We start from the raw sequence: 55200 nt of genomic DNA, 5'->3' as shown, positions 1-55200 counted from the left end.
AATCCTCATTACAAACCTAACTTCAATTGTTTTTAACAAAGTTTTTGTTTATAATATAACTAGTGGGCTTACAAGTTTCAACCAGCAGAAAAATGTAGGATCCCTTGTGTCTCCCTCCATCTGCATGCAGTGATGCACAGGTAAATGAAATAGGGGAAACCTTACCTATTTGGAAATGGCAAATAAATACACCTGTCCTGGGTTTGGGGCTCACCAAATGTTATGGCCCCTAAGCTGAGGAAGGCAGTGATGTAACCATACACGACCATTTGGGCACCATCAGGGACAGGTGTAAGTTTTTTTTTGGACTCAGGTGTCTAAAGTCAGTCCAAGTTCATTACTGACCTGGCCCATAATCTTTTGATCATAGCTGGCCTTTCTGTAGTGATTTACATAAACAGGACAAACTTCTGTGGAAAGAGGAAGGGAGAAAGGTTTTACCACATGGTAGGTTCTTATAGGTCAACATCTCAGTGAGAGCAGAGAATGGTTGCTTCAAAGACCATCAACTGCTTCTGAGAGGTCTGTGCAAAGTGGTGATGGGTGTACACATCCCATGGAGCAGGTGTGTGCATTTCCCCAACACTAAGATGGGATTCTGGCTCCACCAGCATAGGAATATGCAAAGAAAATAATCTTCACCTATGTTACAGGACAAGCTATGCCTGCAAAATTTTTAGAGAAATCTGAAATTTGGTTGGGAAATTTTTAGGGGGAAAAAGCAGAGTCTCCCACACCCTGGGTCTTTGTCCCACTCGTGGGACCCAAGGTGCACGCTGATCTTCTGGCGTGTGGTTGCAGGCCACATTTTAAAACCATGAGATCATTTGCTCTCCAGGTTACGAGTAGGAAATGTGTAAGGAATCAAAGTGATTCAGGGCTGAGCTAACTGGCTTGTGATTGTTACGCAGAAACTGTTGAATGTATCTTCTCAGCTGACCACTGCAGGATTAGTAAGACAGTACTATAAAGTCCTGACTCTGCATATAAGGACAGAAAGCACAGGCAAGTCAAATGATTTCTGCAAGATCACGCATAGCTATGTCACATCTAATCCCATCCAAGTGCTTAAACAGAAAGGGACAAGTTTTCTGCTCTCAAGCAATTACCCTCAAGTCTTTTCCACCACATACTACCCCAGAAATCAGAGAACAGAATATTCACCAAGTTATAGCACCCCAAGATGTCATGCAGTGCTGGCTCTGTTCAAAGACAGTGTGGCTGCACTTGTTAGTGTTAATGCCTAATAAGTGTCAGTGGAGTTCAAATTCCACAGTTTTTCTACATTTCTTCAGCCCTGTGAAATAAAATACTAACTTATGCATTAGTACTCTTAAAATAATCTGTGCTTGAAAACCATTTATACATGAAGAAAACAGGGCAGGGGGAGAACACAGTAGAAAGTTAAAAGTATAATTGGGATGGCAAGGCAACTAGGGGGTTAACATTGTTTGGCTTTAGCTGCTTAAAGCACTTGTATCTAAATTGACCTCAGGTAAATAAAATAACCAATGTCCTGGAAGGCTTATATAAAATACACTGATGTGTTTGTCTTGTGTTTGAGAAAGGTATGGAGGCTGAATTATGTATGCTGTAGCTGTTGCCAGCACCAGAAACTTCTTTAAATAATTAGACCAGTTGGGTAGCCAGGCATCTGTTTTTTTCTTTTTATGAATGAGGAGACCTCATGGGCCACTGAATGCATAATGTTGGCATGCTTGGCTTAAATGGATGGATACCAAACTGACACCATGTAAATTTGACCCATTGGGTGTTTCTCGGTAAAGAAGGCAATGGCCACGTTTCCTGAGACTATAGAGAAGCTGGGCTCTGTCAGTAAGCCCCAAGCCCCAGGCTGATTTGTTCACACCACAGGGAAGGGAGGGACAAATGGTGACAAAAATTAGCCTTTTCAGATTTGCCAGGAGGCAATGTTCAAGCAAGAGCTGATAAGCCCCTTGCCCTGGATCTCCAGCAGTGAACAGCAGGGGAACGGGGTCTGGCTTGGAGCCTGCTGTCCCAGCTGGGCAGGCTCAAAAAGTGAGGGTTTATAGTAGAAAATGGGAAAGGGACCCTTGTCTGTTACTGATACATGGAGAACTTGAGCCTTTCCAATTGGGCATTGACCATTTTAACTGTCATGGATTCAAATTGTTGGGTTTTTTTTAAGTTCTGGGCAGCTGCTTTTGGAAAATTTTGACCTCATCTGCCTCTATAATGATCAAAAACATAAAGAAAAGTGAACTGAGGCTTGGAAAGAAAATCTAATAAGGCATTTGAGCAAACTCAGAAGTTACTATCTGTAAAGAGTGTTTGTATACTCTGAGAGCAATTTAATGTGTAGTGCATTAGCTGTGGGCATGCAGATAATACTGATTAGGACCGACAAGTCAGCTGGGTTTGCTTATAGATCTTGGACTGTAACAGAAAGAAGCAATGTTCAGATACTGCTTTCCTTTAATTATTTCAAGCTGTATCTCTGTAGGAAAAAAAGAAAACAGACGGAGGATGCACTTGCACTTGAAATACAACAGGGAACTATCATGGGCATCAAGAAATCTTCATTATTTTTACCATGCAGCGGAATCTACTCATGCCTCCTATGCCCCATATTCCCAATGCCAAATTTTGAACAGAGGCTGCCACAAATGCTGTGTTGAAACATGAATAAAGTGAACAGTAAATGTCGGGGCTGGAACAGCCCCTGTCACACTTGGGCTCAGGAAATGCCAAGGGTGGCTGATCGGGAGGAGTTTGCCCTGATTATGGCCACAGGCCTTTGGATCTGAAGGGGTGTAATCAGTTTTAAAAACTGTGAGGTTATGGGATTGGACTGTGATGTTTGTATCTCACCAGTCTGCTATCAGAAACCAAGCGACCAATGGAAATCCATTTTAAGAACCCTTTTTTTGGCAGAACTTGCAGTTATCACAAATAAAAATCTATGGTGACTGAATAGAACTAGGGCTGTAGGAAGTGCAGCATATGGATTTTGTTCATCTCTAATCCAGTGTAGGTGGAGATTGAGTCTTCCCAGGGTAAGTGGGATGTATTTCATTGCTCTACTACCTCATATAAAACCTGATTCATCGGCACAAAGCTCCTTGTATGAGGAGTAAAGTCATCTGTTCAAGAGAGTGCTCTTTGCTAATCAAAAGTTTCAGCCGTGCTGGATGCAGTGCTGAAATTTGCAGATGAGGGCCACAGCTCTCAGAAAACACAAATGGCTTTTTCAGTGTGCTTTCCCTATCTGCAAACAGCCAGCAAGAGCCACATGCTATCACTGCTACTCTTAATTCAGTTTGCCAAGAATACCAGGTCTCACTCTGGATCCTGGTGCCCCTTACCTTGGCAGTAAAGCTCAGCTATTCACTGCAAATCAGGCCTGGAAAATATAAACCCAATAACAGTCTTCTGTCTGTTCTTCCTGCCTATTTTCCCGATGTGTTTTCTGTTTACGCTCTGTAGGGCATCAGGTGTCAGAGCAAGTAGGTGATGCCAGTAAAAGCCACTTCACAGTAGAGAGCTCGTGGCTGCCTCCCAGCAACCTGAATGCATCCCGTCTGTGGTGCCCTTATCCTTGTCTTCTCCAGCTTTGGCTCTCGGTACTGAAGACTGTTCAAAATGCAGGTTTTTTCTGGAGTCAACATGTAGGAATCGGACTGCTGCTCTGGCAAGCAGAAGTGTCCAAACATGCAGTGGGGCCAGAACTGCCAGTGTGTTTAATGGGTGGATTAATATATTTTCTTTACTGGTATATATCTTTCAAACGAGGTATTTGCCAGAGTTCATGAAAAGCCCTTCTGCATGCACCCCTGTGCGAAGGCTCACCGTGTAAGGTCTCGCACCGCTCTCTCCCAGTCGAGTGGCAGTGGCTTGACTCCCCTCCAGGGTCTCCTTGCCCACTTGTAGAGGCCCATTTGCCTCCAGGAAGGCAAAATTTCCAGGAGGGATCCAGCTGGTGGAGGGGGAAATGGTGTTGCATGCCCATGTGCCTGTCTAGGAATGGGGGATCTCTGCATGGGGTGGCAATACGCAGGGTCTCCCCAACTGCTATGTGATGGTGCACCCGTATAAACCTCTCTTTGTGCGGATCCAGGCACTGGCAACGCCTTCCCTGAGGGACGGTATGCATTGTGGAGATAGACCATCCCGTGTTTCAGCAGGGTTGAATTTGACTGGGAAGGAGAGAGGTTGTATGGTCCTGGTGCTGGGGGCTGGCAGAGTGGAGGGAGGCGACAGGGGAACGGGAAGAGAAAACCACGGTCCTGCTGGAGAGGTGGGGCAGAGGGAAGGTGGTGGGGGCTGTAGAGCACCTGGGGCCCTGTGTTGTGGATACAAGGAGGGTGTAGAGCAATGCAAGGGCCTCCCCAAGCACGCAGACTCCAGTGGACTGGCCGAAATGCCAGCATTCGCCCTTCTCCCCCTCCATCTTCCAGCGAGATGGGAGACACGGTGCTTCTGCTGTTTCTTTAACTGGTTGCCACCAAGGTGTTCACTGCCCTGTGAAGGTATTGAAGAAGCTCCAGACTACTATCAGTCGCTAAAACGAGTTTAAAAAAATTCGGCTGCTGTGTGTGAACCAGCCCAGCATTGGAAACGCTGCTGCCTGCCCAGGGCAGCTGCGCTGGCAGCAGCTCGGCCGCGCCGGGGGCTGCGGGCAGGGCTGCAAGCCAGAAACTCGCCCCCCGGCCTCCTGCTCAGGATATCGGCCACTAAGCCTTTGTCATAATTTGTGTGCAGACGGGGCAGGGCTGGGGAAGGCAGGCTGCGGAGAACTACCGTGACCCTTTTTGCTGCCCATTTCCACCATTTTATCCAAGCATCAAGTTAATTGGGGCGTTTCCAGCCATACACAGCAATGAGGTGTGCCCTAAGGGACGAAAGATGTAGACACAGGTTTCTGCAGTGCAGTAGCCTGTATCTGTACTTTTTGTAAGCCAGTAATTTCTCACGATTCATTTCCCCTTAAAAAAGCAGACAACAGACAGTATGCATAAGCATCACTCCACGCTGTAGCAATTCAATTAACTCTAAATTCAGCAATGGAGAAATAGAATAGCAAAGGAGAGCCGTCTTTCATCTATGACGCCTTTAAGGACCACAGAAAGATCCAATGCGATTTTAAATCCTTCTCTGAAATCAAGCCTTGAGAAGAAATGCTGCTCTTTTGTTACATTTAAAAGAAAAAAAACCCTCTTTGAATCTTATTAGAAAAATAAATCTCTCTGAGTAAGCTCTATCCTCTGTTCCTTGCCTCCAGTGCCACAAACATATATTATAAGGTGAGCTCTGCATTTTGATCTCAAATTAAGTAAATCACTTCTAATAAATTGCTGAGTCACGAGCACAGCTGGAAATACCATTTGCATTCTTATAATTGCCATCATTAAACCTCCATAAGAACTGTAAGAGGAAAGCCTCTACATTTTGTGCTTGCTAACTCCTCGGAGTGTTTTAAGCTATGGAAAATACTGTAAATGCTTTCAAACTACTTTAATAATTGACATTTTGCACCTTAGGTTCTTAAAGCTCTTTTCAAAGAAAGGCAAATAATGAAAGAAAGTGAAAAATAGTTTTGATAGAGAGAAAATTGAATTACATGCATGTTCTTATAAAGTATCAGAAGAAAAAAAGGCAAGCAGCTTTTGCAGAAAAGAAAGCTGAGAAGCACAGAGCTTACAGAACCAAATTTGAAAAGGTGCTTAGGTTACTGAAGATACAGACGACAGGTATCTGTAGGAAGACCAGGAGCCTGTCTCCCAGGGTTTGCTCTACAAAAGGCACCTAAAAGATAGTTACTCCCCGCAGCTGCTTGCTGCCATCCCCGGCTGCTAATTGCTGCTAACTGCTGCCCGGCAGCTGGGCTGGCCAGCCCTTCCTTCCCCAGCCTGGGCAAAGGAGGCTGCAGTAGGAGAGCCCTGGCCGCCAGCCTGGCTTGCTTCCTTCAGCTTGATGGTAGTAGGGGAGCTCTTCTGCAAATAGCTCAACCAGTAGCTTTGAAAACTGGTGGCTTCTGACAGAAGAGGTAGGGATGTATGGGGCAATTTTTAATCAAGCAACAACAAGAAGAAGATGTTGCGGACAGACTCTGGGTTTCATAGCCCTGTGAGGGGTGCCCATGGTCCTCACGGCTCCCAGAGACGACCAGTGCTCTGTGGATACGTGCTGCAAAGAGACGTCTGCTTGGGGAAGGAGTTGCTCAGGACCAGGCAGAAGGGAAGTGTTTCCTGTTGCTGCGCCCGTAGCCCCGCAACACCGCGCCATGTGCCGAGGTCAGTGCTTGGACTTTGGTTTGGAAAATCCTAATGGTTTCTGTTGCATCCTGGTAGGAGGTTGGGAGTCCCAAGGAGAAGGCCAGGGAATAATTAAGGTCAGAGGAAAGCTGAGTGAGGCGTCTGTTGTGTTAATTTTGGTGAGTTACAGCTACAGCCATACCTTGGCATGTCCAGATCCTGGTTCAGCTTCTGTGTCTCCACTGACTCTTCACCAAGGCAGAGCAGCCCAAAGCAGCTTTAAACTGTCCATGGTGAGTTTATCTCAGGCTGTTCAGTGCTGGTGATGGTTTATATGAGTCCCTTACCATAAAGTGGAAGTTGTTTATGATCAGTGGGAAACACGTCTGGCACGTTGTGCTTGCGTGATGTACTTGCAGGGAGGAGATGATTCTGATTCGTGCCAGTGTAAGGGAAGGAGGTATCAGGCCTGCAGAGCCGCATAAAGTGATGCGTTCCCCTCCTGAGTGAGCTCATAAGGTACATAACCAAGTTGTGCCAGCTGCGATGTTAGGCGTTACACGCTATACTGTGTTACAGCTCACGGATGACCTTGGCTGTTTGGTGTGCTGGAGCTGCTGCTGACAGCCCAAATGAGTCGTAAATAGTGGCTATTGAGGCCCCTGGTGCATCACCCGGTGGTTCTGCATTCAGCCCCCCTTGTGTTTGCATGCCTCTCACCACGTCCTCCTCATGGGCTTTCTGCCATCAAGATGTCTTTGCCGTGGGTCGGGGTAGCTTATACATATACCCGGCATTAATACTTAACGCGGTGGAGGTGCCCAAAGGGAGGGAGGCCACCAGAAGCTCACTTTGTCTCCTGGCATTGCCCAGGAACGCCTGTAAAGATACCTGCAACTGCTAACTAGAATTGTTTCCATCCAGCTGTTTTCGTCCAGCCAAGCAGACAGTGTTTTTTTGGGAAATTACATTTTAAAGCTTCTGCTGCTCAAAAGTGAATTTCTTTCATCCTCACAAAATGAATGCTTTACAGCTTTCTTTTTTTTCTTCTTTTCTTTCAATAAGTGAATACTTTCATCATCTAGTAAAAAGTCAATTTACAAGAATGAGTAAGGAAATTGAAACAAGTACTGATTTCATGTAAGAAATTGGGTTAATTTCTGGTAAGTAATTGTTTGCTTTTAGCCTCTTGTTCTGTTTATTTCTTTTCAAATGCGGGGTGTGTGTGTGTGAAGGGATTGTGTTACTGTGAGGGATGCAGTTTGCCAAACAACTCTGCCTAGTTAGGGGAAGTTTTGAGTAAACTGCCTGTTTAGTTTGTTTCACTTTTCGAAGGCTGGGCTTTCTGAAGGTCATAGAGTCAGGGGCATAAAATCAGGCTGGTTTTATGAGATCCAAGAAATGAAAGACAACAGATAAATGGACTTCAAAAGAAAACTGAGGGCTGTAGCCCCCTGCGCACCAGCTTTTTCCATCATCACGTCCGCTCTTCTACACGAGCGGTGCATGCACAGGATGAAATGCAAACAAGCAGTGTTCAGAAAATGGGTGATTAAGAACTTAGCAGCACCTGTAACTGAGGAAACTGGTACAAACAATAGATTTAATTTACTTCTCTCTTTTTTCTTTTTTTTTTTTTTTAAGAGTTTTTGAAGACGTTCTGTGATGCCTTTGGTGTTTCAGCTCTAGCAAACTGAGACAGTGCAAGCAAATCTCCATGGAGTCAGTTGCTATGAAAAAGATGGTTCCTAGGAACTAGACGTTAGTGCTTGGGCTCGTATTTCAGAAGAGATTTGCAACACCATCACTTCTGCAGTCAGCTAGTGTGTAGAGTGGAAATCAAATGGTTGGACCAAGAGCCGTCCCAGAGACCCCATTCAGTTGGATGGCAGAGGTGGTCTGTGCGTATTTCATGAGTTCCTATGCCATAAACAGTTGTTGGAAAGTGTGGCTATTTTTCCCAAATTACAAAACTTCACAAGGTTTGAGAACAGTTTTATGCACAAGGATTTCAATAAGAGGGACTAACCTTATCCTGCAGCACCCAAGAACTTGGCCTTAGTGTCCTCCTGTCTCTAAACATTTCACTTGTTCTGTGACTTGGCCTCATCTTGAGATGCTGTGTATGAAATCTTTGTGAGTTATGATTAATCAGTTTCCTGTTGCTTGCAAGGGAATAGGATTTCTGTCCCACATCTCTAGGATAAAAACGGATGTCCTTTTCTGCCCCTGCCCCAAGGGACAGACATGAACACATTAGCAAGGGCATGAAGGAGAAGGGAGAGGGGATGTTTCCCCTCTGATGCTCTCTGTTTCTCCTTCCCTCAGCACTGTGGGGGGAAGCTGTACGGAGGATGCAGTTGTGATCCTGGCTGCTTGGATCTGGCAGGAACAAACCTAGCTGTTGGGGAAGACCTTGGGTTTTCCTCAGTGCCTCAACAACTGATCTTATAGACCTGGTCATGTCTCGAAACTACCGTGACCATAAATGCCAAAGTTGAGCCATTACTCAGGGCTGGGAGGATTTCACCCTGGATTTGCAAGCAATGATGTTTTTGATGACCCTTTCTGAAGGAGGGCATCGATGGTGGGACTTGTTGCAATCACATGGCTTCTTAATCACAGGGTTTTACACAGCGAGGGTTAGGACTGGAGCAGTGGTACAAGGAATTTGAGCCAAAGCCCTGAATTTTCATCACTTCAGGCAGGCGGAGGAGTTGTGTCTCTCTCTAAATGATATTTAGGGATTTCTGCAGCTGAATGCCATTATCAATGACAACATTTTGAATGAATAGCCCTACACACATATTCCGTGGCTGCATTGTGAATAATTGTGAACGCTCCTCAATCTTCCTCTTCCCACTCCCCTCTCCCCCTGCTCAGCCTAAGCACAAACACTCATTTCAGGGCTAAAGATATATTCTTAAATCACTTCTGACATTTCTTTGTTGTTACCTAATGAAGGCTGGGTTGATGGGCTAGAGGGAAGTTTTACATAAGCCCTTGCTGAGATGTCATTGTAGGATCGGAAGTGGGCAGCAGTTGCAAATGTTAGCATTTGTCTCTGGAGTTTATTTAACTGCAAGCCTGAATGTCTGCATGGCATATGGGGCTCTGTCCCCTCCGCCTTGGTTTTCTGAGTCTCAGTGAAATGTCACAGTCCCAAGGACTGCGGGGTTCAAAGAGCAGCCACGCTGTTGTGACCGCCAAGCTAACAAGGGGCCTCTGTGTGCCCTTGTCTGGGGGGAGACGTCCCACCAGGGACGTGCCGGCTGCTCCCCCTGGCTTTCCCAACCCTTTCCAAACACTTTTACACTCTGCTTCTTTCATTAATTAGATTATTTGTTTTTTAAACTTGTTTCTGAGCAAGTCAAATCGACCCATGCCTGGTTAACAAAGCCTGAAATAATTGTGACTAAGTCAAAGCAGTGCTGAAGGGGAGACCAGCCACACAGACCAGGCTAGTTGCCCAGCCCTGCTGAGCATATTTAATCCTTGCTGGGTTTATCCAGGTGTCAATGGAGGGCTTGAATAGCAGCCAGAGGGTGGGAGCTTGCCCCCTGGCTGCCCGATGGGCTGGTCTTCCATCTTCTGTTTGTAACTTGGGCTAATACAGGGATTTACAGACCAACGGGGATGTTCTGGTTTTCTTATGGGGAGTCTAGAAAAGCTTGTTTTGCTTTGTTGTCCTTATCCTAAGGAATTAAAATGGTCAGTTGAAAATGGGGCTTTCCATGGTTAGCTGTAGGTCAGGATGGCAGGACACGTCTGCTCTTTGAAGATTAAATAGGTCAGTCCACAAGACCAACAGATGAGGGAAACCTGCTGTTGTGATTAAGTAGAGAAAATAATTTCAACACTGTTAATGACTCTGACTGCCCAGACTACAGCTAGTTTTTACTTTGCTTACTGTGCAAGATCCCATATTAAATAAGGTAAATCTGACTCTTTCACGGCAGAAGTGCTTTGGGTGCATTCTGCTATTCAGAAAGCAATCAGATTCTTCAGGATTAGAGGCAGCTGAGGCATGTCATCTTCATTAAAAACCTTTGGGATCTACAGCTGAGAGAGCATATGTTAAGCATCCCTAGATCTGACTGTGCCCACTGAACTGCAACTGAACTGCTGGGTGAAGTACAATTCCAGATTTTGCAGATGGAGACATTAGGAAAAAGTCTTTAGGTTATTGAGCAGATTCACTGAGTAGGTCTTATTTGTAGAATATAATTTTATGAGGCTAGAAATATCTTCCCAGGTATAGATTGTCATAATATAACCAACACTGTTAAATTAATTTCTGTTGCATATGGTTGTGAAGGGGGAACGGCCCCAAATCCATGTTGCCTTTGCAGGAGGACTTCAGGGAGATTACTCTCAGCAGTGTTTTTTTTGATGCATGTGCTAGGCCTATTCTTTGCTGCTGGCGTGGTGAATGCTTAAAGGGCTCTTTATGGGCAGAACTGGTAAGAGCTAACATTGGGGAGCTCCCCATGTTTCACTATTCTGTGGTGATGCTGCATTTTCATAGTAGGTTGGATGAGGAAAAGCAGTTGGGAAAAATTGTGCCTGCTTTGCAGTAAGAATTCTTATTAGAAAGTGTTTTGGTGTTGTATTCACCCATACTAACTTTCTGGTTGTTGGCTGTGCTCTTCCTTATTTGTTGCCAAAGCACGTACCAATAGTGCATATTGGGGATAATGTGGGATGTGGCAATAAAACAAGCTACAAACATGACCCTGGAAACGTGGGATTTCTGTTAGACTGGAAATGTGAAACTGGGATGCTGTTTCTGCTCAGGGTCACAGCAAAAAAAGTCTGTGTCTACCTGGACTTTAGTAAAGCCTTTGACAGCGTCTCCCACAGCATTCTCCTGGAGAAACTGGTGGCTTGTGGCTCAGACAGGTTTACTCTTCACTGGGTAAAGAACTGGCTGGATGGCCGAGCCCAGAGAGTTGTGGTTAATGGCGTTAAATCCGGCTGGCGGCTGGTCACAAGCGGTGTTCCCCAGGGCTCGGTTCTGGGGCCGGTCTTGTTCAATATCTTTACTGATGATCTAGATGAAGGGATCGAGTGCTCCCTCAGTAAGTTTGCAGATGACACCAAGCTGAGTGGGAGTGTTGATCTGCTGGAGGGTAGGAGGGCTCTACAGAGGGATCTGGACAGGCTGGATCAATGGGCAGAGGCCAACTCTATGAGGTTTAACAAGGGCAAGTGCCGGGTCCTGCACTTTGGCCACAACAACCCCATGCAATGCTACAGGCTTGGGGAGGAGTGGCTGGAGAGCTGCCTGGTGGAAAAGGACCTGGGGGTGCTGTTTGACAGCCAGCTGAACATGAGCTGGCAGTGTGCCCAGGTGGCCAAGAAGGCCAACAGCGTCCTGGCCTGTATCAGGAATAGTGTGGCCAGCAGGAGCAGGGAAGTGATCATGCCCCTGTACTCGGCACTGGTGAGGCCGCACCTTGAATCCTGTGTTCAGTTTTGGGCCCCTCACTAACAAGAAGGATACTGAGGTGCTGGAGCATGTCCAGAGAAGGGCAGCAAAGCTGGTGAGGGGTCTGGAGGACAAGTCTTATGAGGAGCGGCTGAGGGAACTGGGGTTGTTCAGTCTGGAGAAGAGGAGGCTGAGGGGAGACCTCATCGCTCCCTACAACTACCTGAAAGGAGGTTGTGGTGAGGTGTGTGATGGTCTCTTCTCCCAAGTAACTAGTGACAGAATGAGAGGAAATGGCCTCAAGTTGCACCAGGGGAGGTTTAGATTGAATATTAGGAAAAAATTCTTTACAGAGAGAGTGGTCAAACATTGGAACAGGCTGCCCAGGGAGGTGGTGGAATCACCATCACTTGGAAGTATTCAAAATACATGTGGACATGGCGCTTCAGGACATGGTTTAGTGGACATGGTGGTGTTGGGTTGATGGTTGGACTTGATGATCTTAAAGGTCTTTTCCAACCTTAACAATTCTCTGATTCTGTGAAATCAACAGATGTAGGTGGGCATGAGCAACCATTACATAGATCCAGTTGAGCGGGGCATAAACAAACAGGAGGTCTAAACTAACCTGAGGAAGACTCAAGTCTGCTAAATACTGCTGCAGCCCAGAAGTTGATAGAGCCTTGCTTTTCTTAGTTGTAAGTTGTGATGTCAAGGTTTTTGGCTCCTTTATCTGCAGGCATACCTGACTAGTTATCGTAGTGCTAGCCTGATCTTTCCTCACAGCCCTCTAAAAGAGAATCACCTTTTTCCACACTTTCTGAGCCCACGTGCTCCACCTCTTTTATAACAAAGGTCTGACTTCCTTCAGAAGCTGAAATGTTTAAGACTTCCTTGTGAATTTAGCCAAGGTCTAGCAGTGACATTTGTCTCCCAAAGAAAAGATAGCCAGTTCAAGCAGTACTGTAGCTCACCAAATAGGCAACAGCTCCCCAAACACAGGTCTAACCTGCACTCCCAGCCTGACAACACATGAAAGCAATTTGCAGGGCACATATACTGTGCTATACCTCTGATCCTTGCAGATGCCTCAGTTGGATTGTGTCATCCCAGGAAAAAGTGAAAAATGAGATAAGTATAGCAATTTTACTGTCCTGGTAGACCATTTTCTTTGTCCTTTTATATGTTGCATGGCTGATCTGAGTCTTCCTTAGCTTGCCAAGGTGTTCTTGTGCTTCGATAGTCAGACAGTGATCAGTGACTTTCATGATGCTCCACTCTTCCTCCTTTGGAGTCCCTGTCCATGCCACCACATTAAGGTGTATTATCTTTCCAAGAATGTGTAACATCTTTCAAAGAATAAGGTGTATCAGCTTTCCAAAAATGAATGTTTTCCCTTGCCATGACTCCAAGGATGGGGAATGGTCTGGTAATAGTCCCCCCAAACTGGGGAGGGATATGGATCTCATCCCTGGAGCTAGGACTTAGACTCTCAAATTCTTGAACTAGTCATTTGCCTGGGCTGATTTTTTTTTTTCTGATAGGACACATGATAACGCTGCTGTATTTGACTGCCTTTCAGCAAAGGAAGGTGAGGGCTGGATTGTCAGGTAACACGGTATCAGTCAAGGATGAGCTGAAGCCTGTTTTCCATTCCCTTTAAATCCACGTGTAGGCTGCGTGGTATCCCAGGGACTGGCTAGCTTGTTCTCAGAGAGGTTGGTTGTGTTCATTTCATACAGCAGTTTACCTCTGCTGCAAAGCATGCCCTGAGTTCACTAAGTTCCTCCCGCTTCTCTGTATGAACATTATATGATATGAATCCATTTGAAATTTATCTTTGGTGTGTGGTAAGGCTTTGCCAGGTCACGTCAGCAAGACGTGCTTGCGCTCTCATTTGTGCTGCCAAACATTATTCTTGACTTCATACTCCCTTTTGCAAATGCTGCAGTGGACGCGACACGCACCGGTGCCTCCTGCGAGGGCAGCGCACGCTGACCTTGTGCTGGACCTGTGGGATGTGCCTCTGGCCACGTGTGCACCCTCCAGGACCATCCCAGCTTTGCTCCAGCAGTGGTTCTTTCCAGCAGCCAGGCTGGCTGGTGGACAGTGCCAAAGGCTACTGGAGGCTGACAGATATTAGCAAGGGAGGGTGTTTGTTGCAGTGATTTCTGTAAGTCCTTCCACTCCCGTTTTACTAGGTTACATCCTACTACATAATTAAATGCTCTGTGTTTGTTATCCCCCAAGGGCTTTTGTCTCATTCAGTGAGCATTCAAGATGATGACTATTGGCACAGACAGCTGGTAAACAGTTCTTTTTTTTTTTTAATCATTCGGTGTGGCCCTGATTTTTCTATTAGCAGTGGAATTATTACTTTCCATTTAGTAATTTTCTTCTTGTTCTGTGTTCTTGTTGTGGTACTATTTGGACATTCTTTGAATCTTAAATTTATTCTTGTGCTTCTCCTGCACATCAAGAAGGGCTCAGTCTTGTTTCCCTATAACGATGAGCTATTGTTATATAGACAGATTAAAAAAAAAAAGATTCTAACCCAGAAAAACTTTCAGAAGTATATATTAAATACATATCTGTGTGCTCAAAGCTGTAGAGAAAAACACAGGCCCAGGTGACAGGCTCCTGTTCTCCCCTGTAGTCAACGCAATTCACTCACCCACATTCAGGTTAAGAGAGGTAGCTATATGAAGTTTTATGAGAGTCTTCCAGGCACAAAGCTTCTGCAGGATCTGTGCATATGTCTATCCAGTAGTACCTTTACTGTGTTCTTTTGGAGAAGATCCCGTTTTCAGCTTTTAGACTGCTTCATCTGGAATCACCTAATTGCCATCTCCCAGAAAAAAAAGGAATATATGCTGACCATGAAGACCTTGGAGGTATTTTTTATTGCAGTTGCACAGTATTGTAACTTTCCATATTCCTAGATCATTAGTGCAGGAAGACATTGGGGTCCCGCTTACTGTGGAGTCTTTGCTGCAGACAGGAATTAGGCACTTCAGACCACATACTAGACACAGACCCCTCTGATCCTGCAGGTACCTCCAATTTGTTCTGCAGAGTTCCTTTGCATTTGTTGATGTACTGAGAACATTCAGAGTCCAAGCCTTTAGCAATTTGAGAGGTAGGCAGAGGGACACATACAGCATTGCAAGAGAATCTTGTTTGCCAGGCTGGCTTATCTTCAGAATAGTTGAAAGTACAGACGTGGTAGCATTACCCACCTTTTTCATTACCGCCTGGGGTGGGAGCATTCATCAGGCTTGCAGGAGAACAACGCTCTTGTCCAAAATCCTTGGGAAAGAATTTTGTCTCCATCTCTCTCCTAAGGAAAGTGCCAAACCATAGGCCATGCTTGGAGGGGCACACTGTGAATCCTTCTTATCTCGTCAGCCTGTGCAGCAAAGAATGAAGGATTTGTAGGGGTGGAAAGAGAGCCTGCAAGGGGATGCAAGCCTGAGTAGTTTACACCATAATAAAGTCACTGCCTTAAGGGAGGTGGAGGGGGATTTCCTGTTTTCTGGTCTCTGCTACAAGAAAGGCTTTTACATGAGTCATTAGATAAAAAGGCATAATAACAGTGAGAGCAGCACTGCAGTATGCTATCCCACTCCCGCTAACTACATACTCAAGTTATTCATGTTACTGTGAGAAAATGTCAAAGCTAGTAGGAAATGTTGGTATGTATTTCAATGTGCTGACACCCTAAAGGATTTTCAGCAAAAATGCCAGCAGGGGAGATGTGGGTCTCAAAGGTTTTCTTGGCATAAATAAATAAATGATAGCTATAACTTCTCCCCCAAACCAGAAGCAGCTATTTTTAAATGGGGCACTTGAACAGAAGTAATCCTGGGTTAACTTGATTGTTTGGACTGTGTAGTCCAAGTGAAAGAGTCGTGTCAGTGACAGGGATGTTGGTAATCCGCCTGTAAGGCCAAGTTGTAAATGTGAGTATTAATAACTGTGCTTTGTGATAAATAACTGCAGTTAATATGGTATAATACTGATATGTTGATAATTATGAATACTATTGATAATAAGAAATAATCAGATAAGAGCTGATGAGTTTTTGATACACATGTAAATAAGTGGATTGTGTAGCCGCTAACTCACCTGCTGAATGTACTAATCAATAGCTAATCAAAACAGTTGGATAATGTTTAGAAATGAATATGTAGAGTAGCTAAAGGCATATTTAAAGGGTGACTTAAGGGCTTCAAGTTTTTTGCAGGGTGACTTTTACTATGCTCAGGCATATGATTTTTGCCAGAGTGCTTTAGTGATGTCAACAGGACTGTGAGTACAGAGATGGGTAATGAACAGCTAGTAAGGCTCGTTGGCTGGGTTTCTTGCATCTATCTTTAAGAGAGGACTGACTTCTGCCTCAGATCCTGCTGGAACAAGCCAGCAAATGCTGAGAGCATCTTTTGGAAAGGGTAGGATTACTTGGCCTACTGCATTCTGCCAGATGATTCTACTTAGTTTTAGTGGGTCATACATGAAACCAACCCCAACAGTTACCAAATACCACACTAATATTCAGAGCTGAGCAAGAGAGATGGAAGGAGACAACATGCCAGAGAGAGGAAACTCTGAATATTGTTCTCCTGCCTCATGACAAGAAACCATTTGGATACTAGCAATAGTCGTGAGATCTCATTTGTGCAGGCTGGCACTAATCCATTCGATACAAAACACATTGACAAAGGCGTCTGGTAGAGGCAGGGGAAGAACCGGGTCCTCTTAGCAAGCCCACTCTGCCTGCCTGCTGTGTGCCCTCACACGAGGTGAATTGGCAGCACTGGGATGGGATGTCAACAACTCTCTCATGGAGCTATGACATCTGTCCCTGCCTTTGGCACACCCATCAACTTTTTGCATTAGAAAAGTGTAAAAATACAGTGTTTCTAAAGAGAAAGCATTGGGAAAAGGTAGGTAGTCCGTCAAAGTGAGTGGGACCTCCCTTGTAAGACTGTCTCAAACGGAGAGCGTTCAAAGCTGCAGTTTCCCAGGAAAGCATCCTTGTCACCAGAATACCAGTCAGGTCAACAGTCTTCTCACACCTCTGCTGCTAAAACTCATCCACTGTAAAAGAAAATCCAAGGTTGTGGGGAGCAGTAAGGTTATGAGGTGGAGTAATTTAGCTCCAGGACACTCTATGCTGTTTGTACTGTACTTCATTCTTGCTAAGTAAAAAGCATAAAACCCCATCGTCCCCCTTTAGCATACCTAGACTGTCTGTGGAGGCAGCAGCAGGGGCCAGCCTTGTCCAGGCATGTGTGAGACCAGAGACAAGGGGAGGAAATGCAGGATACAGGCAAAATCTTTTACAAATTGATTTCTGTTGACTCGCACACTTGAAAACGCTGAAGCATGTTCCCTTTTTCTGCCTTCAGCCACTTGCTGGTGTCGTGGGTACAGCAGCAGGGCACTGGTGCTTTAGGGCTGGAAGCTTTTTAACCTGAGCAGCTTCAGTGACAAATGTGCTCCTGCTGTTACTGAACCTGGAGCACAGGTTGGTGCCTGCAAAGGCATCTGTCCTCTTTTCCCCTGTGTAACCTGCAAAACCAGATATTCTGCTTTACAGTTATGCAGCCCCACGGTGTTATAGTATATCCACAAAGGACCGTAGCCTTAGGCCTTGCAGGAGCGAGGTCTGCTTCGGTCCAGTCAAGGCTTTTACTGTGTTGGCGGTTTCTAGTTGTCTTTCAGCAAGTATGCATCCCAACCTTTGGCTCCTGGTCCCTTGCTCCCCTGCTTATCTCATTCTCCCCCTCTTATTTTTCCTCTGCTCTGCTCCTATGCTGGTTCATTTTCACTACTCTCTCCTCTTCCTCCAATCTAGCCTCACTGTATGCGCTCAATGGCATGTGAACTAGCAGAGATTTGGCTGGCGTGTTGGGTGCAGGAGTTAGTTTGGGGGCGTTCTTGGAAATGGCCTTGTTGCTCCACCTCCCCCCTTGCCCTTTTCAGATCTTTCTATGTCAAAGTCTGAATCCTGCAGGTCCACAGCATTGCTACAATGCAGCAGGGCAAGAAATTTCTCGAGTCATCCATAAATTAGCGGAAGTACAGATTAAAAGCTAGCCTGGCATCCGTGGCCACGGAGGCTCTGTGGTCGGGTGCCCAGTCGGGTACCTGTGGCTGCAGGTACCTCCGAGAACCACATCCCATGGGGATGCGCGCCCTCTCTTCAGAGGAAGACCCGAGCACCCTCAGCAGCGAGAAGGCTCAGGCCACAGCAGGGTGGGTTACCACGGTGGATTTTGTGCTACTTGTAGCAGCTTCGGTTAGCCCAGCCTGGCTTCACCCAGCGGTGGCAGGATTTTGCCCTGAATGATTTCATCTGTCTTTGCAGCTATGGCATGCACTTTTATCTGGAAGCAAACTATTTGCTTATTTGCTTTTAATTATTTATGGTAATGAAATAGCACCCATATCTCAAAATTTTCCACAAAAATGAACACTCTTGTGGTTCAGATCTGTGGCCATGAAAGAAAACACAGTTCTCCGTTGTTGCTTATAATGTTTATTTGTTTTTAACTTCAAAACACAGGTGATTTTTTCAAAACAAATAGAGTAATGGGGGAAATGAAGGCGGGCTCTCTCTGTAACTTTCCCAAGAAACACATCTGGAAAAGCATACTTTTGTAAAACAACTACATTTTAGCACACCCAGACAGTGAGGTTCCAAAAAGTCACAAATAGCGCTGAGGTTAGCAACCAATGATGTTGGTTTTTTTTCCTCCTTCTGTTTTTCCCCTTGTTTAACTTGCAAACGGCACTAAATGAGCCCACAATTTCTGTGGCGAATACAGAGACATTTTTACAGAAGTCTCTGAGTATGCAGTTAATTTCCAAGACGTGGAATTATGAAGATGTACCTCCTCACTTTGAATCTGTAAGATAAACTTGGTGGAATAATTTGCTATTATAACTACTACTGATATTATTGCTACTGACTTAAGCCTACGGCTTGGCTTAGCTTTTAAAATCACTATCCTTACTTGCTACTTAGTTACATTCACCTAAAAGTCATTTTTTACCCATAGGCAGGTACAAAAACTTTCTTCAAAACACAGTGAAGTGTTGGATTATAGTTTGTAAATAGCTCTGATGCCACACTTCATCAGTACTCTTAAAACCTTAGTGTCATTTTTGGTTTCATTGCCTGCACAGCGTCTCTTGCTCCGCCTCAATAATGAGGCAGAAAAACAACCCGTCTGGAGAGAGATCAGTAAATTTAGAGGCCAGCTTTCCCCAGTCTGCATGCTGCAGCCGGGCCCTACTCACTGGGAAGGTGGAAATAGTTCTGCAGACCGATGAGGAAAAGTGGGAAGCCACTGTTCGGACTACAGCGGCTAGCAAATGCCAAGATCGACCGCTCCTAGCGCCTGCGCAGACAGGCCGAGCGTCAGGTGCAGGCGGTCGGGCGGGCCCCCCTGCGTGCGCAGGGCCTGGGGCCCCATGGCAGGCTCGCCCCGGTGCCCCGGAGGGGGAGCACGGCTTTTCCCACCAGCTCGCGGCCGTTGGGGCTGCAGCAGTGCCACAGCAACCTCATGCAGGGCCCATCTTCTCCTACAGCGCCAGGGAGCTAAAATGATCCTCTGTGGCTGGGACTGTTGAAGAGCAAAAACCACTTTTGGAAATGTCATCTCCTGATTAATAAAATTTGGATAGGAACATACTAGTTATTTTTGTTAGCTAATGCCCGCTCTTCACAAGTCAGTCTTCCCGCACGCGTGCGAAAATCAAATGTTTCTGGCACTGGGTGTGCTGCCCACATTGTAATGTGCTTCGTAGCTTTTTGTACCTACATAGAAGGAAAATGTCACTTTACCATCTGATTTGCTCGAATTGTATAGTCATCAGTGCTATAGCAAGAAACAGATAGGTTGGGAATTAGGACATCACTCAAGCGCTGATCTGAAGAGGGTCTTCCTGAACACAAAGTGAGTGCGTGTGTAAAGTGGCCACAAAACTTACAGTCTATCGCACTCAATATCAGGGTTATTAGATGGTGTATCGAGAATACCAAAATACTCTTCCCTGTTTGCTGGTGGTGGGGTATTGGTTGGACTTCCCACCCCAGAATCAGGGCTTGGTGCAGGGTGCGTTTCTCCTGCATACTTCTCTTCTTTCTGAGAATGCTCTTGCTGTTTTTGCTTGAGGTTTTTGAAGCGTTTGAGTTTCACAGGGTCCTTGACTTCCTTGGCACAATGGAACAAGATGCAAATGTCCCTCCGAAATTTGGAGCTCATTCCAAAGTAGATAATGGGATTGTAGAAGCTGGCGGACTTTGCAAACAAACTGGCAAGGATGCTGGTAAGATTGGGCACAGGGTGACCATAGGCAGACCATATAGAGATGACAGCATATGGTGACCATGCAATAATGAAGGCTGTGCAAATGACAATAGAAACCTAGAAGACAGAAGAAGAATAGTCTTAAATCTATTCTGGAAGACTACATCAGGGAAGCAATACACTGGGAATAGTAGCTTGGATACTTGGCTGGAAGGGAAACATTCAGATTGCCCTGAGGGTATGGCTCACAGGAGAATACAGGCAAGGAAAAAATTTGCTTTGATGGAGCCAGGCAGACCTAGAAGCTATAGATGGAATTTTGGCATGGTGGTGTGCTTGAGAAATGCCTCATCCAATGGAACGAAAATAGCTACAGTCCCCTGTATGTTCATATGAATTCAGAAGGTTTTGAGTAGACTTAAGTCAACAGTAAGTAAATTGAAAGCTCCACTGTAACTATTGTGTATGGTCAGAAGTAACTTAACTTCTGAAAGAAAAGAGCATATGCCAAACCAAATTTTTGTTTTTGTACTGTATAACCCGCTCCAATTAGATTTAGATTATTTTTCACATGTGATGTAGCACCAATATTAGCCAACTGATGGGGTAGGACCTTTCAACAAATCTCATATTCTTCACTGAGTTCAGTTCACTAGAGATATAGAGAAGTGAAATGTGACTGATCAGTTTTTTTTCTCTTCTGTTCTAGTTTTTGGAAATCCATTTTTGGAAAGAGATTTCCTTGATATAAATCCCATCCACCATGACATCCAAACTCACCCTGGTGACGTCCCGCTCCATTCTCCTCTGTCTGTCTGTGGGATCACCCAGTCCTGTTAATGCATGGCTTAGCTTGACAGTATTGATAATTGACACGTATGAGAAGATCATGACTGTGACAGGTAGGAAAAAACAGCAGATAAAAATGGAGACAATGTAGGACTTGTAGATTGTAGAGAAGCTGGCTTTTGCCCAGTCTATCTCACATGTGCCGTACATGCGATCTGGAAAGCAAAAATAAGTTGGTTAACATTTTTAGAACATTTATTTGCTTTTGAGTGATTAATTTATCAGTTCAAATGTTGTATTTTTCTTCCTTTAAGCACTAAAGAATGCATTGATCTTTCTGATTTAATGAGCCGTGACATAATTTCCTACATAAACAATTTTTCAAGACCAGATAGACCCTAACAAGTTTTAATGCGTAATATAATTTTGTCCAGTTTAGATTTCTAATGTAAATCCATAATGCACAGACCATTGTTTCAGGACAGGAAATTGTGATACTTTATTAGAAAAAAAATGGTAATCCTTCAGTAGGTCTGATGTTCTTGAGTGTTATCTACTGTTGTCATAATCTTCTACATAGTCACTTCCCAAGGTGAGCACATAACAGCATAACAAGCAATTCTAAAGAGACAACAGGACAAATGTAGAAAGTCACTACTTACACAGCAAAGTAGGAATAAAAATATTCAGGTTTTTTTAGTAGAAAGAAAAAGACAATTACATTTTTACAGTAGCAAAAGCCATGAAAGCAAATTGGTACAGCTAATGATAATAATTATGGGAAGATGAAACATGTAAATACTTAGAAAGACATGAGACATTTTGCTAAATGGGAAGCATACGGTTCTGCAACTACAAAGGAGCTGTAGGCTCTTAAAAATGAAGTCAGGCAGATTGCAGGATCTACAGCTAGTAGGATTTACAAAAGGACACTAGCTGATCAGATACTTAAGGGAAAGGTTGTAGGAATAAGGTGGAGTCTCTGCTTAAATATTTTTATGAATAACAGTTTACTTCTTTAGACCTTCTGTTGTGTTTGCAAATGTGTCCTGATATAAAACTTGAGTTGGTAGCATTAGAGGTTTTCTATAGATTGTGAATTGTTGATTTTTCTTTTTAAGTGGAAAAAGCTGTTTTTTTCTGGCAGCTATGGCAGCAAACTAAATTATAAATAAATGAAGCATGATCCAAAATTATGTAAGTAAGTCAAGTATTAACAAGTCCTGGAGATACAATATAGGTGAAGCCTGCATGATTTAGCAATAGATCTCTCCCTGACATCCAGTGATAATTCTGAAGGAAAAAAAAAAAATCCCTTAATTCCTCATAGGTGATAGGAGGTTTAGGCAGGAAAAATTAAAGGAGGAAAAGACTAAAATCTCTTTTATGATTCTCATCAAAAAGAGTTCGGTATTTTTAACACCAAAAGCTCTAGGTGTTGCTATCTGGATGTGTTCAGTAGTAGAAATAGATTTTTGTCTCCTTTGCCTTTTTCATCAGTAGACCCCAAGGTTCAAAAAGAAGATACACAGAAAATGACCAGTCCAAACCCCCCAAGTTTATGACATATCCAGAATGCAAAAACATGACATAATACTAGAACAGTATAATAAACAGTTTGGCTTTTGTTTCAAACAAAAGATCCATTTAACCTAATAATCCTGGTAACATTTGGTTTGGGAAGGATAGAAGATTTAACCAATCATGCTTCAAGGGTCCAGAGATACTTATTAAATACACAAGCTCTGAGGTAAGAGGATATATTCACATACCTGCTTCATAGATTTAATGACTTCTCAAATGATGCAGATGCCTACAGGATTCAGGCAGATAACTGTTGGACAATTTCAGTCACAGGATTTCAGTTGTTAGGACTCCTGTATCATTACCATTTCTTCCTAGACATTTATTTCATTGAATTTTTAGAGACTTAATTTGCGACAATTTCTCCAACTTTTCCCCATGAAGAAATTTTCTGTTGTGGGAATATTCCTTAGCCATTGAATTGCTGCAGTGTTCACTATTAAAAATTTTTCCTTTTTTTTCTCCCCTTCCCTTTTTTGCTATGGCCTTATCTTGCACCCTAATCACTTCTTGGACTGACAAACATTCTGACATTTTTTCTTCTGCTGCTATGTTAGTTTTCATATTTTCTACAAACTGTTTCACCAGATCTTTCTGGCTTGTCTTATTATAGTTTCAAGTTTAACTTGCTGGAACTTGTGTTCTTTTCTAGCTTCATAATCTTGACAGTTTTGAAGGATGTCTTTTGATAATTTCCTTTATCTCATGACTTAACCACGCCAAATATTTCTGATCTCTCTTTTTTTTCATAGGTAATATGCACTTCGTCCAAGTCTTTCCTGTGATATTCTCAAAAAAATCTCTTTATAGCTAATACCAAAGCAGGCAACACTCTGCGTGAATGTCATGCATGATGAATGATTTTCTCAGTTCCACTGATTATCAGTCTGGTTTATCACAAAGAGCAAGAAAGGAAGGTAAGTATCTTTGTTCAGTTAAGTGGAGAGATGCTAAATAAGTACAACTGAAAGATACCTGTTACCTGTATAACTGCCCCAGCCAAGTAATGGGGCTGCTGACCAGAAGCAAGCTGCTATCCAAATGAGAACCAGAGCCACGGTCATACTGCTGTTGCTGATGCAATGACCTGAAATGGCATGGTGTGGTCAGAAAAGAATATCTAGAAAGGCAAACATATCTCTGAAATCTAAACGTACTCCTATACCAACAGCTAATAAGGAAAATACAGCTATTTAAAAAAAATATTAAGACAAAAAACATATTCATAAGAAAAACTTAAATTTGAAAGCATCTGTCAGGCTTATGTTCAAGACCATTTGTGAACAATGGAACTGAATGACTATTTAGCAGGAGATGCATTTGTTGAGCACTACAGAATTAGGAAATTCTATGTTGGACTTAGGTTTTGCAATTTTATAAAAAGCGGGAAACTGTTGTATGTAAACTGTTAAGTTTTAGAGAGGAACGGATAAGATAAGTCTAAAGGCAGAGGACTTTCTTATTCACTTCAACATTTTCACTGTTAAAAAGGAGAAAAAACATCAGATGCTCAAACTATATTAGCCAATGAATACTATTTTTTTAATCTGTCCTGCTCTTGCCATACATTGTGGTTATTTCGTTGTGTACATGGGAAATATTTATGCATCCACCAATCTCTGTTCCTCAACATTTCTGTAAAGTTATATGGGGTACTTGCTCACATTTCCTCAAGAGGCAAACATAAATTATGCACACCCTCAGATGTCCATGTGGTACAGCTTTGCAAAAGAGAAACATGGGGTTTAAATATGACTTCATACTGTGCAATGAATATAAGATATAGAATACATCACAGCCAAATTCTAGCAGCTCCAGCAGCAGTTTGTGTTGAAAATTAACCTCAACAAGTCTATTATTACAACAAACTGCAGAAGAATTTCCTGTGGAAAAAATATCTCCCTGAAGAAGTTCTTCTCACAGCTAATACTACTCATGCTATTAGAGAGAAAAATGTCTATGATGCACTCAGTGTATTTATGTATGTTTTACCTGTGGACATTAATAGGTTCCTGTCTGAAAGATGGTGCAAGCCAGTCATAAAGGCATGAAAATTGATAATACATTATCTACAGATGGGTGAAAGGAAGACTTGGGAGAATTTATGGAAGGTGTAGGTATGAAGAAGAGACAGCACATAAGGCTCCCAGCGGAAATCAGTTTTCAGCAGGCAGGAGATCCAGGATGGATGGTAAGGAAAGGTTTCTACTGATCATGTGAAAGGTGGTGCCTGGGGTGAGTGTGGTGATGTAAAGAGGCATAAAAGGGAAGGGGTAGATGATGGCATGTTTACATAGACTTGCTGATGAGGGCTTCACATGTCAGGAAATGTGTAAAGGGTTTCAGACCAGATTTGTACAGTGGGACACTTACATGCCTTTACAGAGACATTTATACCAAAGGTTAATAAAAAAGTGAAATTCAAAAAAACGAGAGAGAGAGTGGTTAGTGAAAGGTTTCTAGCACTGGAGAGAGTAATGAAGAGTGGTGGTTTGAGATAGATATTCAGGTTACAGATTGCCAAGGCACTAGAGAAGGAAGAAGTGTGGGTATGAGGTTGTGATGATGATGCCTTGCAGATCTGGGAGACAGGCAGGAGACAGAGACAGTCTGGGCAGAGTTCGGTCATGGTCAGTTTTGGGGATGGTGGGAGTAATTTTCATCTCCCATGGTGTGAAACTGTCCACTGAGGGAGGCCAGAGAGGCATGTGGGGGTGTCAGGCTGCGCAGTGCTACAAAAGCTGGAGACCAGAAGCGCAGACAATGGTCCCAGTGCCATCTAAAGCAGTCCCATGATGCCTGCTGTGTGCAAATGCTGGCACAACATCCTGAAGGGTGAAGATGTTTGCATGTAGGGAAGCCTTCTGAACCAAGGATCTGATCAGTGACTGGAAACTTCCCAAACATAATCTCATAGAAGACAAAATTCATTGCTTACAGTGAGATCCAGACAATGATGTATGCATTGCTTAAGAGTCATTTAAGTTGCATTTTGAAGAATAGAGAGCATTAGCAGGACCTGTGGTATCTTTGGCACAAGGATGAATTTAACCCATGGTGACCAAAGGGTACTAGTTATAAGTTTGGCTCTTACTGGCATTTACCCTGAAGGATTCTATGCACACATGTTTGTAGTGTAAATGACTGAGTTATATGCATTGGAAACCAGAATGTAATTTATGTTTGATATAGCCTGTGACTGGAAGAAATACAGATTTGTACCAGGTTCAGTGAAGGCAGAACTGGACCTGCCTTTATTCCTTACCTCTCTCAGGGTGGCAGCCTTTGATGTAGCGAGTCACGCTGATTACTGTAAGGGTATTAATGCTAGCCAGGCCAAAGAGAAGTGTCAGGAAACCATCAACCTAAAAAACAAAGCAGTGCAGGATGTTCTCTTACTGCAGAGCGCTGCAGGGGGAAAAGAATCACAGGGATTGCTCCTGTCATTTTCATGTTAATGCTCTTGAAAGTTTTTTCAGAAACCCAGCTAGCAGGGAAACATAAAATGTCAGATGCAGTTATATAATTTTTAAACATTTACTTGCTCACTGATCCTATAGAACATAAGTGCTCTGTCATGTACATAAAATAAACAAGCAAACACACCCTTACCTGTATGCTTCCCTGAAATGACTTGCTGAATGAAAGAGAAAAAGGTTGAACTGAAAAGAAGAAAAACCCTGAACAGGCACAACCACACCGCGTCCAGCCATCCTGCTTAGGCAGAACAAACATGCAAACCGTAACCCATGAAATTTAGGCCAAAGAGGGAAGAAAGTAGGAGGTAATGGACTTGGCTGAGTGAGAAAAGCTATTTTAAAAATTAAATAAAACCACCCAAAGCTAAATTGCTCCAATAGATTGAGTTTCAACGTTGGTGCTACTGATTCCCTACTATTTATTAAGCCCTGACCCTCACCACCTCTGACTGACGCAGGCAGAGCCGTACGGCTGTGTAGGCTCCCACTGACGTCAGTGTCTCAGCCATACAGCAGGGTTACAACTCTGCTAGCATCACTTATGGGTATGGGAAGGAAGTTGCTGCTGACTGTAGCAGAGCTGGATGTAGCCATCTGCTAGGGAGCACTGTATGACTGGGAAATGATCCAGGCAAAACGCTGAAGGCAGTCCCCCTTTTGACACCTCACAACGGTATACCAAACCAGCCAGAGCAGAGGAGCTCTGCCGGGTGCCGATTTTACACCGAGTGAAGCAGGAATATGAAGCAAGTGTCTCTGGACACTTGGCATTCAAGTGGTAAAATTATCGGTGGGAAGGCACATCGTTATTCTATGGGAACAAACTCTGTCTTTGTGTGAATGGGCACAACTCCCGTGGAATTCAGTTTATCCCAGCACTGAATCCGGGGCTTTAATCCAGGATTAAAGCTGAGACTGTGGCAGATTGTATAAATTAAATTGGGTGAAGGGTTAGGAAAAGGCTGCTTCATAATTTCTTTCACTGCCGTTTTTTCTTGCTACCAACATCCTTGTATTGACTCTATATAGCTCTTGATGCCAGCTTTTCTAGACCCACCACATTTTAAATGCATGCAAGATTTGCTACTACAACAATCTACATCCACCTGTGCTTCACCTGTAATCAGCTCCTGCTTGGTGTATAAATGTTTTCTGGTTCAAACATGGCTGCAGACTTCCTTGGGTGTCTCAGCTACTTGCTAGAAGCTGCTCTTGGCTGGATTTGGCCCACTGTGTGCTGTGGAGATGGGTGAAACACTTGGATATGAAAATGTGCTCTGCATTTCATGAGCCTTATTGAAGCAAACAGCTGCCACTTCTCCATCTCCTCTAGCAATGCCCCATAGATGCGGAAAACAGCGTGGCCAAGAACTACTGATAAACCACACTGCAAGCAATTGCATTAGTTATTAGATTAGAAAGGAGGCTGTCTTTCAGCAATGATGCAAATAAATACACACTTTGAAATTAAGTCTAAAGAGCTATGAGACTGAATACTAAAGTACTAGGACAAGCTTCTTAGTGTGTATCACAGTTAGCCCTCCTACACTGAAACTGGTTGAGTTTTTCTGAAATGCACTGGTGCTTGTTTTACCACCTGCAGATGTGAGCATTATTCTCCCACCTCGACTTCCCTGACATCAGAAAAGAGAGAGACAATTATATTAAGCAATCAGTTCAAATAGCCCTTGAGCACGCTTACAAGGGAGGAAAGTAGGTCTAAAAAGACACTCTCGCTCTTTAGCATTCAAGATGAAACTCTGTCACCATAAGAAAGAACAACCCAAAATGTTTTCTTTGGACTGGTGCCATGCTAGAAAAAAATGCAGCTTTACCTAAGCCAACATAGCTCATAGGATCGAGCCATCGTCAGCACCATGTGTCATTTTCATACTGTTAATAACAGCATTTCAACACATCAAAATACTGTTGCTTCTGCTAGTGTGGGGGCTATCATCAGAAATTTGAGCAGGTCCCTATGGTTAGTAAGTGGATAAAGTGGCAGCCATCTGCCGGGGGCGGCTGTGCTAACTGCCCCTGTGCTAGCCACGGGCTCAGCGGTTTGGGAACAGGTGATGGAGTGAAGTGCCAAGGAGGAGAGGGAGCCCTCTGGGGATGACAAGAGGGCTGGGGTGAAATGAATAAAGGAGGTAAATGAGGTGGCTCTCAAGCTGCAGAACAGCCCATACAGAGTCCACAGCCTCTGGAACATTAAAACATGAGCAAGCATCTAACAGGGTCAGGGCTGCTTTCGCAGTAGGATCCTCAAACCGGTATTGTCCCTGCAAAACTTCTGCCGGCGATGAGTTAGCTCTTGAGCCTAGCTATGCGTACGCCATTTCCCGGCAAGTCTATGGATTCTGCAATACTTTTATATTGGTGTTTATATAGGCGTATGTCTTCGGAAAAGAATGACAGCTTACTGAAGCTGTAGCCAACCTACTTCCAACATATACCTACTGGATATGGAAGAAAGATCTCTGCTACTTTTTCTGCTCCTGAACAGACAACACTGGCTGTAGGTAGCAACCGAAGCAACTGCTTGGAACCCAAAGTAGTTAGCAACAGAAAAACTGCTTTAGCATAGTCCTGATTTCTAGAGGCAGAGATATTAATATATGTAGGTAACAAAAATATAGGATATTCTCAGTTTTCAGCATCATTAAAGATACATGAAATGACAGCCACTGAAATACTAGAATAGTATCTAATTACTTTGGAAGACTGATGCTCTTCCCCTTCCCTGGCTCTGCTTTTCCTTTTCTTTTATCCCACCCCCCCCAGGCAGCTCCTTCCTTCCACGGTCATCATATTTCCTCCATTTTTATGTAATGCAATTTTGTCCTTCCTATTATTAATTACGATCAAAAAGCAGCAGTGTTAATAGGCCATAGTGAATTCTGACATAAACACAAAGTTGATTGCATGGCAATTTTGACCCACCAGCTTTCCTTTTTACCCATTAAGAAACAAGAGTAGATTAGCAGTTTTACAAGCTTTGTCTCAGTGCTATACCAATAGTACTCCCTTGGCTATATAGACACAGAACTCACTTATTATCTTTATCTTGCCTGCAAGCTAAGACACAACTGAAGAAAAGGCTGTGTTTTTTCTGCTTTGTACTTGTGCCTGATTTTAAATCTCACTAATGTTCTTGGTGTACTCTTTACAACACAAGATACATAGAGATCCTACTGCATGCAAATTTGTTTAAGCTTTGCTTCAACACAGGGAGAGTCAGGAATCCCCAGTGCACTATCAAATTTTTAGCTATGAGCTTGGGTGTGCCCCATTTTTACTACCTTTAATAACTTATGCATCCCTACTGAATTCATAAGGGTTGCCTTAATTTAAAGCAGAGTAAAATATAACTTATTGTTCTTGTTATTGGATTAATCAAGATTTAATAGCACAAAAGCAGATTGCCAAAATAGCTATTACATTTCAATTTAGGCTGAAGCATTGATCTCACCAGCCAGAAAGGCTTCATCGCTCCCTCCTCTGGCCAACTGGTGAATCTGTTGCAACTTCCTGAAGTCCATTTATTTCCCTTCAGAACCATAATGTCCTGTCTTTTTCTTCTATTAAAATGAGATAATAAATATATAAAGAAAAAGATAAACTTTAAATAGGGATTATTTTTCCATTGCATATATTTAAAGTCATAACAATAAGCTCTCTCAGAATATTTTTGAATACAGATCAGATTATTCCAAGATCATAATGTAAATAGATAATGGCAATAAATGTCCTTCAACCTCAAGACACACCTAAATCAATCTTTAAGAAAGAGATTTAGAAAAGCAATTGTAGGTACCTTTGAATAGAGTATGTTTTAAAATTTAACAAGAAGTTCTTAAAGTTTGCAGTAAATGAGAAAATATTCCACTCGAGTCTAATGACAACGTAATTCTCCCATCCCTCGAATATATCAATCATGTGTCAACCAGACTACAGTAACTCTTCTGTCAAATGGAAGAACTATCAAGGTTCATAATCAAAATCAGTCTTCAGAGGAAACTACTTAAAACTCCCAGTACATAGTGTTCTGAAAGCACTCAAATGGTTTCTTTAAGATTTACTACAATACAGGAAGTGGGAGAGACTTATCATTTACCACAGTTTCCACGATGTCTCTTGCTCATGCAACATTGCTCTGCTATGGACACATTCTGCCTTTTAAAATGTCTCTGGAGGCCTCACAGGTAGCTGCTCTTAGAGGTGATTGCATTAACCCAAGCCATTACAGGTCTCCAACACAAATGGCACTTCATTTACTAATAAGCAATGAGAACTGCTATGCTACAGGATTAGACAGTTTACACCATTAAGTGAGAGTATCAGACACTCGCTATTCTGCATTGACCAAGTGATTAAAATATATGCCGTCAACAGAAAGGTTTAAAGAAAGGAAAAATATGAATGCAATATTTAGGCTATACAATTATGTGTACAGATATGTAATTATACTAACTATACTATATAGTTAAATGTACATTTAGTGCCAGCTATTAATATATGCGGGTCAGGTTTTGGCTTTAGTAATGTTAGGGAATCCAGAATAAATCTACTTGTTTGCTTGTAGTTATTTAAGTTTATATACTGGGTTAATCAATTGAGATTCAACATATACGTACTTTGTGTTGCCTTTTAGCTATTAGAGTTGTAGCCCTCTCAGGTCACAATTTATACTCGTAGTAGTACATGCCCCTATCAACGAGCACAGTTACGAATGTAACAACCCCACCAAGTGCACATCATTTAACAAATAGTCAGAAATTGCTTTCAGAATTTCTTTACACAGCCTCATCAGAGTATAACCTTACTTCAAATACCCCATCTCCGCATGCTTGGGAGCACCCGCTTTCTAGCTCTGAGTTGATGCCATGGCACCATGGCAGGTTTCACACCTCCCCTGTCCACCCATGAAGAATGAATGGGGAGGAAGCAACCAAGCATGTAGCTCATACCACCCGATGATCCAGATACAGTGGAAAGATTCCCATCTTCAGGTTAAACACTGCATTGCCATTGTCTTTCTGTGAATTACTGCACAGGGAAATTAAGCACCACTATAGCATTGCCTTTTGGGAACGTTCGTGCTACACTGCATAAAATTCTTCTCAGTGGGCTTGAGCCAAAACTCCTCTCGATTCAGTGATGTTAAGTCAGAGCCTACTTGTTTATTGCTAGCAGCACCATCAATATAAACAACTACACAGACAGATAAAAGAAGAAAACAGCCTCATAAGTGACCTGTCTCATCTTTAAATTTCCACAGAAAACAAAGCTTTGCTTTGTGGCCAAGTGATCCTATCCCAATAGCTGAGATCCATTAACATCAGATTAAAGTCACACTTATATTTTCAAAGAAGTACTACCTTTGCCTTTTCAAAATGTCATGGTAAATGTTTCTGTAGGCTTATACACCTCTCAAGGGAAGAAGAGGTTCCACAGACTGTTCACAGGCTCTGCCAGGACCGCCCAGAGATTACAAGTGACCTTCCACATTCCCCAAAGTACAATCGTCTGTGCTGTTTCCCATCAAGAAGGAATCTGATTACGTAGCCAGGTTAATACAAGGTCATCTCTGATTGCTGGCTGAATGCCCACCAGTGGAATTATTCTTCTGCTCATAAAGTTCCTAGGCACAAGGCAGGGCAGGTTAATGATGGTACTAGTTCAGCCATTAAGTGGCCAAGACAAGAACATGCTACAGCTCTGAAAGTCTGAAAAAGCTGCGTGGCTACTAGGAGATCTCCTTTTAGTTTGATACTCTTGGCTCCTCTGGATCCTGTACTGAAACGACCAGAGAAATAGAAGATTTATCCCAAGAAAATGCGTATAGTCCTAAAACATTTATGAGCTGTAAGGGTCTTCACATCACAACTGTGTATGTTAAACTGGACCTAACAGCTCCTACAGGAAGGTCACACACATTGCCAAGGAGTCCTAGTAGCCCATGGAGAGCCTGGAAGGAAGTGTAAAAGACACAGGTTATTCTTGGCCTGAAAGAGCTATCTGGAAAGCCACCAGGTGCAACTTCATCCCTTCTGCAGGGACAGTGGTATGGAAATACCGGATGGCCACGTCATATACATACAAATACATGGATGCCATGCCATATAAAGCCCATTGCAAGCAATAGTCATCTTGTCATTGATTCAGTCAGAACAGGATCAGGGTCAGGACCTGAACTGCTTCCTACACACTACTGGTGTACTGACTGAATGGGATATGTCTTTGTGAAGTAGAAGATGAGTAAATGTGAGGTAGGACAATTTAAGACATTTACAGATATTATCAGACTGATTTTTAAGTTTCATATGAAATTTGCTTAAAAGTCAGTGAGAAGATGTGGCACACAGGGAGGGGGAGAACAACATGGATTGTTCAGCTTTGTAGTGAGAAGATCTTGAAGGTAATGATGGGCAGCATTTTTTGAGAGAAGACACTTAATCTCTTAGAAACACACATCGGCACAGAAGAATGAGGAAGGCTACTATTTTCCATGTAATGAAGCAAGAAAAGGATGTTTCAAAGCCCACTGAGAGGACAAGCTAGTGCAGGAATTGAGATTTAGGCTTTGGAAAGTCCTGTTTCTGTAGGAGCGCTATCAGGCAACGAAAGCCCTTTCCAGGCAGCAACGTGTGGTTTTGATGCAGTGCTTGGGTGGCACGGGAGGAGCTACATCAGATTTGTTAAACAAGGAAACAGATAGTTTGAATATTCACAGTTTTTCAAGTACCAGATATATAACTTCCCTAATTTGTCACAATTGGCTGCAGAAATAATAATTTACAGGAAAATGAGGGAGCATTCATGGCTAATGAAAACTGGCGTAACTTCCCTGCAGTCACATTAGTTACACTGAAATGATCTTCTATGTTGCTAATGGTTCTGTTTGTGCAAAGGCACTGTTTTTCCCCCTTCCCTGCAGATGATGAAGTATTTTTCTCATTAAAATTTAACTCACAGATGTCTACATGAGTTGCTTTTACTTCTTTGACTGCAACGTGCACAACTCTTCAGATTATATCAAGGTGGGCCAGAAATAAAGAAATAGGGAAGACTAATTGCTCTGCAACTTTTTTTCCTGTATCCAAATCTCAGTTATTCAAGGAAACAAGAATGAAGATACATTCTAGTGTTCATAATATTTGAGATATTAAAATTGCTCAGAAAAACGTACATATCTGGGAGAGGAAGATTTGCATAGCACAGCACAGGCAAAGTAAAGGGCACTCTTCTTTTGATCTTTGTTTATAGATCAGTCTCCACATCCTACCTTTCACAGTGAATCAGCATGTTAAGGTGAATTGAATACAGAGCTGACGTTACACAGCTTTTCTTCAGCACTTTTAACACCTGTTTTATCTGTTAATGCTCTTACTGCCAGTTCCATGATTTGACTTTGGGTTATTTTCATTTTTCTGAAACATTAGGAATTATAAACTATATCTAATTAAAATCCCAGCAATATCACACCACAGTACTGTGCTAAGATAGTCAATAACTATTAATTCACTTCCTTTTCACATTTGGTTTAATTTCTTTTAACATCTTTTAGGTCAATAGTTGAACATTTTTCAACTAAGCAGACATTAGAACACATTCCTATTATGTGCTATTATGATTTAAGAAAAAATCTGGTTTATTCTGTCCCAGCCTCAATCTTAGAGCTACATGCTTGGAAATGGATATACAGTGATACTGCAAGATTTTTTACACTTAGCAAGGTTGAACTAGCTCAGTCTTTGGAGGGGAAACCTCTGCCGAAGTTAGACACTGCAGGAAGCCGTACTGAGGATGAAGGTACTCCTGCAGCGTGCGTTCTGGCTCCATCGTGCAGTAGCACCAGTGAACTAGAGGTGTGTCTGTACAGGTGGTTCCCCACAGGGAAAGAGAGGAGGAAAATTGTGGAAGAACAGTCATTCGAGCACTCTCAGATGTGGCAAGGAGAGTATAGGCAATCATCACTACATCCCCCCATAGCCAGCTGGGAGGAAGGGTGAGGTGGGGGAGAAAACCTTTATCCACCTTGACGGGTGTTGCTACGGGTAAAGATGAACAGCTTGTGGATTTGTCTGGGGTTTTTGAGCAAGAGCTCCATGGTGAGTAGGGTACCCACATGGACAGCTGCTGGGGGGAACAAGGGCCAGAGGTGGGGGGAGACATATACGCAAAGAGTGCTTTTTACATATGGGGGGAGTTGAAAGTGGGATGATTTTGTGAAGGAAAAAATGTATAGATGATGGAGCACCACGAGTGGATGGTTGTGCTGAAGTTTGATGAAGAATGCATACGGATACTTTAGTCATCTTCTAAGCATTGGGAAGGAAGGAGAAATGAAGCCTGTGAGCTTTCACTTTGGTCCTTTCTATCTGCCATTTCTTTTATTACGTGCTCATGCTGACTGCTGAGCTACCACTGATCAGTCATATCACCCAGAACATGAGGGAATACCATACCACATACGGTAATACATAAACACCATCTTGGCATTTACAAACGCATAAAATCACAAAGTCAACATAGTCAATAGTCTAGCTAAAGTCAACAATTGGTTGGTTTTACCAGTTATCTTAAATCAACATCACATTGCCAATTGTCCTTCAAATCTACTCTATTTTAAGAATAACATAAATGCCTTTAGGGTTTTTAATTTGTCAGACAATTTACAGAACATTTTGTTAAAAGAAGGTGGTATTAATCTTCTCTTTCCTCCTCAGGCAAGATTTAGCAATATTTTACAATCTGTCTATAGGAAAAAAGATAAATGCATGTTCTGAGAAAGCAAACGCCATCAATAAAATAAAAAATAATTTATTCAAGATTACAACTCCTCCCCTCAAAACTTCTGAAAAGAGCCCATATATTTTCATTTTTCTTTATCTCAGAATTTCCTACTGTTGCAATTTTCCTTTTGGTGTTTCAGATCCCCACCTCTAATTTTTACAGGAGATGGACATTATTACTTCTCACAAATGTCATACTAGAGCTCTAAACATTTAATAATACCAAAAATACTGGACTTTTAAGTGCTAGCACAAAGCAGTGACTGGAAGCTGAATCTACAGAAGGGGGTAAGGGCCACCATGCTCAGCTACGCAGTGCTGTAGCTCTGGTTGCTTGCCTGGTGCAAGGAGCGTTGTGGCTCCGAGCTTGACTCCTAGACTGGACACGGCAAAAACTAGTGGGCAAAGAAGGCTCCGAAAGTAGGCAACAGAACAAGGTGAGGGGCGTATCTCTCCTCACTTTTGATTTTTAATGCCTTACTCCAGGCTGCAAAAAATTAGAACAGTATTCACAGCCATACCCTTCCTTTAACTGTGCAAGACCTTTCAAAAATTAAGCAGTGTCACTGTGGAAAGCAGAGAGATTGCTGATCCGTTCTCCCTTTGCCCCCATGGAGGGTGCGGGAGAGCTGGGTTCACTTTTCTCCGTCCAAAGGTGCTCAGACCCACATCTCCCGCCTGGGAACATAAGCCCCAAGACTATTCATCGTATGGAGGTGCTCCACTGTCCTTAGAGCAAACAAATACTGGGGCCAGAGACAAAGAGAAACTCCCTGTGCGAGCGGGCAGACACCCGTTGGAAGGAGGGGACCCCTCCGTGTCCAACAGCAGCTTTGTTAAGGCAGGGCCATTGCACACGCAACTTTTCTTAGAGACCCCCGTTTGTCTGGGGCTTCAGCTGGCAACCTGACCAGCTACACCACCGCGATTTGGAAAAGTCTCTTAAAGCGCAAGAAATCCCAGACATTTCCGTGACTCACGTACTCCTCAACGCACGAACACTAAGTCTGGCACTTCTAAAACATTTTGGGCTTCCCGGCCACCCCGTGCCTTCTCAGGAAGCACATATGCCACAGGTTTGGTGCTGTTGGGCAAACTGTGCACGAGTGAACTAGGGTAAAACAAAACATGCGTGCGGCATGGGGGGCTCTGCTGCTCACCACATTGCCGGTGGTTTCTGGCCAGGGTGTGCCGGACAGAAATACTGTCTAAAACATCAAAGCATTAGGCAGTGCAGGGTTCAAAGCCAGGTTTCCTCACTGCGATGTAGCAAACCCAACCACAGGCTGAGACAGTCATCTCTCCCTCTCTAGCTCCGCTCTGTGGCTTTGTTATTCTACACAAAACAAAACAGCTTCAGCAAAAGAAGGGGAAGGAAGGTCCTTCCAGGCTGGCCCTTGGTGGGACGGTGAGGGCAGACTGCAGGTACAAGAGGTGGTGTGGGCTGAGTCCTGTTGGGCAGGCTACTGTGGTGCTCACTAAGACCTCAAAGCGGAACATACGGGTTTTTTTGTTCCTCCTGAGGTTGTTTCTGTGCAGAGCCGGATCTGCTGGGAATGCTCTGGCACCATCTGGCTGGCCAGATGGACCAGGGATACGTAGACTGATAGTGAGGTGAGTGCATCTGCGATAATAGCACCAGTCAGCATGTCGGTGGCAGTGGGGATGGTACCATGACCTGGAGATAACTATGTTGTGCTCTCTTGCACACAGCCGAGATATTTCTGACTGTTTCTTATGTATAAGACATAAGTATCACTTTTTTAAAAAGGCCTATACTAGCAGAGTGAGCACGTGATAAGAACAGTCAATTTTCTTGACCCCCATAGTAAAATTCTGAAGTATTTATAAAGTTAATGTCAAAATAACCAAGCCATATTTTCCTTAAAAAAGCAACAAAACAAAATGAAATTAGAAGAGTCAATTAGTGGAAACAAGTTTAAAGTACCAGGATTATGAAGGATTTGAAGTTCTAGGGCACCCCACAGCCCATCCTTGGTTTCTGACATGACTGCAATGCACCTATGGGGATCAGGTAGGTTATAATCCTTCCCCTAAATATACATCAAGGCTCCCTGAAGCCCGCATCTTTTGTATTCACCACACAATTAACAGATAGAAGAAAAACTTTCTGTTACTTGATTAATGTGTTTACCTGCAGAGAATCAACATTTTTATACTTCCTACATGTTCTTACATCTGCACACAATGTTTTTACAGGTTTCAGTGCAACTTCTAGTTCAGCAGAACATACAAATAAAAAACATATAGGAAGGACAAAAATATATCCTCAGGTAGCTTTTCCCTAGAAATATGGTCAATGAGGGAACAAATGGCTCTTGGTCACTGGTTGACATTCCCTGACGTGAACTTTACTATATGCACTAGTTTACTTACTGATAATACTATGAGAGGCCAAAAAAAAAAAAAAAAAAAAATCAGTGCCCTAGAGACTGACTGCCCTCCGTCTGTCCAGATCAGGACTAAGGCACAGTGGCAGAGCAGGGAAGGGATAAACAAGAAGTGAAAGCAGAGTGCGAAAGCCACCCTTGGAAAACTGTATCCATACATAGCATTAAGCAGGGGCAGCATTTGGATACAGAGCTACTATGCAACATCGTTCTTGAGAGAAGAGCTGTGTCAGACCTCCAAAAAGAAAAATAACATTTGGCATGGGGAAGAATAGTGGCGTTTCTTCCATACAGAGGGGGAGCACACATATCTGTCCCATTCAGCAGGTATGGAATGAGACGGTCCTTTTAGCTGAGATACATCTTTTGTTCCAGAGTTTTCACAGACTAAGCTGTTTTGGAAGAGAAGTATCTGTCTCTCTTCTCCCCACACCCTCTAACTGGGGCAGCTGGGAATGGTGAACCTTAATTTTGAAAAATATTACCTGAGGGCACAGAAGGAGGCCCGATTCAGAGGAACGGAAAATAAGAAAATATGTGGATTAAGTAAGGTGAGCTCATGAAATTTCTTCATAAACAGAAATGACAGGCTAGCTTGGGAAAATAAAGTTTCCCTAAGTATACGTGACAGCAGAAGCTGACTGATCAAAAAAGCAAAGCTGGAACGGAACGCGGGTATCCAGATTTGACCTTTCCTTTCCAACCTTCCTTGAAACACAGGGCAAAATTGGAGTGTTTAATTCTGAGTGTCGGTATGAATTTTACAGTTTGCAGGTATGGCTTTGCTTATCTGATGACTTCAAAAGGTTTCCATTAATTAAAAAAAAAAAAAAAAAATTAAAGAGGTGTCCTGGAAACTGCAATTGGATGTGTTCTCATTAGAGAAATAGTGGGATTTTCCTGAGGTAATAATTAGCTTCATTTTGATAAATCCTTTTCTGCCAAATGGCTATAGACATGCATTTTGAGCAAGAAAATAAACAGAAAATAAATATTTTTAGATCAAGCTACAGCTCCTAGGTTAATCAGAGTCTTCTGTGGGAAGTCTTTCTCTCTGGGTAAGCTAAGCCTTTATGTTGAAGGGGAGGTGACATGAGCCGTAGAAATGCTTTCATCTATGTTATACAATAGTTCAACTTTGTCTTAAAAAAAAAAAAACCACAAAAAACCTCCCAAGAAGAAAGGATTATTTTTCTCTCTCCCTTTTCCTTTATCATGATCTTACGTATACCTTGCTGTAGGCTATCCTGTCATTTTCAGATTTTTGATTCCCTCATGAAATAGACACTTACACTAAGTATAATCTTTCTCACAGATGTTACTGAAAGCACCAGGGAGCCAGGCTTGTGCCTATCTATCCATGGGATATATTTATAGTCTGTCTACACAGATTTGTTTCAGAATTAGCAAGAACAACATTTTCTGAGTTCTCCATCAAAAAGCTGCCTCCAAGTTCAGGGATGACTGTGCCATAAAGTCAAGTCACTCATCCTACAACAGGCCTCAAACCAACAATGAATTTAGGGGTAAGATTGAAGAGTAACAACTGATTTAGTACAAGTAGTTGCATGCTAAAATATACAGGTATGCCCAAGTGCTGCGTGGAGACTTTGCTCTACGTGCCTTGTCAAGTAGGAGTCTACATTGCTTTAAGTCAAATGGTAAAGTGCCAACAACCAGGTTGACTTCAGGGGAGCTGAAGTCAACAGCCTACACCTTAGCCTTCCAGAACGAGTGGGAGCTATGGCATGAAGAAAAAAAACCCACAAACCAATAGAAACTATTGAGAATATCTTAAATAGAGTTAGAAATCACTGAAAATTGGTCAAAACCTGATGAAATACATAAATTTATGGGTATAGCAAAAGAGGACACTGTCCATTTGGAAGGTCAGTCAGTATTTCTTTTCACTCTTGTGGCCCTGCCTGGTTATTTATATAGAGCGTTTATACAGAAATAACTGCACTTATTTTGTCTAATTAAGTGTAATCCACTCTTACCTGGCAGGTCCATATTGATGTGATAATGAATCCATCATCTCTGAAGACATTGAAGATTTCAATGATCCCCCGTGAATACCCAAACACGGAGATACTAGCATCTGATACTGCCAAGTTAAATGTGAGGTAGTCGGTGGGCTGCAGAAGATGTCTTTGTTTATACAGGACAAAAATCACTACGCTGTTTCCAAACCAAGACAGCCAACCTGGAAAAAAATTTAAATCCATGAAATCAAAAAGCAAATAAAACAAGCAGCAGTTCAGTGTGTAAATGCATGATGGCTCTTCTGAAATTACTCTTTTGTTCCACTAGAAACAAATTAAACCAGCTTATCCATTGGAAAACCTACTCATGAAGCCATTTTAAGTAGCTGGGTACTTTACAGAAGCAGGAACAAGTGAACAACTCCAGCAATAAAACAGAAAAAACATGAAGAGCTGCTGCTGCCTCTATCAAAGATCCACCATTTAAAAGCCTTGGGTTTTTAAAAGTTTTTTTCCCCTAGGTGGGCACATGAAACTCATGAAACATAACTTGTGGGGAAAAAAGGAAGGATTGGCATAGTGGAGCAGAGACTACAAGAAGTCTGCCGAAAGCTGCAGCTGTTTAGGTACATTGTATACGATAATGGATTCTGAAAGTTCATGCACATAACCTGAGAGCCGCTTTACCACTCCTCTCTCAAGAAGTGCTGCCTTTTCCAGCTAATACGATTAAATTTCTTCTCTTAGAACAGTCTAGGATCTCCTTACAGCAAAGCCTGTCCCAGATGGGAATATTTTTCAGTAATACACCTGTTAATCTCTATGAAGAGAACATTTAGAGCAGACCTTTCAGAAGCTTTAAAGTCTTTTTAAATCCGTTTTAAAAGAAAGTTGTGTCCTCTCTTACTCTTCAGGAACAGAGATGCCTGACTTGTACGTGTCTAGTTACACGAGGAAAATGCAAGGGAGGTGACTAAATCTGGTGAAAGTCAGCCACTTGCTCATCTGGAGAGACGTAGAGTTTCCAAATGCGTGTCTGTTGCCCCACCCATCATTGTAAGACCTTGGTAGGTCGCATCCCACTTTTTGGAATGATGTAGACAAGTAGAAAAGAATGACTTCTAACAAAGTGTTTACTCATAAGCATCAGGCTCAGTGTTGAAAATGGGGCTTAGCCAGTGAAGGGGATGGCTCCAGGGCAGCTGCTGGAGTGGGGCAGAGCAGCAGGTTGGGCAGCATCCAGCTCCCTGCCAGGTCATGTTTCTGAGCCCCAAACCAGCGCTGCCACTGCCGACACAGGTGGCCTCACTTCACTTTGGCAATGGGGAGCAAAACACCGCCTCTTTTGAGCGCCTGCAGCCTCGGACAGGCTTAGGAACCCATCAGCGCTTGGTTTTGTTCCCCACAGTTGATGTCATGGTACCACATTAACTATCAGGTGAGGGAGAAAAGTGTTGATCCATAGCCCTCTACCCAGCCACAAGCAGTAGGTATCCCAGAGTACGGGTGCTGTATATTGACACAGCAAGAGGTGAATATATGCACTGAAGAGGGACGTGACACCAGGGCATTGCACAGCGTCTCTGGAGATTTGAATATTTCATATTTCATGAGATGAAAGGCGGCTGATAAATTTAATGTAGCGAGAGGGCAGCCGCCTTCTTTCAGGAAGCATCAACAAACCCACACGTCGGGAACCAAGTGCTTCTCTGCCAGGCAGCCTTGGCTAGGAAGGGAGGGGAGGAAATTGGCTCTGAATCTCAAGCCGTCTGGGAGCATCAGGAGCCGAAATGCCAAAGAGCAAGGCGCTTGCTCCCCAAAGAGAGAGGCTGGGTACTTACGGCCCGGTGAGGTGCTCTGGGTAGCCTGGAGCGGGAGGGGAGGTGGTTGACGGGACAGTCTCTGTACGGCACTATGAACTGCTTTTTCTGCAGAGCAATTTCCTTTTAATAACTTCTGCTTGCAAAACTGCCAAACTGCTGCTGCTCTGGCTTGCTTAGCAAATGCACATGGTTTGCTAAAGAGCTTTTGAACTGGGAAGAGCTGACGTGTCAGCATACGGTATTAACCAGAAATAGTCACTGGTGCAGTGGTACGCTGAGGTACATACATGTCTTTTATATACATCTCATTATAAGGATAAGATCAACAATAATAAACACATCTTATTCTGTCCACTAGGTGACAATGTTTCTTAACCGAGTCTCGTTCCCAACGGCTGCATGCTCTTTACGTCAGGAATCGCTTCTGGCTTTTGTCCGAGTCTAGGTATTATAAAGACACATGCAGGGCACTGGAGGAGGACAGCTTTGGGAATCATAGAATAGTTTGGGTTGGAAGGGACCTTCAAAGGTCATCTAATCCACCACCACCACCACCACTCCCCTCCCTCACAATGGGCAGGGACATCTTCAACGAGATCAGGTTGCTCAGAGCCCCATCCAACCTGACCTGGAATGTTTCCAGGGATGGGGCATCTAGCACCTCTCCGAGCAACCTGTGCCAGTGGTTCCCCACCCTCATTGTGAAACATTTCTTCCTTATTTCTAGTCTAAATCTGCCCTCTTTTATTTTAAAACCATTACCCCTTGTGCTGTTGCTACGGACCCTGCCAAAAAGTCTTTCTTATAAGCCCCGTTTAAGTACTGAAAGGCTGCAACAAGGAGTGCATCAGGATAGTTCGCAATGCAAACGTGGTAGCTGTGTTGCTTGTCTATGTCAGCTCTACCTTCTGTAAGGCAAGACAGTTTTGAAGGCAATAGATATGGAAATATTTTCCCTGTCAATACGAACTAAAATTCTGCTAAAATAGCAGAAAAAATAAAATGGCACTGACTTTGTAAATAGCAGCATTTGTCAACACAGTGTAATGGATAGGAGGGCAACTCTTAAAGCGTCAGACACGTGCACTTCCTGGGAAAATACAGAGCAAATTCCCCCTAGACTGGAGAGGAGGGGAGTTTTCAGTTAAAGTATCTTAGGGAAGAAACTGAGCAAAAAGTAATGCAAAATGATACACATATTTTAGATCAAGGTAACAAAGGCACAGTGTTTGTGATCACTTTTGAAACTACATTCACACACTGAGGGTAGGGATGAGGAAAGCATTGAGAGCACAAATTACCAAGTGAGTGTGCGCAGCACTTCTGAGGAGAGGCACAATCCTTTTAACTAAAGCAGGACAAGAACCTGCACTAGAGTATCCAGTCCCTAAAATGGCTGATCTCTCTGGGAAGTAGACCATATTAACACTCTGATAAAAAACTGGAGGAACTATATACTCAGCAAACTTTGGAGTAACCAGAGACAGTGGTTGCATAAAATGTGATCAACCAGAGCAGTGACTGTGGGATGCCGGATCTCTGCACGATCAGATAGGTGTGCCGGTCTGGGGTTGCTGACTATATTGACTAACCAATTTAAAAAAACCAAACCAAAACAAACAAACCAACCACCAAAAAACCCCACCATCACCACCACAAAAAAACCCAACCACCCCAAAACACAAAAACAACACCTCAAAACAACCTTCCACCCAAACACTGACAATACAACATGGAAAAAGGTTAAAAATGCAATGTGGAGGAAGCACAGCAAGAGCTGTGACACTGTCCATGAGGGTTGGGATCTCCTCAACTGGCAGTATATGCCTCAGGGTAGATCACAGGAAGATCAAGAGCCTAGAAGGAAACCTCTGAACTTTGAAGTCCTACAAGGTGTTGGTGTCTCCAGGTGGCACCTCAATAAAACAGAGGATAGAAAAGAAACAACAGAGGGAAAGAGTTTCTTTTTTTCTTTTTTTTTTTTTTTTTTTTTTTTTTTTGCAGGCTACCAGCAATATTCAATCACAAGAGTATGTGGAAAAAAAACCCAACAAAAAAACAAACTCAAAATCCAACCCCAGCTTCCTAAGGTAATCCTGGTGAGAAAGGACATGTTCCAACTGAGATCAAAACATGTCTGAAAGAGAAAAAAAATAGCAGAGAGCAGGAAACTGAGCACTTCCTCCCAACATAAGGTTCAGAGAAGAATCACCACATTTCCCCCATAAGCTGTAACACTGTCCAATATGGGCTGCTCATCAACAAGAGATGCTCACCCTTCCGAAGTGGCAAAATACACAGATAACGTACAATTATTGAAGATGATTAACACAGGGCAGGACTGAGAGCAGCTGTGGTGAGACTGGCAGTACCGGAGTAAAGTAGGTTAAGTGGGTGTTGATAAATGCTAAATATTGAAAAGCTAAGGAGTCACCTTTACTCCTCAGACACCCAACAGGAAAGTACTTCGTACCACATTTGCAAACATTGGGATGCAAAAAGAATAGGATGGACAGCAGTATTAAAAATGTTGTATTGCCCTTATATAACTCAGTAGTAATCCTTCCCCGGGAATAATACCACCTAATAGAGCATTTTAATCCACAGGTGTAAAAGTGATTGACAAAGGAGGCTAGTGCTGTTATCCATGATTTCCGAGGGAGGCACAGGAAGGCTGCCAAGCAAGCTGATGGTAGCTGGGAACCGAAACCCTATTGACAAGGTCCGGGATCAGTGCGCTGCCTGCCAGCCTGCGCAAAGAAAGCGCTGAAAAAGTAGACGGCAAGAGTGAGCAGGGATGTTGAAAATCTTTCTGCTGAAAGTGACTGAGAATTTAGGGAAAGGCTCCTACCCAAGAGAGAAACAAAGTCAGGAGCAGGCTGTCAATTGGAAGACTGGTAGCAACAGCAAAAAAACCCCTGGCCAGTTATATGAGGGAGCACGATAGCTTCGTAAATGAGATTATTTATTGTCACAGCAGGGGACTATCCTTGCTGACCTAAGATGTTCTTTCTAGTCTTAAGTGCAACTGATTAATTCATTAGCTGATGGTGCAGCCGTTTCCCAGCCATTCATGAAAGGATACGCAGATGTGAACAGATTGGGGATAAATTGGAACGACTCTGATTTATCTTGCGGCTACTCTTCTAATTAAGTCTCCTAAGATAGAAGCTGTACTTTTTTCTACTAGAATCTATGTTTTTATTCTAAACACAACTTTCTTCCCCCCTAGTTCCTACAGGTAAAAAAAGAAAGTCTCATGTAAACATATTAAAATACTTAGCATTTTACATTGTAACTTCCATAGACCTTTCTCAAGCATAAGCTGAGAGCTGGTAAGCTACTTGCAATATGTGATAAGCTTATAAAAAGAAAAAATCTGTTTACATCAGTCATTTAAAAACAGAAACATTTTTGTACATGCTGTTTAAAAGAACAGATGTAATAAAAAATATGTTTTCTTGTGTTTTCCTGTGAGTTTTTATGGTTGGAAATCTTGATTACCTAGCAAACCTGCATTCCTTGAAATTCCATAAAGTTTCCTTGTATCCTGCAATGAGTCTGCCCCAAATAGACAATATTTAAACAAACAAAACAAAACTGTGCTGGGATCAAAGTGAGTTCATATTGGGTGCCATTTCCAAATCCTTATTATACACTTACAATAGCTGCCTTGCAGCAGAACCAGAATAAACACGCGGTATTGTGACTGCTAACAACAGCGGATAATGTTCTAGTACTTAGATCTTTCATAGATTCTGTTTGAAGACAGAAATTTAAAAAGAATTTAAAGCAAGCAGTAAAAAAAAGTTTAAAAAAATTAAAACTATAGAACTGTATCTCCTGTCTCTGCAGGAGGTAGTTGTAGGATGCCAACTGCCTCGTCAGCAGTCAAAACTCTGGAAAAGAACATTAATTCAGTGCTACTGAGACACGAGAAGACACAGAAGTGCCATGCACTTCTGATAAGGTACTTTTTTAATCTTATCACAGATTGAGTGAACATGAGTTAAAAGCTTACAGGCTTGGCTATTTTTTACCTCAAGATTTCTGCATTGATTATGAATCTCTTTTTAACAACAGAAAGCTGTACCTCTCTGATCTTGTAGTAGCTGAAGAAAAAAAGTTGCATTTTCTAACATCCCGTTCTGTTAGGGGTGAAACACAAATGAATCACTTCTTTGAACTTTTTACCAAACTCTACTTAGGAGCTCCCTTTCACATCCAAGCCGAGTACATACCTAAAGCCAGTAGGTAGAAACCTATGATAGTCTCTCCTTGCTCTGTTACAGCTGCCTCTCTGCTCAGAAAACTGATGTTGTTGTTCCTCCAGGGTGCCTGCGGAGAAAACTGGGCAGACATTTTCAGCAGAGCTTATGACCTGGAAATTGCCCTTTCCCCAGTACGTCCCAGCGAAATAAAATGGTTCCAGCCTCTTCCTCAGTTTCCGCTCCCTGTATTTGAGGGAGCTCTTCAATGAGACTAACAATCTAAAGAAGGAAATCTCAAGGGACAGGAGCTTTGCAGCCTTCTGACCTGTTCTTCTTCACTAATCCTATCTATTAATACAGCCTGTGAATCTGTGGCCTGCCCAAGACAGCAGATTTCCCCATATCCTTGTTACTACTACATGCCAAAATCTTTAATGAAGAGTGTGTATCTGACAAAAATATGACTTCCTTTAAAATAGAGTGATACCACATAACCTCTCAGGTTGTATACCACAGGCTCACGGGCACATCCACAAACATAGTGCATATTGATATGTTGCTAAAACAACAGTACTTTTGTCTTTTTGCCCTCACTAAAGACCAGTAGACTTTTAGTACAAAAGAAATTGGGGAAAAATCTCACACAGACTAAAAAAAAAAAAAAAACCACCACAGCAAAAAACAACGGAGATGTGCCAGCACCTGAGAATATGACTTTAACATAGCAGAAGGAATCAGCTATGAAGTTACTTTACCAGCAGGGTAGTTGTTAATTTAGAAAGAAGGGAAGATAATTTCCAATACAGGTTGAAAAAAAAAAATTAAGTCCTTAGAGTCATATTTTTAGACTGCTAAGCACCCTCCAATCTAGTACACTCCAAGTACAGTACAGTTGAATTTTCCCCCGCTGTTGAAAAACGAGATCTCGTCTTGTTGAGGAGACATATTACATGTGATTTAAGTGAGTCAGTCTGCAGTATTTTTAGTCTTTACTGACATATGATCATTTTATTTCAGATACGGTCTCTCTTCTCAATCAGGTTGTAGTCATAATTAAAAAATCTGTGTCTGAATTAATTCTTCTGGAGCAACAAAGCGACACACTCTTACTGCACTGAAATCCCGGTGCCACGACCAGCTTGTCCCTTCCCACCCCGGGCAGCAAATCAGCGCCGGTGGTGGCACCCGGCTGAGGGAAGCAAAGCACCTCACTGGGAACCTCCACTGTCCACAGGCTGGTTTTGTCCCTCCTGAGGCGGATTAATTCCTCCCGTCAAGCTTTCCCTGTGTTTCTTATGATAGCCTCGCCGCACGCGAGCGGAATAAAGGCAACGTGACAAGAATAAAAGGGGAGAGCAATCCTTTACAGCAAGAAGGAGGGAGAAATAGCCACGTTGTGGTGAAAGATGGAAGACTCTCACCTTCCTGCTAACGGTGATGACAGTGACCCACGCACTTGTTTCACTAAAGTCACTTGCAAGGGTGCTAGGCTTGACTTGTCCCCAGCCATCTCGCTCTTGTACCAGTTACCGGAGTGCTGCGCTCCCTTTCTCCGACCTGAAGTCTGCAGCATGGGGCTGGCAGCTCCTGCAGATCCCATTTAAGCAGCCAAGTGGCCCGATTTTCCCAACCGCTAGCCACAGCCCATCTCCTGCTGACTTTTTGTAGAGACCTCTTCCTGAGTCTGTCTACAGGTGGCTGGAGTTTAACTCTGACAAGCCTCCTAAAACGTGCTGCTTAGCAGACTGTGACAGAGAGACACGGGACTTACCAGCTTGATGATTAAAAATGGCCCTAGCAGTGCTCTCAAGGCCCAAGTGCTTCATTGCTGTGCTCCTGCAACAGCCCCAGGTTGCCCCCAATATTCCCACCACCACCCCAGCTTCGGTCATCGCTTGACCACGTGCACGCCCTACACAAGGCTGTCCGGTCATTCCCGGCATAGGCGGCCTTTTCTCTGCCATAGTGCTGCTCTCTGAGGTTGCCACGCAAGTGTCCTGCGGTCCCCAGCAAAGCCCTGGCCATGCATCAGCTTTCATAGGGAGTACAGGCACAACCACAGCTTTTCAGCATCGAGCTGCAGCAGGCATTTCTAGCTAGTTATCCACCTGTCTGTAAGTGGATCGCTGTTCACATGGAGGGTTGGGATAAAACTGTGCCTGAAGGCAGTGCTCAGGGACATTCAAAATTGCTCAAGGCTGCCCACAACAAAGCCCAGCAATATCACCTACTCTTCAGGACAAGGAACTTGGGTCAAAGAAGAAGTCCTCAGCTGAGAGCCCATCACAAAGCCTCTGTCTGTGGATGCTCATGTTTTCACTGGAGTGTGTTTCATCACCTACCAAGAGAAATATGTGGAAAAGGATGACACTTCACACTGGGCAAAAAGTGTCTACCTAGTCCGTGCTCCCTCTTCTCTCTCCTAGAAGATGAATCAGCCAACCAACGGCCCAATTGTGGGACAAGTAGGAGCTACTGGCTCCACAGAAGGGACACAAGCAGCGCAAACGTCCCTGGGGAGACTGGTGCCTGCACTCCTGCTTGCTGTACGCTCCCTCTGCTCGCCCAAACCTCTCACACGCGCGTCTCTCCCCGCCGTGACCCGCCTGCCGCGTAACGCAGAGCCGTGCGACCCACCTCCTGTCAGCACAGGGGACCCGGCCGTCAGGGCTTTCCCTCAGCAGATGGTAGATGATCTTACCTACCCCCTGCCGAGTCCGGCGGGGAGCAGGCGCGCACCCTTTGTGCGGCTGGCGCGCCGGTCCGGCCGCGGGGGGAGCGAGGCCTCTCGGTGCCCCGCAGTGCCCGTCGGAGCCGGGTTCCGTCCCTCCGCAACCTGCTCTCCGCAGGCCTTCCAGGGAGGGACTGCACAGCTGGCACGGGCAGGCTGGGGTCAACCCTGCGCTCCCCCCGGCCGCCGAAGTCTAATCACCTCACCCCTGCACGTAAAAGCAGAATTTGCATTTTAAGACCATCAGTAAGCCACATTTTCAAGCCTTAACAGAAGCTGAAACTTCTGTGCTATGTATAAAAGGGTGTAAGAAATTAATACCCGCCGCTGCACTTGAGCTTTTAATGCAGCTGTTACCGGAAGGTTTGCGAAGGAAGAAACCCTCCGAAACCACCAGTACCTCAGGATACCTGATGAAAGCGAGTGACGAAGTGACGGGCTGCCACACGACAGGTTAATAAAGCCCGTTTTATGGACACTCCAAACCACCCAATGGTCTCTGAGGTGGCAGTCAAAGCCAATTTAGAGCAGGTATAAGCCAGCAGGTAGCCCCTATTTGGGCTGCTAAAATTGTGCAACAGCCGTTTAATCCCTATCCACCTCCCGAAACGCTTTCAAAGTGACATATATACCAGCACAATAAAGAAAGTATCATAGCAGCATCAACTGGCCCAAGATACTCAGGCTAGATACATTAGAGTTCAGTTTACTGACTGTTTCCATGACGTCATAACAGAAAAATCCCAAGAATTAAAATTTTTGTGTGTCAGAAAGTAGATGATGTATGTTTCTAACAAACACCTCTTTTCCCTGAGGAGCACCGAGAATTTGGGTGTTGCCAAAGGAACGATTTTGTTCAGAAAGCTAGCGTTAAGTTCTCACAGCACTATTTTTACATGATACCTGTTACACATGGATTAAAGGAAGGGACAAAAGAGGAAGGAGGCAAAAGGAAAAATATACAGAAGGGATGGGTTAGAATAAACCATAAGCAGTTAGAAATTGGCTCTGTGGAATAAAAATACAGTTTTTTCTCTGGAAGGCGTAAAATTCTGTGAAATTTTACAGAAATATGTGTTGGGGGGATTTCACGGCAAACAGATTTTTTTTCAAAAAGATACTATTTTCATTTCTATTTCACATTTTTCATTAGACTATTCACTATAAAATGAAAAAAACTGTCAACGTCCAACAAGACATCACTCAGTCTTGCAAAGAATAACCATGCAACGATCAGTTATGCTTATGGATTTCATTGAGGCAGTCAGAAAGTGCATTTCATATCAGTAACAGATGATTTTTCCAAAATCAGGTCATGTATTTGTTCACTGCTTCCAAGAAAATACACTTGCTGAAATGATTTGCACAGGCTTTTTTCTAACACCGACTAAATTAAAAGAAAAAAATCCTATGAACAGATCAGGTCAGTAATGCTTAAAACATGTCAATGGATGAATGGGAATGACTGTGCTAGCTGAATACCACTTGGAAAAGCTTATCTGTAAGAAAGCAGACCTGAATCTGCTCTTTCAGTGCTGAGGTTCAATTCCAATTTTATAGCAGAAAAACACATCTGAAATATTTAAATTGAAGAATGATCGTAATATGAAACATGCTTGACCATTTCTGTTTCAAAACATGCCTGTTTAACCCTAGACTGTTCCCTTGCTGTGATGTTTTTGCATGAAAACAAATGCACTCAATGCATTTTTTATTTGAATGTCCAAACCACATTTCAGCTCCTATGTTAGGTTACATGTCAAATTCAGTTAAGAAAATTATTACATCATAAAATTAATAGATTGTAAAATCCATGCTTCTGCCATGATTTTAATGGAGTTTAGCCTCCTCTCTTTCATACTTTGTTCTTATTCTCATCAATCTTGAAAGCTAATGTTTCTCTGAGGAATTGTGTTCCGTAGCTTGTGACAGATCTAGAAAATTACCTGTCAGAAAAAATGCTTGGTTAGCACTTATTACTGCAATATACAGTTTGAAATTAACAATTTCTCAGGGAACGCTGTGTTTAGATTGATGTTAATATGAAAAGAGACTATCTTGCATCTTCGAATATATGCTACGTTCATATTGAAAGATGATTCAAGAGAAGGGAAAACTGCCTTGTGCAGATTAGGTGGCTGAAGCTTTGTATTATTTAAACTCCCTGCTCTGAGCTGAACTTACACTGAGTAGGTTAGGTGACGCTAAAGAAAACTAAAGCCCTCTGGGCAGCTGAATCAGTTCATGAGACATGGCAGTGAAGAGCGCAAAGTCCTGGTTCTGAGATGATAGAAAGAGTTTCCTAAGGAAGAGAGGGGACCAGAAACTCTTGGCAACCACTGAGAAAGAGTGGAAATTTGCCTGAAAGGCAGGAGCCTCTCTGGGGCATGGGGGAATTCAAGATTTGAGCACCTTTACTTCGAACTTGTCTTCATGAGTTGCACTGATTTTTTTTGTATTAAAAAAACATTATTGTAGTTCCTGCTCTAGCAAAATGGGGCTTTTTGGCTTTAAAAGCCTTCCAGTCATCCTTGGTGAGCTCATTATAGTAACAGGTTTAGACAAACCTACTTCAAAGCAGTGGCTGACTTGGTGGTCTGTCACTGGAGCACTTCCACTGTCTGTGTTGCAGCAGCACTTCAGTGCTCCAGTTGAGAGGGGAGCCCAGCTAGAGTATCATTTTTTCCCCAAATATGCACTTGCATCATATCATATGCCTGCAATCTCATGCAGAATTTATGGACATTGCAAATATTGTGAACCATGAAAATGGAAGAAGATGCTACCGCTTACAAACTGGATCAAAACCCAAGCTACTCTTCACAGTCGGATGTGTTCAATACGGAGCATGTTTGCGGGTTGATAATGGTAAATGACAATTTGCTACAAATTATTGTGAAAAAACTTTTTTTTTTGAGGCTATGAAATGAATTCCTTAGGTGTTGGTTCAAAAAGGCAAAATGTACTGTTTTTTTTTTCTGCTTACCAAACTCTGAAGTACACTATAAGAGGCAGGTGCACTGAATGAACTGTCATATTGACTCATGTGAAGAAATCACTCTCTGCAGAAAAGGCAGAACAAAACTCACAGCATTTTGTGTATCAGCAGGACTTCAATGTCAGGAGAATCTTAAAGTTGCATTTTTAACTAAATAGGGACTAAGTAAGCTATTGCAAATTTGGCAAATTAGAGAATTATACAGGGAAGGAAAAAAGGGAGATATAAAACATCTTGAAATGTATTTCATTTATGCCAAAAGAAAAGAAATAAAGAATACTAACATGGGAAAAAGTCTCAGTAATAATTCAATAACACACACACTTCCTAGCATTTACTCTTCTCCCTGGTGTTATACTTACCCTTCCACTCTTTCTCTTGAAGTCTGCGTGTTGTTGGCTTCAGTCAGGGGGAGGGAATGGCTACAGGCAGTCATCATTTTACCTAGGTTTTGCTGGGAGGTGTATGGTGGTGGTGGTAGAGGTTTCTCCCTCTTCTTTGCCAGGAGGAGCACAATGTTGAAGCTGCTGATTTCTTCCTTATTTTTCTAAGGTCCATATGGGGCTATTTTTGTACATTTCCTTTCATGCTTTACACCTTGTTTTTTTTTATTTGGTCTGCAACCCCACATTGTGTCTGAACGTCCTATACAAAAAGTATCTTACATATGTTGTATGCCTCATATCTATTTTCTCTGCTACCTATAAGCTGGTTTTGTCCTGCTCCCAGGTTTACATTTAACTGCTGCTGAGCTGTTCATAGCCCTGAACTGACATCCTGTGCCCTCTTCTCTTAATCCCCCCATGTCTGCGCTCCTCTCCCCTGCACCCTGGGTGCAAGCCCTCCACTGCCAGGGCAGGACTATGTTCTCCGACGTTGCGACGTTGAGGTGGTGTCAGGAATATTTCATTCCACGCAGAATAGGTACTTGCTACTCCTGGCTGTACAAGAATTGTGGCTATGTCCCATGATTATAAAAAAACAAGTAAACCAAACCAGGAAACAGTCACCTGATAATTAAAAAAAAAATTGCTGTCACAGCTAAGCCAGAAAAAACACAGCTTCAGGCAGGCCAAGGCAATTTGAGGCAAAGCAAGCCTGACATGCCTTAATGCTGCAATGGTAGTACATAGCCTGTGGCATATAACTGGCAATAACTGTATTTGTGGGTCTACAGGTTACACAGATCAGGCAGTAACTGGATAGAGATGCATTGGCTTCAGTGAAGTTTTGTTCATTCATATAAAAATGACAGAACAAAGCAAGCCTCTTGCTTAACTCCATCTATTCTTGTCCTGCATCAATTTATGCACAAATTGATGTTTACCACTTTGAAAAAAGTGTGTGTTTCCTTTCTGATTATGCTTTTGCTTTACATGCTCAGCTCCAACATCCAAACTAGCAAAACAACGCAGACTTTTATCTTAACGTGTTCATAGGAGTTTGCGTGCAGGCAGCATAAATGAGAGCAAATCCCAAGGCACTGTGCTTTCATCCCACTGCCTTTGCCATCACGTCTCAGAACAGAGCCTGCAATAATTCTCTCTTCATTCCTTTTGTTTAATTTGTGCTTGCCTCGCACAAAAGGCAGAGAAATTACAAAGTAGTAAGATCCACACCCTACAACTTCCCATTAAAACCTCAGATATGTTGGCTTCCTAAAACTTACATTTAAATTGATGAGCTTTCCAAGGACTTAGCCACAATTAGAATTTAATCCTGGATTAAGAGAATACAACGCAGGAGGAGGAAATCACTGAAAACATAAATAATCTTAACATGGTATTATGCTTCCGTCAGCTGAATCCACTTAATGGTTTCCAGGTGCTGGTTGCTATTATAAACTATATACCATAGACTCCCATGAAGTCTTTAATACTAGCATGCCAGCAGGTGTGGGAGCAGATAGTAGAAGTGTCTCATAACAATGGCCAGTCCAGGAGACTGCTACAGCAGAGGAATCCTAGACATGCTGGTTTCTTCTGCTCTTACCCTTTCTGGACTTCCTGTAATTCACTTACTGTTTTTCTGTTGGAAATCAGAAAGAATGCATCCTCTCAGGATGCTGACAAGGGAAAACGTTTTTTCTTCCGATACGTAGTTCATGCTCCTGCACATCCCATGGACTAACAGAACTAATGGACATTTCCAGAGTACCAAGAATGTCACTCCCCCCCAAATGACATTAGAGCTTGGAAAGCATCTAACATACCACCAGATCACTTGAAAATGGTTACAAGCAGTCAGAGAATTACTCGCAAGCTATATAATAATACATAATCAAGTTAGGACAAAGTTTTTATGGAGAACCAGACACTTCTCCTTACTTCCTACACATTGTTCCTCACCATTGAATATTATCCCTTTATCTTTCTCTAATGCCATGTTTCGATTAATACATTAAAATATCAGCACTCACAACCTTTATGTCTAAACTCCCAAGACAAAAATAGAAATCGCTTTCCCACTACATGAATTAGTTTACTTTGGGATAACACATTTCCATACATCAAAAATATATTGAAAAAGACCCAAACATTGTACTCTTACTTACACAATGGTAAAGGTCCCTTGTTGAACGGGATATACGAATGAAAGATTAATGTACATGTTCTGGAAAGTTAGTGGAACCACTATTTTTAGACAAACCACTTCATTTTCTCTTCCAAACTTTGGGAAGAAGTCCGGATTGCAATTTCTGGAAAAGGAAAATGAGGTTTGGATTACTACTAGGTAAGTCTACTGGCTTACTGGCTCTTTTGTGTGACTGCCAAAGGAATTCTGCATAAATCCCAGGTATCTGGGCCATGTGGTAAAGCACATGAGTTTTATCACAGACATTATTTCCTCACATGAACGGTTTTAACAGAAGCATCGTTATGTCACAGAATACAAGTGCTTTGTGCAGGGACTTCATTCTGGCTCAGGATCTAAGTTGGCATCTTATAGCAGACAGCTTTCTGCGAATATATTGTATATACAATATTTTATAACCATATTAAGTATACTCTATTAGAGGGGAAAGTTGCACATCCATGTAAGGAGTGGGATTTTACAGAAGAAACTTTGACCCCGTTAAACTTGTATTTAAGTAAAAACAAGACTCGTGCTCTTTGCAAAAGACAGGTGAAAGAAAGTGAAAAATATCACAATCTCTGTATATTTTGTCATGCCATAAAGCTCTGTGAAATGTTAGGGTTTAAGCTTCCCTACTTCTGCCTAAGGATATTTTGGAAGTACTATAGATACATTATAGGTTGCTCTATAGGTAAAACACAACCCGCTGATGATTACAGAACAGTGCACCTCAGTCGGAGGAGGAGAGGCAGCACTGCTGCTCCACTGACTTTCTGAGACCGGAGCTCCATCCCCACCACCAGCCACGCTTCACCCCCAGCACCTTCAATGAACAGCTCGTGCCTCCCGAATTTACAGTAAAAGAGCTCCAGCCTTTACCATAAAGGTGGATAAAGCGTGCCTGCAGCCATACGCGTTTGCCAAAGAACGGGGGTGATGTTGGGATGGGGAGGGCACTGCGGCAGGCATCTGTGTTTGTTGTAGCATTTCAGTCCGTATCTCCCCACATCACCACTGCCCGCCCCACTCTCTCTTCCCAACCCTTTCGTGTGTAGGGAAAGGTTGATTCTCCTTACAGTCTCTTATTCACGGGGATGAAATGCTCATTTATTTCCTTTCCTATCCAAAACCCAGGACTTGTACAAAACCAGAAGGTAGATTCTCTCAGTTATTTGTGGTTTTTGGGTTTTTTTTGAAGCTAACTTCTTTTCAGCATCATTTCCCAAAGAAAAAGCACATGTGCCATCACTCTACCTATCAACCTGCTCCTCCCTGGCCAGTTTGCAGCTATGTGCCTGTCCCAACTGCCCACAACAGAGAAGTAGTTTCAGATGTAGTAGTTCAGATTACAAAAAGTTTCAGGAAAAGCTTTCTCAGCTTTTAATAACGCTAAGTGAGAGTTATTAACATGCTTTCCTAACCTCTTCTGTTAAAAAGACATTAAGAAAGGGCAATAGTAGTCTGTGTCTTCACCACAAGGTTGGGTTCAACTGTTTTACAGAAATCAGAGATACCATCACCTCAGCAGTCTTCAAGATGCCGTGGTGGTACACAGAAAGGCGATAGATGCCAGCCTTTCTTATGGTAAACACTGATGCAGACATACCTAAAGACAAAAATATGCCCATTTTTTAAACTTTCAAGCATTTCTCATTTCTAAGTTGATCTATTTAACAAAATGATATTGACACTGCAACTTCAAATTAAAAGGCTGACAAGAATGGATAGGTAATAGGCATCCGTAGCTTCCACTGAAGAACCATATGGGGCTACAGACAGCTTTTCCACGTGACTGAATGTAGCATTCCTACAAGAGAAAAAGATTC

General features: G+C 42.9%; 1 protein-coding gene across 1 annotated transcript; it reads right to left on the bottom strand.

Annotated features, from left to right (window-relative positions):
* Nucleotides 1-19664: 19664 nt before the first annotated feature.
* LOC309403713 (visual pigment-like receptor peropsin) lies at nucleotides 19665-45254 on the bottom strand (the record flags this gene model as incomplete). The annotated part of the gene is made up of 6 exons (XM_081997960.1): nucleotides 45099-45254; nucleotides 39050-39255; nucleotides 25627-25726; nucleotides 23344-23448; nucleotides 20769-20992; nucleotides 19665-20105 (listed from the first exon to the last, which is right to left on the bottom strand). Exons 1-6 carry the CDS (start codon nucleotides 45217-45219, stop codon nucleotides 19665-19667), a joined length of 1197 nt encoding a protein of 398 aa, XP_081854086.1. The 5' UTR covers nucleotides 45220-45254.
* Nucleotides 45255-55200: the final 9946 nt, after the last annotated feature.

This window comes from Phaethon aethereus (genome assembly GCF_964289735.1).
Source record: "Phaethon aethereus genome assembly, chromosome: 3".
NCBI classification, from domain to species: Eukaryota; Metazoa; Chordata; class Aves; order Phaethontiformes; family Phaethontidae; genus Phaethon; species Phaethon aethereus.
This window is presented reverse-complemented; position numbering and strand designations above follow the sequence as displayed.